The following is a 72,089-nucleotide window of genomic DNA, read 5'->3' as shown; positions in this document are numbered from 1 at the left end:
AAACTGGTGAGGCCAAGGAAGATTCTTTGAAAAATAAAAAATAAAAGAAGGCACAAGAGTTGCATTTATAATTTAAATAGTGACTTTCATGACCTCAGGTCTCCTCAAAATGCTTTACAGCCAATGAAGTAATTTTTTTGAAGTGCTGCCATTGTTGCAATGTTGGAAATGTAGCATAATTTGTGCACAGCAAGGTTCCGTCTGCAGCAATGTGAAAATGACCAGCAATATGACAATGGTCAGCCTTCATGATGTTGGCTATGGTTTAAATATTAGCCAGGAGAATTCCTCTGCTCTTCTTTGAAATAGTGACATGGGATCTTCTAAAACCGTGTGAGAGGGCAAGCAGGCACCTCAAAAAGCATACCACTCTCTCAGTACCGCCACAAGTGTCAGTCTAGATTTTATCCTCTGGAGTGAAACTTGACCCCAAAACTTTCTGATTCAGAGGAGAGAGAATGCTGCCAACTGAGCTACGACTGACACCATGGCAAATAACAATTCATTGCCCCAGGTGTAATGTGCACTATCCCAGAATATAGAACTATGTCAGCAGACTTATTACAGTTGGTACTATTATACTAGGAACAATTAGCATTCATAAGACAGTCATTTATCTATTGTTTTAATGGCAAAATTTATTAGTGAGTTGATACCTTCCTTACAATAGTAGACAGATGAAATACATATGAATACATCAACCATTTTTTTGCAAACATCATAGTGCTTTATTTCTTGCCGATTTTAAAGGTGTATGCAGCTGTGAATAAAATATGCAATTACACTATAAAACAATGTAAAATCCCAGAAAATATAAATTGTTCAGTCCAACCATTCTACAGTGATTGTCCTGTGTCACAAATGGATTGGAAAAAGCTTTTAATTCGTTGCTGAATTTTATGAGTGAATCAAATCGTTAGACCACACTTGAGTACTGTTTGCAGTTCTGGTCTCAGTGCTACAAAAAGGGAGGTTGAAGCAGTGAAGAAAGTGCAGGAAAGATTTATAAGGATATTTTCAGAATTGGGAGGATGCAACCATCAGGAAAGATTGAGCAGGCTGGAGCTCTTTTCCTCTGGAAAAGAGAAGGCTGAGAGGAGACATGATAGTTGTCTTTAAAATTATGGAGGTATTCAATAGGGTGGAGGTGGAGGAACTATTTCCTCTTGTGGTGGAGTCCAGGATAAGGGGGCATAAACACAAGATAAGCACTAACAGATCAAATAAAGACTTTAGGAGGAAATTCTTTACACAGTGAATGTGGAACTTGCTAGCACAAGGAGTGGTGGAAACAGAAAATATTGAAGCACTTAAAAGGAAGTGTGGTAGATGCGTGAGGGAGAAAGAAATAGAGGAATACAGGGACAAAGTGGAAAGAGGTAAAGAGAGTGAGGGGAGGCTCAAGTGGAGAATATACTCTGACATTGACCAGTTGGGCCAAATGCTTATTTTTGTGCTGTAGATTCGAATTGCATGAGGACAGGGCTGACATCTACTGACTCTTTCCATGTAAGATTTAGAATGCTATTGGATTTTAAAGTCTTCAGAAGAAGGAATTTTCCTCCACACAAGATCAGATGGCAGGTTGTTCAACCTTGCCTGTCTTAGAGCGAAGACCAAAGTACTCATCAGTTCCCTCATCAGGGAACTCCTCTTTGCTGACGATGCTGCATTAACATCCCACACGGAGGAGTGTCTGCAGAGAATCATCGACAGGATTGCAGCTGCCGGCAACGAATTTGGCCTAAACACAGCCTCAAGAAAACAAACATCATGGGACAGGATGTCATAAATGCTCCATCATCAATATAGGCGAGCACAGTCTGGAAGTGGTTCAAGAGTTCACCTACCTCGGCTCAACTATCCCCAGTAACCTGTCTCTAGATGCAGAAATCAACAAGCGCATGGGAAAGGCGTCCGCTGCTATGTCCAGACTGGCCAAGAGGGTGTGGGAAAATGGCGCACTGACACGGAACACAAAAGTCCGAGTGTATCAAGCCTGTGTCCTCAGTACCTTGCTCTACAGCAGCGAGGCATGGCCAACGTATGTCAGCCAAGAACGACGTCTCAACTCATTCCATCTTCGCTGCCTCCGGAGAATCCTTGGCATCAGGTGGCAGGACCGTAGCTCCAACGTAGAAGTCCTCGAGGCGGCCAACATCCCCAGCATATACACCCTACTGAGCCAGCGGCGCTTGAGATGGCTTGGCCATGTGAGCCGCATGGAAGATAGCAGGATCCCTAAGGACGCATTGTACAGCGAGCTCGTCACTGGTATCAGACCCACTGGCCGTCCATGTCTCCACTTTAAAGACGTCTGCAAACGCGACATGAAGTCCTGTGACATCGACCACAAGTCGCGGGAGTCAGTTGCCAGTGATCGTCAGAGCTGGCGGAAAGCCATAAAGGCAGGGCTAAAGAGTGGCGAGTTGAAGAGACTTAGCAGTTGGCAGGAAAAAAGACAGAAGCGCAAGGAGAGAGCCAACTGTGTAACAGCCCCAACAACCAATTTTATCTGCAGCACCTGTGGAAGAGTCTGTCACTCTCGAATTGGCCTTTATAGCCACTCCAGGTGCTGCTTCACAAACCACTGACCACCTCCAGGCACTTACCCATTGTCTCTCGAGACAAGGAGGCCAAAGAAGAAGAAGAAGAAGATTTTAAATGTTTTATCCTCGATTGTTATACTCTCCAACCTATATAAACATAATTCTGAAAATTGTGTTTGATAACTATATCGTCATAACATGTTATGATTATTAAAGGAGGATTATTTTGATCAGGGAGAGAGAAACTATCTTCTCTAATGCGGGTGGTCCAGAACAAGATGGCATAACCTTAAATTAGAAATGATGTCAGGAAGCACTTCTTCAATCAAAGGGTAGTGGAAGTCTGGAACTGTCTCCCTCAATAAAACTGTTGAGAATGGAGGTCAATTACCCAGCATGCTAACATAGACTTGGATTGGGAGAATACGGCATAAATCATCCCCCTTTTTAATTATCATTAAAGTGAGTACATAGCAACAAGTCTGATCCCAAGGAGGAAAGTTTGAAGTAACTTAGTTTTATAGTTGAGAGAAGTCAGTTCGGAAGATCCCAGTGGAGGTATATATAAAATGCCATATTTTGATCAATTAAATTTAGAGTTTTACTTTGAACTAAGTCAACAAAGTAGGATCAGAAAGTATATGAAAAATACATGTGTTGATAAGTAGCAATTAACACAAGTGCCAGGTAATGACCATCTCCAAAAAACAAAAGTTTAACTGCTACCCCTTTACATTCAGCAGTGTTACCATCACTGAATCCCCTGTCGGATGATCGCTTTAAGAATGATGTCCCTTTAATAACTCAGTATGCTAATGAACTAAATACCAGGATGTAGCCATGTGACTAGAAGCCATACTCACTCAGCACTGTAACACCTGAGACAAAGACTCTATGTATAGGTTGGTCTGTATTGTATGTATTAGTTTAGCTGGAAATAAACCTTCTAGAGATCCACAAGGAACTGGAATCCATGTACCTCATTATGTTGCTTAAGATAACATGAAGAAACTCAGGACATCCCCCACCATCAACATTCTTGGGGGTCACCATTGACCAGAAAATGAACTGAACCATCCACATAAATAGTGTGGCTACAAGAGCAGGTCAGAGGCTGGATATCCTCTGGTGAGTGACTCACCTTCTGATTCTCCAAAGCCTTTCCACCATCTACAAGGCAGAAGTCAGGAGTGTGGTGGAATTCTCTCTACTTGCCTAGATGGGTGCAGCTCCAACAACACCCAAGAACCTCGACACCATCCAGAACTAAACAGATCGCTTGACTGGGACCCCATCCACCACCAGTGAACAGTGGCTGCAGTATGTACCATCCTAACTCGCTAAGACCCCTTTGACAGCAACTTCAAAACCATGACCTCTACCACCTAGAAGATCAAGGGCAGTAGTATATGCAAACATCAACACATGCAAGTTCCCCTCCAAATCAAACACCATCTGACTTGGAATTATATTGACATTCCTTCACTGTTACTGGGTCAAAATCCTGGAAATCCCTTCCTAACAGCACTATGGGAGTATCTTCACCATTTGGACTGCAGTGGTTCAAGAAAGTGGTTCACCACATCTTCTTAAAGGTAATTAGGAATGGGCAATACACGGTGACCTTGCCAGCAATACCCAAATTGAATGAACAAATATAAAAACCCATTTAGAATAGATAGCATAAGAATTTTCTTACTCAGAGTGACAAATCTTTGGAATAATCTACCAACTATGGTAATACAAGATGTAATATTAAGGTACTTCAAAATATAATTAGATGCCAAACTTTTCAAGTCCATTGGAGCAATGACCATCAAATGATCTTTTTCTCATGTATAAGAAAGACTTTGCTTTTATATATGCCTTAAACTGTTAATGTATTACTTTTGAAGGGCAGTCAGTAATGTTATATAGTCAAAAAGGGCAGCCAGTTTTGCACACAGCAAGCTCTCATTTACAAATGAATGAATAACTGATAATCCATTTTGGTGTTGATGGTTGAGAGATAAATTCTAACCAAGACAATAGATGAACACCCTGCTCTTCTTTGATATAAAAACAAGAAATGCTGGAACTACTCAGCAGGTCTGGCAGCATCTGTGGAAAGAGAAGCAGAGTTAACGTTTCGGGTCATTGACCCTTCTTTGGAACTTGTTTTTATTTCAGATTTCCAGCATCCGCAGTATTTTGCTTTTATTTTACTGCTCTTCTTTGAATTAGGTTATGTGATCTTTTATATCTACCTGAATAGGTACCTCAATAAGAAAGGGCCTTGGTTAAAATCTCAGCTAACATCTCTGGCTATGCAGTGCACCCTAAATACCGCACTGAAGAATCAGCCTTGGTTAAGTCCATCACTCCATAGAAGAGGCAATACTGCTACCAGTTAAGTGAAGTTGATATGCTGGCCCCGATTTTAATTGGGATTGGGGTGGGGGGGTGGAATGGTAGTATGGGGGCAGGAATAGTTCATGCAAGTCCTTAAGCAGGTGGCTTCGAGGATTTTAATATCTGGGCCTCATGTCCAGAAATCCTCTCTTACTCCCACCTGAACACGGCCAGACAGATTCATTACCTCGCCAGTGGGTGAAAATGGGAATTTAGTGACAGGACACTGCAGCCGGGGACCTACAGGAAAAGTCTTTGGCAGCCACTAAGTGTTGAGGTTGTGGGGAGAGGGATCTGGACACGATCAGGGAGGGAGGGGGAGCCCAAGGAAGGCCCAAGTCGTCCTTGTGGGGCGCAAAGGAGCACATACCCACCCCCCCCACCGGTCCACAAGGAAATCTAAAATAAAATTTACCTCTTCTGGCCTGGGATCCACCTCTCAGTTGGTCTGTCCTGACAAGGAAGCTGTCACTGCTTCCCTTCCCAGGTCTCCAACTAACATTGTAGGCAAGGTTGTGATGATATCAGCGGGGCCCAATCTCCATACTTAAAGAGATAAAAACAGGAAGTGTTGGAAATACTCAGCAGGTCTGGCAGCATCTGTGGAGAGAGAAACACAGTTAATATTTCAGGTCGATGACCTTTCATCAGAAAAGTCAAGCCCAGTTTTTGTGCTGCAGTGCATGGCAGTTGAGGTTCCTGGAGGAGATGCTAAACTTTGGCCACATCTGCTGGTTCCAGTTAAATATCTGAGTGCAAAAACAATAGGGCAATCGTAGTTGGGGATTTCAACTACCCTAATATCAACTGGGATACAAACAGTGTGAAGGGCACAGAAGGCACAAAATTCTTGAACTGCATTCAAGTGAACTTTTGTTAGCCAGCATGTAACAAGCCCAATGAGAGGGGCACAATTTTAGATTTAGTTTTAGGAAATGAAGCTGGGCAAATGGATGAAGTAGCAGTGGATGACCATTTTGGAGAGAGTGACCATGATACAGTTAGATTTGGCATTATGTAAAAGGACAAAGATAGAACAGGAGCAAAAGTTCTAAATTGGGGGAAGGCAAATTTTATGAAGCTGAGAGGTGATCTGGCGAAAGTGGACTGGATACAGCTACTTAAAGGAAAATCAGTGGCAAACCAGTGGGAGGCATTCAAAAGCAAGATTGTACGAGCACAGTGTAGACATGTCCCCATGATGAAAAAGGGTGGTACTGTCAAATCTAGAGCCCCCTGGTTATCTAGAAGTATATAGGGTAAGATAAAGCAGAAAAGGAAAGCTAATGACAGTCACAAAAACTAGAAAGCCTAGAGGAATATAGAAAGTGTAGGGGTGAAGGAAAATAGGAAAGCAAAGAGAGGACATTGTTACGACCAGGTGATAAAGGTGTCCAGGGGTCCTGCTCAGCCTTCACCTGGTCTTACTGGAACAGGATTTAATTTTAAGTACACCGTGTTTTAAGCTCCCCCTTGGTGAATCTTTGTTCACCGATTTCCAATATTAAGGCAAAGAAATGAGCACAAACAGCCTTTCTTAGGTTTCAAGAAGAAAAATGAAATTTATTAAAACTTAAACTCTAATTTGGTTAATGCCTACGGATACATGTCGCGCCACATGCTAGCATGCATACGCGATACATACATGCAAATAGAGACAGGAAAGAGCAGAAGAAAAATAAAGTGGGGAGTTTTCAGGCAATATCTGAAGAGTCTCTTGTTACTGTGCTTCGAGCTCACTGTACAGACCTTTTGTACGTAGTTCTTGCTTGTAGGTAATTCTTGCTTTTCGTTGGGACCCAGTATTCTTCTTAAACTTTGTTCATTGTAGGAGATTTTTCTCTCTTGGGGTTAATGTGTCTTTAATGGATTTCAAAGCTGGTGAGCGAGAAATGAGAGCAGTTAGGAAAGACTGCAGCGCGCCAGCCAAAATAGGTTTTTTTCAGTCCAGGAGCAAACAGCTTTCTGTCTTCAAACACTTTTTTTTCCAATTTAAAATTTCAGTTCAAAACTCTGCAACAGCCAGTTAGTCATGAGACTAACCTGGTCTGACCACGTCTGTTCTGTGTATAGGGGGAGCAGTGACTGGTTCCTTTGTTCCAACACTGTCTGCTTAGTATGCAAAAATGTCTTTCTGGCTAGGGCCTGGCAATTCCTCGTAATAGGCCCTCTTTTCTTCCCAGCAACAATTTGAAGTTTAATGTCCATGTGGTGAAATTAATGTACCTCATTCTTGGCAGGTGGGGGTCTGCATGACAACATGAAAAAATATTGGCTGGTAAAATCAAGGAAAACCTAGACATGTTCTATCAGTACATTAAGAGCAAGAGGATAACAAAGGAAAGGGTAGGGCCTATCAAAGATGTGCAAGGTAATTTATGAGTGGATGCAGAAGATGTGGGCAGGGATCTTAATGAGTTTTTTTGTCCCTGTCTTCACAAAGGAGAGGGATGATGCAGACATTGTAGTTAAAGAGAAGTGCACTATTAGTTACAATAAGCATAATGAGAGAGGAAGTACTAGAGGGTCTGACAACCTTGAATGTGGATAAATTGTCAGGGCCTGATGGATTGTATCCCAAGCTGTTAAAGGAAGACAGGGGGGAAATTGTGGATGCTCTGAGGATCATTTTCAAATTCTCACTAGATACAGGTGAGATACCAGAGGATTGGACGTCTGCGAACGTTGTACCATTGTTTAAAAAGGGTGCGAGGGATAGGCCAAATAATTACATGCCAGTCAGTCTGACCTCGGTGGTGGCAAATTATTCAAATCAATTCTGAGAGGTAGGATAAATTGTTACTTAGGCACAGTTAATCAGGGCTAGTCAGCATTGATTTGTTAAGGGAAGTTTGTGTCTTTCCAACTTAATTGAATTTTTTGAAGAAGTAACAAGGAGGATTGATGAGGGTAGTACAGTGGATGTTGTCTACATGGATTTTAGTAAGGCATTTGACAAGGTTCCACATGGCAGGCTAGTAATAAAAATAAAAGCCCATGGGATACAGGGGAATGTGGCGAGTTGGATCCAAAATTGGCTCAGTGACGGGAAACATCGGAACATAGGAAGATAGGTACAGGAGTATGCCATTCAGCCCCTCGAGTCTGTCCCGCCATTCAATGAGATCATGGCTGATCCGCGGCCTAACTCCATATATCTGCCTTTGGCCCATATCCCTTAATATCTTTGCTTAACAAAAATCTATCTCTCTCAGACTTAAAATTAACAACTGTTCTAGCTTCAGCTGCTGTTTGTGGGAGCGAGTTCCATCTCTCCTGAACGGTCTGGTCCTAATTTTTGGACTATGCCCCCTAGTTTTAGAATCTCCAACCAGTGGAAATAGTTTATCTTTATCTAACCTTTCTTTTCCTGTTAATATCTTGAAGACTTCAATCAGATCACCCCTTAACCTTCTAAATTCTAGCGAAAACGGTCCTAATTTGTGTAATCTATCCTCGTAACTTAACCCCTGTAGTCCAGGTATCATTCTTGTAAACCTACATTGCACTCCCTCCAAGGCCAATATATCCTTCCTAAGGTGTGGTGCCCAGAACTGCTCACAGTACTCCAAGTGGAGTTTAACCAGAGTTTTGTACAGCTGTAGCATAACCTCTGTGTCTTTATACTCCAATCCTCTGGATATAAAGGCTAGCATTCCATTAACCTTTTTGATTATTTTCTGCACATGCTCGTGGCATTTCAAAGATCTATGCACCTGAACCCCCACAAGTCTCTTTGGACATTCACTGGACTTAACCTCCTTCCATTTAGAAAGTACCCTGCTCTATCCTTTTTTGGTCCAAAATGGATAACCTCACACTTTCCCGCATTGAAATCCATCTGCCACAGTTTTGCCCACTCACCCGGTCTGTCAATATGGTAATGGTTGTCAGATGTTTTTGCAAATAGAAAGCAGCTTCCAGTGGCGATCCATAGGGTCCCTTGCTGTTTGTGGAATATATTAATGATTTGGACTTAAATGTGGGAGGCGTGACTGGGAAATTTGCAGATGACACAAAACTTGTCCATGGAGTTGACAGTGAGGAGGATAGCTATAGACTCCAGAATGGTTTGGTTGAGTGGGCGGAAAAGTGGAAAATAGAATTCAATCTGGAGAAGTATGAGGTAATGTATTTGGGGATGGGCAAACAAAGCAAGGGAATACATAATAAACAGGAAGATATTGAGAGGGGTAGAGGAAGTGAGAGACCTTGGAGTGCATGTCCACAGGTTCCTGAAGGTGGCAGGATAGGTAGATAAAGTGGTGAAGAAGGCATATGGAATGCTTTCCTTTATTGGCCGAGGTATAGAATTCAAAAGCAGAAATGTAATGCTGGAACTGTATAAAATGCTGGTTGGGCCATAGATGGAGTATTGTGTACAGTTCTGGTCACCACATTACAGGGAGGATATAATTGCTCTGGAGAGAGTGCAGAGGAGATTTACATGAATGTTGCCAGGGTTTGAAAGTTGCAGCTATGAGGAAAGATTGGATAGGCTAGGGTTGCTTTCCTTAGAACAGAGAAGGCTGAAGGGTGACTTAATTGAGGTGTACAAAATTATGAAGGGCCTAGATAGAGTAGACAGGAAGGACCTGTTTTCCTTAGCAGAGAGGTCAATTACAAGATTTAAGCTGATTAGTACAAAGAACAAAGAAAATTACAGCACAGGAACAGGCCCTTCGGCCCTCCAAGCCTGCGCCGATCCAGATCCTCTATCTAAACATGACGCCTATTTTCTAAGGGTCTGTATCTCTTTACTTCCTGCCCATTCATGTATCTGTCTAGATACATCTTAAAAGACGCTATCGTGCCCGCATCTACCACCTCCACAGGCAACGCGTTCCAGGCACCCACCACCCTCTGCGTAAAGAACTTTCCACGCATAGCCCCCCTAAAATTTTCCCCTTTCACTTTGAAGTAGAAGGATTAGAGGGGCATAAGGAAAAAGTTTTTCACCCAGAGGGTGGTGCATGGCTGGAATTCGCTACCTGCATTTGTGGTGGAGGCAGAAACCCTAAATTCATTTAAAAGGTCTAGGTGCTGGAAGGTGGGATTAGAATGGGTGGCTCGTTTTTTTACCCGCGCAGACACAATAGGCAGAATGGCCTCTTAATGTGCCGTAAATTTTCTATGGTTTCTAGGGTTTGAATGCTAAAGGTTCTACAGCAGATGTCTAAAGTCATTATTTCTCTTGCAAGCAAAACAAGATTAATTGATCATTTAGCTCATTGCTACTTGTGGGATTTTCTTTACTCATTCTCAGGATGTGGACATCGCTGGTAAGTGTAGTGTTTGATCTGGGTTTGATTGTATTAGTCTGTCCACTGATCTGAGTTCACTGTGTTTGATTGTTTAAGCCTAGTTGAAACTGAAACTAAAAGAAGCAGTGACTGTATTCTAAGAAATACATAGTACTGAGATATTTTAAAGTATTGTAAATAAGCTAGTTGGTAATTTAATACAAGTGTGATATCTGCATTGCTCTGAGATAAATCAGATATATATCCAGCAACCCAGTGTAAACACAACAGTCAGGCCAGCATGTATTTCCCATCTTTAATTGTCCTTGAGAAGGTGGTGGTGAGCTGGCTTCTTGTATTCAACTGAGTTGGTTGCTGGGCCATTTCAGAGGGCAATTAAGAATCAGCTACGTTGTCTTTCTTAAAGGATATTAATGAACCAGATAGGTTTTTACTACAATCCTGTCGTTTCATGGTCACCATTACTGATACTAGCTTTACATATGACAAATTGGAAGAGGCACTGAGGGTAGCAAGGGCACAGAATGTACTCTAGGTTGGGGACTTCAATGTCCATCACCAAGAGTGGCTCAGTAGTACCACTACTAATTGAGCTGGCAGAGTCATAAAGGATATAGCTGCTAGACTGGGTCTAACAAAGAACCAACAAGAGGGAAAAATCTACTCAACCTGGTCCTCACCTATCTACCTGCCAAAGATGCAGCTGTCCATGACAGCATTGGTAGGAGTGACCACCGCACAGTCCTTATGGAAACAAAGTCCTGTCTTCACATTGAACACCATCATGCTGTGTGGCACTACCAACGTGCTAAATCGGATAGATTTTGAACAGATCTCGCAACTCAAAACTGGGCATCCATGTGGCACTGTGGGCCATCAGCAACAGCAGAATTGTATTCGACCACAATCTGTAACCTCATGGCCAGCATATCCCCCACCCTACCATTTCCATCAAGCTGGGGAGCAAACACTGGTTCAATGAAGAGTATAGGAGGGCATTCCAGGAACAGAACCAGGCATACCTGAAAGTGAGGTGTCAGCCTGGTGAAGCTATTACACAGGACTACTTGCATGCCAAACAGCGGAAGCAGCATGCAATGGACAGGGCTAAGCGATTCCACAACCAACGGATCTGATCTAAGCTCTGCACTCCTGCCAGATCCAGTCGTGAGTGGTGGTGGACATTGAAACAACTGACAGGAGGAGGAGGTTCCACAAACATCCCCATCCTCAACAATGGGGGCGCACAGAACATCAGTGCAAAAGATAAGGCTGAAACATTTGCAAGCATCTTCAGCCAGAAGTGCAAAGTGGATGATCCATTTCAGTCTCCTCCTGAGGTCCGCAGCATCACAGATACCAGTCTTCAGTCAACCCGATTCACTCCACGTGATCTCAAGAAAAGGCTGAAGGAACTGGATACTGCAAAGGCAATGGGCCTTGACAACATTCTGGCAAAATACTGAAGACCTGTGCTCCAGAACGAGCTGCACCCTTTGCAAAGCTGTTCCAGTACAACTACAACACTGGCATCTATCCAGCAATGTGAAAAATTGCCCAAATATGTCCTGTGCATAAAAGGCAGGACAAAACCAACCTGACCAATTACCACCCTATGTCTACTCCCGATCATCAGCAAAGTGATGGAAGGGGTCATCGACAGTGCTATCAAGCAGCACTTGCTCAGCAATAACCTGCTCACCGACACTCAGTTTGGGTTCCGCCAAAGTGACTCAGCTCCTAACTTCATTACAGCCTTGGTCCAAACATGGACAAAAGAACTGAACTCCAGAGGTGAGGTGAGAGTGACTGCCCTTGACATCAAGGCTGCATTTAACCGAGTGTGGCATCAAGGAGCCCTAGCAAACGTGGAGTCAATGGGAATCGGGGAAAACTCTCTGCTGGTTGGAGTCATACCTAGCACAAAGGAAGATGGTTGTAGTTGTTGGAGGTCAATCTACTCAGTCCCAAGACATCACTGCAGGAGTTCCTCAGGGCAGTGCCCTAGGCCCAACCATCTTCAGCTGCTTCACCAATTACCTTCCCTCCATCGTAAGGTTAGAAGTGGGGATGTTCACTAATGATTGTGCAATGTTCAGCACCATTCGTAACTCCTCAGATACTGAAGCAGCCCATGTCCATATGCAGCAAGACCTGGACAACAATTAGGCTTGGGCTGATAAGTGGCAAGTAACATTCGCACCACACAAGTGCCAGCCAATGCCATTCTCAAACAAGAAAGCAAATCTAATCATCTCTCCTTGATGTTCAATAGCATTACCATTGCTGAATCCCCCACTATCAACATCCTGGGTGTCACCATTGACCAGAAACTGACTGGAACAGCCACATAAATGCTATGGCTACAAGAGCAGGTCCAAGGCTAGGAATTCTGTGGCAAGTGACTCACCGCCTGACGTCCCAAAGCCTGTTCACCATCTACAAGGCACAAGTCAGGAGTGTGATGGAATACTCTGCACTTGCCTGGATGGGTGCAGCTCCAACAACACTCAAGAAGCTCTACACCATCCAGGACAAAGCAGCCCATTTAATTGGCATGCCATCCACCACCTTCAACATTCACTCCTTCGACCACAGATGTACAGTGGCAGCAGTGTGTACCATCTACAAGATGCACTGCAGCAACTCACCAAGGCTGCTTCTACAGCACCTTCTAAACTCCTGACCTCTATGACCTAGAAGGAAAAGGGCAGTAGCTGCTGTATAAACACCAGAACCTGCAATTTCCCCTCCAAGCCGCACACCATCCTGACCTGGAACAATATTGCTGTTCCTTCACTGTCGCTGAGTCAAAATCCTGGAACTCCCTTCCAAACAGCACTGTGGGTGTACCTACCTCACATGGACTGCAGTGGTTCAAGAAGGTAGCTCACCACGACCTTCTCAAGGGCAATTAGAGATGGGCAATAAATGCATGCCTAGCCAACTTCGCCCACATCCATGAACGAAGAATAAAAATAAAATATGAATTAGCGGCAGGAATAGGCTATTCGGCCCCTTGAGCCTGTTCTGCCATTTTATATCATGGCTGATCTGATTGTGGCCTCAATTCTACTTTCCTGTATAGCCCCCGATAACCTTTGACTTCCTTGTCAATGAAGAATTTATCAAGCATAGCCTTAAAAATATTCAATGACCCTGTTTCCGCTGCTCTCTCAAAGAGCATTCCACAGATTAACGACCCTCTGAGAGAAAAAGTTTCTCCTCATGTCTGTTTTTTTTTCCAGATTTATTTAATTCATTGAATTTAAATTCCCAGGGGCCATGGGATTTTAGGTCCTGCCTCCAGATCGTTAGTCCAGGGATCTGGATTACGAGTCCAGGAACATAAACACTATGCTACTGCACCCCTATACTGGCATCTTGCAGTATGTTATATGGCTGCTGGTGCTTTTGCTTCCATAACAACATTCACTCGTGCTTTAGGTTAATTCAATCTTTAGTTACATGGAAAACGAGGAACAAGGTAAATGGCTGCTATCTATTTTCGGAGATTTGATGTTGTATGGGTTACTGGGATATTGGGTAGTTGACAGCATGAAGGCAATACTGGGGAGCTGGAGCCCGCATTGGAAACAGGAAGCGGCTTCATGGGTATCTACCCAAATCGGGCTCAAATAAGGTAGTCAAGACCTCCATCGCAAACAATTTCTGCTTCTCTGCTCCGACCATCATTGGAGCCCCCACCCATGATTGGGACACCCTGTACCACCATCAAACCCCTCTGCCACCCAATTGGGAACACCCAGAGCACAATCAGACCGCTCATTATGATCAGGATGCCTGTGATTGGGGCCCCCTCCTCATGATCCAGACCCACTCCCCGCTCCCACAATTCGAAACCACCTCATCCCACAATCTCTTGCTCTCCTAACATACCTGCTTTTGTAGACTTCAGCCCTGTGAAGCAGGCTTCCCAAATGAAAGGCCTCCTGCCTGCCAATCAGGCTGCCCATGGATGAGAACCCCACTTACAGGAGCTCTGCAGTTACATTCTGCAGGACAGTTGACCTCACAACAGGCCTGCCCCCCCGCCACCCCCCCCACCACCTGCCACCCCCATACAGAGCTCACCTCCAGGCTAAAATCCAGGCCTCTGTAACTCGATGTAAGCATCAAATGTGAATTAATTATTTTGCAAGGGCCAGAGCAATTTTAAATTCTTAGGATTAATGAATTGATTATGTTTTATAATGGCAGGACCCATAGTCTCCTCGAAAGTTGTAATGCTGATATTAATTTCAAGCACCAGGCTATCTGCTCATGTGCCTGGAAGTGCTGCAGTGCAAATTGAATAGGACAAGCTAGTAAAGAAGGGGTGGCCTTGTCCTAAAGCTAATTTCTGTGAAAAAGTACAGTAATTACAACGTCCAGATGCACATTCATCTTAACTACCGAATGTAGCTTTTATTAAAATAGAAATGTAGAGCAAATAGAGATCAAATTTTTTTTTGATGACAAGGTCAATGAAACTTTTCCCATTGAGAACATATTAGTCTTCTTGGTCGGCCTGTGTGAACAGATCAAGTGACCAAAGAAATGGTCGGATTACAGCAATTCAACAAGTAATTGAACTACTCAGATTGGAAAAAATAATAATGGAGAAAGGTTTCATTCTACTTTAATTCACAAACTATATTGAATATCCCACTGGCTTATTACTAAATATACTAACTGGTGTGGATCTCAGCTGTATGAACACAATCATTAAAGTTACCCTGATCTCATTTAGGGTGTTCATCAGGGAGTACTAGAATTTAGGTCATTGCTGATGGGTTTGAAAAGTTAGATCCCACATCCTCCTATGTAAATGCAGACAGTAGAAGCACCCCAGCAGAATTGCAAACAGCATTTACAGTAACCTGCAGAGACAAAGAAAGTCCTCAAGGGCGGAGAAACCATGAAGGTGATGCCTCACCTAGTCGAAGTGCCGCAGGGGAGTGCAGTAGAATCTGGACAAATACCTGCAAGCAGGAGTCTCCCAGAGGACAAAGGGAAGATTAGCAAAGAATCCCCCCCACAGTCAGGAGAAAAGGGAACCAACTATTCCCTAAGGTGAAAAGCCCTTGTGTGACTCATCAAAGCACTAAAAAAGAGTTCAGAGAGGAACCATCCACTGCTGCCGAGCATGAGCAGAACCCCAAACTAGGGCTAATTAAATCTAACCCCTTCCCCTGCAAACCTCAACAGGAACAGACACCCGAGGCAGTCATGGAAATGTGCAAACTGAAAAACTTCCCAAAAAACCAAATGTTGATTGGGAAAAATGATGAAAGAAAAACATACTTGACCTCGTCCTCACCAATCTGCCTGCTGCAAATGCTTCTGTCCATGACTGTATTGGTAGGAGTGACCACCGCACAGTCCTTGTGGAGACGAAGTCCCGCCTTCACATTGAGGATACCGTCCGTCGGGTTGTGTGGCACTATCACCGTGCTAAATGGGATAGATTTCGAACAGATCTAGCAATGCAAAACTGGGCATCCATGAGGCGCTGTGGGCCATCAGCAGCAGCAGAATTGTACTCAACCACAATCTGTAACTTCATGGCCCGGCATATCCCCCACTCTACCATTACCAACAAGCCAGGAGACCAACCCTGGTTCAATGAAGAGTGCAGGAGGGCATGCCAGGAGCAGCACCAGGCAGACCTCAAAATGAGGTGTCAACCTGGTGAAGCTACAACACAGGACTATCTGCATGCCAAACTGCATAAGCAGCATGCGATAGACAGAGCTAAGCGATCCCATAACCAACGGATCAGATCTAAGCTCTGCAGTCCTGCCACATCCAGCTGTGAATGGTGGTGGACAATTAAACAACTAACTGGAGGAGGTGGCTCCACAAATATCCCCATCCTCAATGATGGGGGAGCCAAGCACGTCAGTGCGAAAGATAAGGCTGAAGCATTTGCAACAATCTTCAGCCAGAAGTGTGAAGTTGATGATCCATCTCGGCCTCCTCCTGAAGTCCCCAGCATCATCGATGTCAGACTTCAGCCAATTCGATTCACTCCGCGTGATATCAAGAAACAACTGAAGGCACTGGATACTACAAAAGCTATGGGCCCTGACAATATTCCGGCAAAGGACTGAAGACCTGTGCTCCAGAACTTGCCGCGCCCCTAGCCAAGCTGTTCCAGTGCAGCTACAACACTGGCATCTACCCTGCAATGTGGAAAATTGCCCAGGTATGTCCTGTACACAAGAAGCAGGACAAGTCCAACCCAGCCAATTACCGCCCCATCGGCCTACTCTCAATCATCAGTAAAGTGATGGAGGGTGTCATCAACAGTGCCATCAAGCGTCACTTGCTTAGCAATAACCTGCTCAGTGATGCTCAGTTTGGGCTCCGCCTGGGCCACTCAGCTCCTGACCTCATTACAGCCTTGGTTCAAATATGGACAAAAGAGCTGAACTCAAGAGTTGAGGTGAGAGTGACTGCCCTTGACATCAAGGCAGCATTTGACCGAGTATGGCATCAAAGAGCCCTAGCAAAACTGGAGTCAATGGGAATCAGGGGAAATTCCTCTGCTGACTGGAGTCATACCGAGTGCAAAGGAAGATGGTTGTGGTTGTTGGAGGTCAATCATCTCAGCTCCAGGTCATCACTGCAAGAGTTCCTCAGGGTAGTGTCCTAGGCCCAACCATCTTCAGCTGCTTCATCAATGACCTTCCTTCAATCATAAGGTCAGAAGTGGGGATGTTCGCTGATGATTGCACAATGTTCAGCACCATTCGTGACTCTTCAGATACCGAAGCAGTCCGTGTAGAAGTGCAGCAAGACCTGGACAATATCCAGGCTTGGGCTGATAAGTGGCAAGTAACATTCGTGCCACACAAGTGCCAGGCAATGCTCATCTCCAACAAGAGAGAATCTTACCATCTCCCCTTGACGTTCAACAGCATTACCATCGCTGAATCTCCCACTATCAACATCCTAGGGGCTACCATTGACCGAAAACTGAACTTTAATAGCCATATATATATATATCGTGGGTACAAGAGCAGGTCAGAGGCTAGGAATCCTGAGGCGAGTAACTCTCCTCCTGACTCCCCAAAGCCTGTCTACCATCTACAAGGCACAAGTCAGGAGTGTGATGGAATACTCTCCACTTGCCTGGATGGGTGCAGCTCCAACAACACTCAAGAAGCTTGACACAATCCCGGACAAAGCAGCCCGTTTGATTGGAACCTCATCTACAAACACTCACTCCCTCCACCACCGACGCACAGTGGCAGCAGTGTGTACCATCTACAAGATGCACTGCAGCAATGCACCAAGGCTCCTTAGACAGCACCTTCCAAACCCACGACCTCTACCAACTGGAAGGACAAAGGCAGAAAATACATGGGAACACCACCACCTGCAAGTTCCCCTCCAAGTCTCACACCATCCTAACTTGGAACTATATCGCCGTTCCTTCACTGTCGTTGGGTCAAAATCCTAGAACTCCCTTCCTAACAGCACTGTGGGTATACCTACCCCAAATGGACTGCAGCGGTTCAAGAAGGCAGCTCGCCACCACCTTCTCAAGGGCAATTAGTGATGGGCAATAAATGCTGGCCTAGCCAGCGACGCCCACATCCCATGAATGAATTTTTTAAAAATGTCAAAAAGGGCAGTTGAAAGCAGCACTACTACCAAGAAAAGACAGGCTGTAGCAATTTTTCGGATTACTGAATGAATGAGAAGGAATGAGAGAGATGCATAGGTGTTTCCTGTACCTACTCTTCTCTCCAGACCCTTTTAATGAAATGTTCTTTTAAAAAAATCGCATTTCATTCTGCTGGCTGTGGAGGTGTCATGAAGATCCCCACCTGCCAAGAATGAGGCATATTAATTTTGTCACATGAACATTAATTTTAAACTGTCACTGGAGTGAAGAGATGACTTGTTTAAAGAGATCAGCAGTGGCTGCAAAAACATTTGCATACTAAGAGACAGTGCTTGGAGAGACAAAAGAATTGCTCCCTGATCCAATTAACCCAAATGGATTTTGATCACGACATTGAATGTGTAAGAGCACAGCATTCCAGGATGTCTGCTAGGGTGGAGAATCCACAAAAGCAGGAGTTGTTTAAACAGTAAGTCACATGACTAACCTGCTGGCCCAGCTCTGGCTTTGAACTGCTCACAGGACAGCTTGGGTCAGACTACAGATTGGAACTGAACTTGGAAGATGAGAGCCTCTCTCTCTCTCTCACTAATCTCCAGATCCCCTGAAGTCACTTAAACCTCAAGAGCAAAAAGGGTCCTACATCGAAATATGTTTTAAAGCGTGCACTGGGTCCCATGGAAACAGCAAGACTTAATGGCAACCAAAGTCCCCACATCGAACTCAAAGGACCATAAATAGAACCCAGCTATAGCCTCAAACATTTCCCCTTTATTCTTTCTACTTCTGTCTCTGTCTGCGTGTGTGTTTGCGCGCGTGGTCGCTTCGGGTATTCGTAGTCATTAACCAAATTAGAGTTTAAGATTAATAAACTTCCACCTTTCTTATTTAAATCTCAGAAAACCTGTTTGATTAATTTCTTTGCCTTACAATTGGAAAGCAGTAAACAAGGATTCACTGAGGAGGAGCTAAAAACATGGTGTTTTAAAATTAAACCCTGGTACGGTTAAACCAGACATAGGCTGAGAGGGAACCCCTCGACCCCTAGCTTACCTGGTCGTTACACCATTCTATATCTTAACCTTTGAGCCATATCCTCCGTATCTAATTGTGCTTGATATCACTCTTGTGAAGTGCCTTGGAATGTTCTACTATGTTAAAGGTGCAATATAAATGCAAGTTGTTGTTTGTGGAGACCTGTACCCAATAAATATCTATCAATCCTATCTTGAAAATTGCATTGCTGTAAAGAGTGGTCCATTGAATTGTACCCCTGCCTGAAGTGGGCAAAAACAAAAGGATAAATCTAAGTAGAATTTTTAACTTTAATAACTTATTTACCTGTGAAATGTAAAACTCGGAGTGGCTTCGCATGAACGTACTCAGCAGATTGTAAGGGAGGAATAAAAGAGGTGTCTCTCTTCACAAAGGCAGCCTTTACGATGCTTTGACTTGACAAGCCCCTTATTTTCTGCTTTTATCATAAATCAGAGGTGAAGAGACTCAACAAAGTGATGTAATGTACACTGGCAGCCAGTCAAGAGGCATTAGGAAAAATAGGTGATGCTCTTACCCTCCTACTCAATCTGGAACTATGTTACAAGCCTGCTTTGCACCAAAAGTACAAGAGTTGACTCTGGCTAGATTGCAGTTAGGAGCACTTGAAACAAGAATTACAGATGTTCTTTTAATTGTTGTGGACAAGAGCAAATAGCAGCCTGGTTACATAAGCTGCACTGGCAGAATAGGGTTCAAAGATAGAGCCATTTTAAGATTATTCAGAGCGAATAAAAAACAGAAAATGCTACCAATGTACAGGATTTCAAATACCAAGCGAAAGAGAAGCTACCAAATAAAATTTTGGGTGGAGACCCGTCATAAGAATGAGAAAGTAAAGGAAGTAAAGGGTCTATTGAACTGACTAAGGCAAGAAAACAGGAGTCGGAGGGGAGAAAACAGTTAAAGCCAATACAGGGGACTGACAATCTGATGGGAAGGGCCAGGGGCACATCCTGGCATAAAAGCTGGAAAGACTTCATTTGGGACCTCGAACACAAACCCATCCAATGTTTGTGGAATGAGGGGGGGGGATCTGTTCATTATTATGTGAATAGCATGCACCATTAGGCACCCGCTTGCCTCAGAAAGCCTGGAATTCTGGCCAAAATTAGCTCACCTGTTGGGGTATTGCATCACCCCCCTTGTCCAAAAACACTCTCAAACTGTGGAGATTTACAGGGATCAAGCTGTATCCTGCATCTGTATTCTGAAGTGGACTCCTTTGGATATCTGCTTTGGAGGCTTGGTCGCACTAAGGCTGACTGCCACGATACTGAGAGTCACACATGTGGGAATTCCTGACATTGAAAATCTTTGTTCCTGACCTCAGTCCCATCCTTTCTTTAAGGGTAAGCATGGAAGGATGAGTATGAAAACTGCTTTGTTGTGCAGCGTGTGTTAGGGACAGAGTTCAGTGAGAAGAGAAAAAAAAAGTGCAAAATAGCCAAACTCCCCACATAGCATGTCCTCCAACCTTGCCAGTTGTAATGCTCCAGACCCGTCCCCGGGCATAACATCCATGCTAGCCTCTTTAAATGGATGAATGGTCTTCTCAATACTCCCTGCTCCATGTTAACGGCAGCTGCGACAGAGCACAGGCATGAGGAAGTGAGAGATGAAAGGAGCAATTGTGAGGAGAGTAGCAGGTGCAGAGTGTGCCAATAGCAGAAGTAGAAGATTGAGAGAGTGCAGTGCTGCTTTTGTCTTTCATTTGTTCATGGGATGTGAGCATTTCTGGCTAGGCCAGCAATTATGGCCCATCCCTAATTGCCCTTGAGAAGGAGGTGCTGAGCTGCCTTCTTCAACCGATGCAGTTCATTTGGCTAAATACACAGTGCTGTTAGGAAGGGAGTTACACGTTTTTGACCGAGCGACAGTGAAGGAACAGCAATATAGTTCCAAGTGTTCTGTGGCTTGGAGGGGAACTTGCAGGTGGTGGTGTTCTCGTGCATTTGCTGCCCTTGGCCATCTAGGTAGTAGATTTCACAGGTTTAGAAGGTGTTAGAGCCATAGAGTCATAGAGTTATACAGCACAGAAATAGGCACTTCAGCCCATCGTGTCTGTGCTGGCCATACAGCACCCAACTATTCTAATATCATATTCCTGCACTTGGCCTGTAGCCCTGTATGCTATAGCATTTCAAGTGCTCATCTAAATACTTCTTAAATGTTGTGAGGGTTCCTGCCTCCACGACCTCTTCAGGCAGTGAGCTCCAGATTCCAACCACTCACTGGGTGAAAAAATGTTTTCTCAAATCTCCCCTAAACCTCCTGCACCTTACCCTAATTCTATGCCCCGTGGTTATTGACCCCTCCGCTAAGGGAAAAAGTTTCCTTCTATCTAACCTATCAATGTCCCTCATAATCTTGTACACCTCAATCATGTACCCCCTCAGCCTTCTCTGCTCTAAGGAAAACAACCCTAGCCTTTTCAGTCTCTCTTCATAGCTGAAATGCTCCAGCCCAGGCAACATCCTGGTGAATCTCCTCTGCACCCTCTCTAGTGCAATCACTTCCTTCCTATAGGTTGGTGCCCAGAACTGTACACAGTACTTCAGCTGTGGCCTAACTCGTGATTTATACAGCTCCATCATAACCTTCCTGCTCTTATATTCTATGCCTCAGCTAATAAAGGCAAGTATCCCATATGCCTTCCTAACTACCTTATCTACCTGTGCTGCTGCCTTCAGTGATCTATGGACAAGTACACCAAGGTCCCTCTTACTTTCTGTACTTCCTCGGGTCCTACCATCCATTGTGTATTCCCTTGCCTTGTTAGTCCTCCTAAAATGCATCACCTCACACTTTTCAGGATTAAATTCCATTTGCCACTGCTCCGCCCATCTTACCAGGCCATCTATATCTCCCTGTAATCTAAGGATTTCCTCCTCACCATTTACAACACCACCAATTTTCGTGTCATCTGCGAACTTACTGATCATACCTCCTATATTCACATCTAAATCATGATTGTACACTACAAACACAAGGGTCCCAGCACCAATCCCTGTGGTACACCACTGGTCACAGGCTTCCACTCGCAAAGATAACCCTCGACCATTACCCTCTGCCTCCTGCCATTAACCCAATTTTGGATCCAATTTGCCAAATTGCCCTGGATCCCATGGGCTCTTACCTTCTTAACCAATCTCCCATGCGGGATCTTCTCAAAAGCCTTCCTGAAATCCATCTACTGCTTTACCCTCATCTACCCATCTAGTCACCTCCTCGAAAAATTCAATCAAGTTAGTTAGACACAATCTCCCCCTGACAAAGCCATGCTGACTATTCCTGATTAATCCCTGCCTCTTCAAGTGGAGATTAATCCTGTCCCTCAGATCTTTTTCCAATATTTTCCCAACCACTGATGTTAGACTCACCGGCCTGTAATTACCTGGTTTATCCCTACTACCCTTCTTGAATAATGGTACCACATTCACTATCTTCCAGTCCTCTGGTACCTCTCCTGTGGCCAGAGAGGATTTGAAAATTTGTGTCAAAGCCCTTGCTATCTCCTCCCTTGCCTCACATAACAGCCTGGGATACATCTTATCTGGGCCTGAGGATTTATCCATTTTTAAGCCCGCTAAAACAGCTAATACTTCTTCCCTTTCAATGCTAATTTGTTCAAGTATATCACAATCCCCCTCCGTGATCTCTACACCTACATCGTCCTTCTCCATAGTTAACACAGATGAAAAGTAATCATTTAAAACCTCACCTATGTCCTCCGGCTCCACACAAAGATTGCCACTTTGGTCCCTAATGGGCCCAGCTCTTTCCCTGGTTATCCTCTTGCCCTTAACATACTTATAAAATGCCTTGGGATTTTCCTTTATCTTGCCCGCCAGTGTTTTTTCATGCCCGCTCTTTGCTCTCCTAATTACTTTTTTAAGTGCCACCCTATACTTTCTATACTCCTCTAGGGCCTCCGCAGTTTTCAGCGCTTGGGATCTGCCTTCAGCCTCCTTTTTTTTCCTGATCCAATGCTCTATATCCCTTGGCATCCAGGGTTTCCTGGACTGTTAGTCCTCACCTTCACCTTAACGGGTAAAGGTTGGCTCTGGACTCTCACTATTTCCTCTTTGAATGGCTCCCACTGATGTGATGTAGACTTTCCTGCATGTAGCTGCTCCCAGTTCACTTTGGCCAGATCTTGTTTTATTGAAATCGGCCTTCCCCCAATTCAGTACCTTTATTCCTGGTCCGTCTTTGTCCTTTTCCATAACTACCTTAAATCTTACAGAGTTATGGTCACTATCCCCGAAATGCTCCCCCACTCTCACTTCTACCACTTGACTTGCTTCATTCCCTAGGATTAGGTCCAGTACTGCCCCTTCCCTTGCAGGACTTTCTGCATACTGGTTCAAAAAGCTCTCCTGTATGCATTTTAAGAATTCTGACCCTTTTAAGCTTTTTGCACTAAAAGTATCCCAGTTAATATTGGGGAAGTTGAAATCCCCTACTATTATTACCCTATTATTTTTACACCTGTCTGAGATTTGCCTACATATCTGCTCGTCTATCTCTTCCTGACTGTTTGGAGACCTGTAGTACACACCCAGCCAAGTGATTGCCCCCTTTATGTTTTTAAGTTCTCCCCAAATGGCCTCATTTGAGGAACCTTCTAAGATATCATCCCTCCTTACTGCAGTAATTGACTCCTTGATCAACAATGCAATGCACCTCCTCTTTTATCCCCTCCCCTGTCATGCCTGTAGATTCTATACCCTGGAATATTGAGCTTCCAGTCCTGTGCCGCCCTCAACCATGTCTCTGTGATCGCAATAATATCATAACCCCATGTGCTAATCAACACCCTCAATTCATCTGTCTTACTTGTAAGACTCCTTGCATTAAAATAGATGCAATCCAACCTTGCATTTTTCCCTTGTGCCTTACCAGGTCTATATTTGCTCTGCCTTCCAGGCAGACTCACTTTCTGTTCTATATTACCCCCTACTGTACCTCCGCTCTGTATCCCATCCCCCTGCCAAATTAGTTGAACCCCTCCCCTCCCCCACAACAGAACTAGTGAATCTCCCAGCAAGAATGCTTGTCCCATTCCGGTTCAAGTGCAACCCGTCCAATTTGTACAGGTCCCAATTTGGTCAGAAACAGACCCAGTGATCAGGAAACTAAAGCCGTCCCTCCTGCACCATCTCCTCAGCCACGGATTCATCTGCTCAATCCTCCTATTTCCAAACTCACTAGCATGTGGCACTGAGAGTAATCCAGAGATTACAACCTTAGAGGTCCTGCTTTTAAATCTGCTACCTAGCTCCCTAAATTCTTGTTGCAGGACCTCATCCCTTTTTCTACCTATGTCGTTGGTACCAATGTGTACCACGACCTCTGGCTGCTCACCCTCCCCCTTCAGAATGTCCTGCAGCCGCTCCGTGACATCCTTGACCCTAGCACCAGGGAGGCAACATACCATCCTGGAGTCATGTTTGCGGCCACTGCAACACCTATCTGTACCCCATACGATAGAATCCCCTATCACTATAGCTCTTCCACTCCTTTTTCATCCCTGCTGTGCAGCAGAGCCATCCTTGGTGCCATAGACCTGGCTGTTGTTGCTTTCCCCTGAGAGGTCATCCCCCCCCCAACAGTATCCAAAGCAGTATATCTGTTTGAGAGGGGGATGGCCACAGGGGACTCCTGTACTATCTGCCTGCGCCTACTACTCCGCCTGGTGGTCACCCATCCCTTTTCTGCCTGTGCTGCCATTACCTGCGGTGTGACCACCTCTCTAAACGTGCTATCCACGACGTCCTCAGCATCGCGGATGCTCCACAGTGAATCCACCCGCAGCTCTAGCTCCATAATGTGGGCTGTCAGTTGCTGCGGATGGATACACTTCCTGCACACATGGTTGTCAGGGACACTGGAGGTATCCCTGATTTCCCACATAGCGCAGGAGGAGCATATCACAGGTGTGAGCTCTCCTGCCATGACTTACCTTTAAATTAATTTTTTTACTCCCTTTAAAAAATATTAATTATGCTAGGGGCCTTGTTCTGCTTCAAACACTACCCAGCACAATCTAATGTCCTTAATAAATTACTCTAATTTAAGTAGTACTACTCACCTTATCACTTGAGGTTTTTTAAAAAAAAACTTTTCTCCTTCAAGCAATTTAAATGCACTAACAGCTGTTACTTACCCAACCAATCACCTTGCAGAATTCCCGTGATGTCACTAAGTTTTCTTTCCTCTTTTCGAGTCTCAGCGCGCGCTGAGAGACACAGGGAGTGAGAGAGAGACAGCCGCCGCTCGGATCAGGTTTCAAGCAGGTCCGCCAGCCGCCGCTCCGTTCCCAGGTAAGTGAAACAGGGCCTCGAGCCCCGCTCTTTATTTCCAGCCACCGCTCTGGATCAGCTTCCACGCAGGTCCGCCAGCCGCCGTTCCGCTCCCAGGTAAGTGTTATCGAAGAAGTCTTGGTGAGTTGGTGCAGTGCATCTTGTAGACGGTACACACTGCAGCCACTGTGCGTTTGTAGTGGAGGGAGTGAATGTAGAAGGTGGCGGATGGGGTGCCAATCAAGCAGGCTGCTTTGTTCTGGATGGTGTCGAGCTTCTTCAATGTTGTTGGAGCAGCACCCATCCAGGCAAATAGAGAGCATTCCATCACACTCCTGACTTGTACCTTGTGGATGGTGGACAGGCTTTGGGGAGTCAGGAGCTGAATTACATGCCATAGAATTCCCAGCCTCTGACCTGCTCTTGTAGCCACAGAATTTATATGGCTTGTCTAGTTCAGTTTCTGGTCAATGGTAATCCCCAGGATGTTGATGATAGGAGATTCAACAACGGTAATGCCGTTGAACGTCAAGGGGAGATGGTTAGATTCTCTCTTGCTGGACATAATCATTGCCTGGAACTTGTGTGGCCAGACTGTTACTTGCCACTTCTCAGTCCAAGCCTCAATGTTGTTCAGGTCTTGCTGCATGCGGGTATGGACTTCTTCAGTATCTGAGGACTTGCGAATGTTACTGAACACTGTGCAATCATCAGCGATCATCCTCACTTCTGACCTTATGATGGAGGGAAGGTCATTGATGAAGCAGCTAAAGACGGTTAGTCCCAGGACACTACCCTGAGAAACTCCTGCAGCAATGTCCTGGGGCTGAGATAATCGGCCTCCAACCACCACAACTATCTTCCTTTATGCTAGGTATGACTCCAACCAATGGATTCTCGTTGTCTTCAATTTCGCTATGTCTTCTTGATGCCACACTTGGTTAAAAGCTGCCTTGATGTCAAGGTCAGTCACTCTCACCTCATTTCTGAAATTCAGCTATTCATCTATGTTTGGACCAAGGCTATGATGAGATACGGAGCTGAGTGCCTTTGATGGAAGCCAAACTGAGCATTGATGAGCAGGTTATTGCTGTGTAAATGCCGCTTGATAGTACGGCCAATGACATCTTCCATCCCTTTGCTGATGATTGAGAGTAGACTGATAGGGCGGTAATTGTTTGGATTGGATTTGTCCTGCTTTTTTGTGGACAGGATATACCTGGGCAATTTTCCACTTTGTCAGGTCGATGCCTGTGTTGTAGCTGTACTGAAACAGTTTGGCCAGGGGCCCGGCTAGTTCTGGAGCACAAGTCTTCAGTAATACAGCTAGGATGTCAAGGCCCATAGACTTTGCTGTGGCTAGTGCCTTCAGCTATTTCTTGATATCACATAGAGTGAATTAAATTGTCTATGTGATAGCGACCTCAGGAAGAGGCTGAGCTGGATCATTCATTCAGCACTTCTGGCTGAAGATGGATGTAAATGCTGCAGCATTGCTGGGCGGCACAGTGGCGCAGTGGTTAGCACTGCAGCCTCACAGCTCCAGGGACCCCAGTTAGATTTTGGGTACCACCTGTGTGGAGTTTGCAAGTTCTCCCTGTGTCTGTGTGGGTTTTCGCCGGGTGCTCTGGTTTCCTCCCACATCCAAAAGTCTTGCAGGTGATAGGTAAATTGGCCATTGTAAATTGCCCCTAGCATAGGTAGGTGATAGGGAATATGAGATTACTGTAGGGTTAGTATTAATGGGTGGTTGTTGGTCGGCACAGACTCGGTGGACCGAAGGGCCTGTTTCAGTGCTGTATCTCAAAATAAAAATAAATTGTGTTTTGCATTGATGTGCTGGGCTCCCAATATCATTGAGGATGGGGTTGGTTGTAGAGCCTCTTCCTTGGATTAGTTGTTTAATTTTCCACCACTATTCACGACTGGCAGGACTGCAGAGCTTTGATCTGATCCTCTGGTTGTGCCATCACTTAGCTCTGTCTATAGCATTCTGCTTCTGCCATTTGGCATGCAAGCATTCCTGTGTTGTAGCTTCACCAGATTGGCACCACAGTTTTAGGTATGCCTGATGCTGCTCCTGGCATGCTCTCCTGCATTCCTCTGGCTTGATGGTAATGGTTGAGTGAGGGATATGCTAAATTTGCTGATGACACAAAGATAGGTAGGAAAGAAAGTTGTGAAGAGGTCATAAGGAGGGTACAAAGGGATATAGATAGGTTAACTGTGTGGGCAAAGATCTGGTAAATGTATGAGAAATATGAGAAAATGTGAAATTGTCCATTTTGGTAGGAAGAATAAAAAAGAAGCATATTATCTAAATGGGTAGAGATTGCAGAGCTCTGAGATGCAGAGGAATCTGGGTGTCCTAGTGCGTGAATCGCAAAATGTTAGTATGCAGGTTCAACAAGTAATTAGGAAAGCTAATAGAATGTTATTGTTTATTGCGAGGGGAATTGAATACAAAAGTAGAGAGGTTATGCTTCAGTTATACAGGGCATTGGTGATCTGGAATAGTGTGTACAGTATTGGTCTCCTTATTTATGGAAGGATGTAAATGCTTTAGAAGCAGTTCAGAGAAGATTTACTAGACTCATACCTGAAATGGGCGGGTTGTCTTATGAGGAAGGGTTGGATAGGCTAGGCTTGTATCCGCTGGAGTTTAGAAGAGTAAGAGGTAAATTAATTGAAACATATAAGATCCTGAGGGATCTTGACAGGTGGATTTGGAAAGGAAGTTTCCCCTTGTGGGAGAATCTAGACCTGTGGTCACTTTTGAAGGATAAGGGGTCGCCCATTTACGACGTAGATGTGGAGAAATGTTTTTCTCTCAGAGGGTTGTGAGTCTTTGGAACTCTCTTCCTGAAAAGGCAGTGGAAGCAGAGAATTTGAATATTTTTAAGGCAGAGGTAGGCAGAATCTTGATAAGGGGGAAAATGGTTATCGGGGGTAGGTGGGAATGTGGAGTCGAGGTTACAATCAGATCAGCCATGATCTGAGGGGCTGAGTGATCTACTCCTGCTCCTAATTCATATGTTTGTATGTTCGTATGGAGGTTCATGAGGATATAGATTGGGGTGGAATTCAATTCTCCTGCTGCTGATGGCCCACAGTGCCTCATGGATGCCCAGTTTTGAACTGCTAGATTTGTTCTGGATCTGTCTCATATTGCACAATGGTATTGTCAAATAACATGATGGAGGGTACCGTGCAAAGACTGGTGCTACTGAGCTACTCTTGGTGCTGGACAGTGAAGTCTCCCACCCAGAATACATTCTGTGTCCTTGCCACTCTCAGTGCTTCTTCCAAGTCGTGTTCAATGTGGAGGAACACTGATACATCAGCTGAGGGAGGGTGGTTGGTAGTAATCAGCAGGAGATTTCCTTGCCCGTATTTGACCTGATGTCATGAGAATCATGGGGTCTGGAATCAATGTTGAGGACTCCCAGGGCCACTCCCTCCTGACTGTATACCACTGTGCCGCCACCTCTTGTGGGTCTGTCCCACCAGGGATGGTGATGTAAGACTCTGGGACATTGTCTGTAAGGTATAATTCGGTGAGTATGACTATGTCTCCCCAAAGACACATTGTACAGCGAGCTCGCCACTGGTATCAGACCCACCGGCCGTCCATGTCTCCGTTATAAAGACGTCTGCAAACGTGACATGAAATCGTGTGACATTGATCACAAGTCGTGGGAGTCAGTTGCCAGCATTCGCCAGAGCTGGCGGGCAGCCATAAAGACAGGGCTAAATTGTGGCGAGTCGAAGAGACTTAGTAGTTGGCAGGAAAAAAGACAGAGGCGCAAGGGGAGAGCCAACTGTGCAACAGCCCCAACAAACAAATTTCTCTGCAGCACCTGTGGAAGAGCCTGTCACTCCAGAATTGGCCTTTATAGCCACTCCAGGCGCTGCTTCACAAACCACTGACCACCTCCAGGCGCGTATCCATTGTCTCTCGAGATAAGGAGGCCCAAAAGAATGACTATGTCAGGCTATTGCTTAACTAGTCTGTGGGACAGCTCTCCTAATTTTTGGCAAATGTCCCCCGATGTTAATGAGGAGGACTTTGCAGGATTGATTGGGCAGGGTGTGCTTTTGTTGTTTTCAATACCTAAGTCGATGCTGATGATTCATCTGGTTGTATTATTCAACTTTTTTCTGTGGCAGTTTGATACAATTGAATGGCCTTCTAGGCCATTTCAGAGGGAGGTTAAGACTTAACCATATTACTGCAGGTCTGGAGTCACCTGTAGGCCAAACCAGGTAGAGATGGCAGATTTCCTTCCCTAAAGTATTGGAGGAAATTGATGTGAGCAGGTAGGCTCATGCGTGCTGGGGCTCCAGGTGTTGTGGGTCTAAGAAAGAAAATGAAGAAGATTAAATATTGTCAGGGCACTAGCGTCACTCTGCTCTTCTTCGAAATAGTGCTGTGGGATCTTTTACATCCACCTGAGAGGGCAAACGGGCCTTGGTTAATCAACGGGAGCTCGCCTTTGATATTGAATTGAGTCCTGCTCTTCAAGTTCACTGACCACTGCCCCTCCCCCTCACTGGGTACACGTTTTCAACCCGTCATTGATTTTCCACTAGGTTCAGGTGATGACTAAATGTCTTGGCTCATTTCTCCACAGAATCCAGTAAAGATTTGAATATGGTATTATACAGGATTGGAAAGGACTTTGCAGTGACACTGTAGATGCAGCATAAACACAAGCTTATATTTAGCTTGATTCGCTCCTGTGAAGCTCACCCTTTCTGGAACATTCTCAATGGGATCCTCACTTTTTAAACTTGTGGGACTTTGAGGTATATTGGCTGCTGCCAATTCAATTGCAAATGACAGCAGTGGATGAGGAATTCTATTATTCAAATGAAATATCAGTGTATCCAACACTGTAATAAGGTAAATCATTGCAAAGACGTATAGCACTAATTATAAGATAATAATGCATTGGGTATTGCATGATATTGAAGGGTAATGATGCCCTATGGTTATCTGCCTAACAGGAAATTAATGTTTATCGAAAAATTTACAGAAGTCGGTGGGCAATGTTAAATCCTATTTTAATAGCATGCATTTAGCACCCCGCTGCCACAAACCATGAAATTTTGTGCCATTTTATTTTTTAGTGTGTCTAAAAAACATAAGTGGTATGCTTCCAAACTAGAGCTAGAATCAGGGCATTCTCTTCCCTACTTCAAAAGGGTTGGTTGCCTTTGTTCTTGGGAAACTGGCTTAATTAATTAGATTAATTGAAAGTATAAGTGCCATGTCCTGTGGTCTGCCGGAGGTCAAATTTCTTCATTCATCGCATCAAACTTTAAGTGGTACCATTGAACAACAACTTTCATTTATATAGTGTTTTTAACATAAAACATCCTAAGGTGCTTCACAGGAGAGTTAGCAGACAAATTTTAACACATCAGGAGATATTAGGTCAGCAGAATGATAGTTTGGTCAAAGGGGTAGGTTTTAAGGAGTATCTTAAAGTAGCAGAGAGAGGTAGAGAGATTTAGGGCCTTGGCATGACCACCAATCACTACAAGAACCCTGAGCTAATTTTCTATTCTGGACAAGTCTTGGAGAAGTTATTAAAATACAAATGATCTTTCTGAACACATCCCTGAGAAATAATTAAAATGCAATAGACCCCTTCTGTGGTCATGGCTGCATTTCTCCAACTGATTGGGTTAACAATACTGTCACAGACTTTTTAACTCCAACTCAAATTCTTGCACTCCTGCACTCATCAGGATTGACGCAAGGATGCCAAATTTCAAAGGGAGCAACAATTGATTGGCACTCCAACCACCACCTTCAACATTCACTCCCACCACCGACACACAGTGGCAGCAGACTGTACCATCTACAAGATGCACTTCAGTAATTTGCTAAGGCTCCTTCAACAGCACCTTCCAAACCCACAAACTCTACCACCTAGAAGGACAAGGGCAGCAGATGAATGGGAACACCACCACCTGCAAGTTCCCCTCCAAGCCACACACCATCCTGACTTGGAACTATATCATCATTCCTTCACTGTTGCTGGGTCAAAATCCTGGAACTCTCTTCCTAACAGCACTGTAGGTGTACCTACACCTCAAGGACTACAGCGGTTCAAGAAGGCAGTGTACTACCACCTTCTCAGGGGCAATTAGGGATGATCACTAAATACTGGCCTAGCCAGCAATCCCACATACCCCAAACAAATAAAACAATTTATACTGTGTATAAATTAGCAAGTCGACTCTGATTGGTCGAGGTGTTGTCATGGAGAATGTACGAGGGAACTATTGTCCCTCATGCTTTGTTTAATTCAAAAAAGGTGCAACGCCTGGACATGTACCTTTTGCCAGCAGAGGATAGGCCTCCAGATATGTAGCTTCCAGCAAGCATAAGTGAGCCACATTGCAAGCCCAAAAGATAATCTTAAATTGGTTGTTAATGTAATTCTTAGCACACTTAGAGTTGTTCAATAAGTGCTGTCCAATCACAGAATCATATCTAATGTTAGACATTATGTTCTGAGTTTTATAAGTATGGGCTGGTTGAGTGCAGCCAGTACTCTGCCTATTGTGAACAGCCAAAGGGACATGCTGTTTGATACAATCTGCCAGTCATTGGAATGTACAGCCTCTGTAACTGGTATCGCACCAGCACTGGAATTCGTACACCACATTACTCATTTGTGTGGTAGGCAGAACATCTCAAGTTCCAAAGAATGAGTGTGAAAAGCTTTACTTCATCAAGGTCAGATGAGAATGAATGGCACCCGGACTCCATTGTCTGACAAAGGCCTCACCATCAAAAACCATTAATGAGGACAATAGAAAGTGAAACTATGGTCACATGAATGAAGCTAGGTTTCTCATAAGGAGCTTTAATAAAGGTAAAGGTCAATCAAAAGAGATCCATCTATGCCATCGAAGAGAAAGGGCCTAAGATTACCAGCTTTGAACTACATGTAGGTAGACTGGAGTTTGGTCTTGAACTCCATACCTGAGAAATCGTACCAGGACTTTGCCATTGACCTTTGGCTGGAATATAACAGGAGCAGTCTGCAACAGCACTGCAACATTCTTTCTGAACCTCCAAGTCTTTCTTCTGTGAACAAGCAAAATGATTACATGCCTGCACTGTTCCAAGTCTTCACCCTGAGGAAAAGCAAGTTTAACAGATAACACTTTACAAATCATCAGACTGAATGCTTGTTATCTTTATAATCTCTATCTTTTCTGGAGTGTTTGTGTATTTGTATGAGTGTGAGAGTGGGTGTTATTGCGTATATTTCTAATGTATAATAAACATTTATCTTTATTTTAAATTAACCTGAAAACCTGTCATTTGTCTGTTCTTGAGAATTAAAGCACCTTATTAACCTTAATTAAAGGTTAAAAAACACCTTTTTTTAAGCAAAAGCAAAATACTCTGGATGCTGGAAATCTGAAATAAAAACAGAAAGTGCTGGAGATACTCAGCAGGTCTGGCAGCATCTGTGGAGAGAGAAGCAGAGTTAACATTTCAGGTCAGTGACCTTTCATCAGAACTGGCAAAGGTTAGAAATGTTTTAAGCAAGTGAAAGGGTGGGGTGGGGGAAGAGAACAAAAGGGAAGGTGTGTGATAGGGCAGAGGACTGGAGAGATTAAATGACAAAAATGTCATGGGAAAAAGGCAAAAGGAGTGCTAATGGTTATGGTGAAAAACAAAGCATTAGTCCAGAGACAGTGTTAATGGCAGAATAATGAACAGCTCTGTCCAAAAGCACCAACATGGAAAATCAAGTTTAAGGCAGGCACATGGCCTCCACGACACCTTGATCACTCCTCCATTACCTATGTCCCCTTCCCACAGCATCTTCCCATGCAATCATAGGAGTTGTAATACCTGCCCTTTTACCTCCTCTCTCCTCACCATCCAAGGCTCTAAACAGTCCTTCCAGGTGAAGCAGTGATTTACTTGTACTTCTTTCAATTTAGTATACTGTTTTCGCTGCTCACAATGCGGTTGCCTCTGCACTGGGGAGACCAAACATAGATTGGGTGACTGCTTTATGGAACACCTCTGCTCGGTCCACAAGCATGATCCCGAGCTTCTGGTTGCTTGCCATTTCAATTTACTATCCTGTTCTCATGCCCACATTTCTGTCCTTGCCATGCTGTAATGTTCCAGTGAACAGCGCCTCATCTTCCGATTAAGCAATCTACAGCCTTCCGGACTCAACATTGAGTTTAACAATTTCAGAGCATGACTGGTCCTTTAATATTATTTTTTTTTTTTAACCATATCGTGTGCACCTGGAGTGTGACCTAGTTTCAGGACCAGTAACCATGGGGATTGTTCCAAGTCTGCTAGTGAATGAGGTGATGCTACTAGGTAATGATCTGGCAGGGGCAAAGGTGGTAGCTTTCCCAGTAGTTTTAAAGAGTCCGAAATGAGTCAGGGAGACAGAATGGTTGCAGGAGAAGGTCCTCAGCATTTTCCCTGATTGTGTGGTGACTCAGTCCATGGCCAAACAAGTTCCCTCAGAGAAGGCTGAACTGGCACTGCAAACCCTACTGTCTAGTTATCTGAAACCTCCTCTGGAAAGTTAGAGGACCCAAAGGATGGGCTCGACAGATTTTCACTAGTTGAGGCTCAGTATTAAAGAAGTTAGCACAGACTGCCCAAACCGAACCTGAAGCAGAGGGAGTCCCTGAGCGCTACTGTTTAAAGAATGAGGTGCTGATGAGGAAGTGGAGACCTCCTCACAGATCTGTCGACGAATAGTGGACAGTGGTTCACGAGATAGTGGTGCCACCGAGGTACTGTAAAGAAATACTGAGAATGGTCCATGAACTTTCAATGGTTGGACATGTCAGTGCACGAAAAACCAAAGCCCGCAAAAGACAGCCTTTTGACTGGCCAAAACTGCTCAAAGATGTGGTAGAGTTCTGTAAAGATTGCCACACTTGCCAGGTTGTGGGGAAGCCCCAACCTGCAATAAAACCTGCACCCCTAATTCCTATACCGGCTTTTGGGGAAGCCTTCAGCAGAGCGCTGTGGATTGTGTGAGACCCCTGCCGAAAACAAAAGGGGACAGACCAGCACAGGTCTATCAGACATTTAGGAAGGAAGGGGACAAAAAGGACAATGAGGACAGGTTAGAGCAGGGGCGGGAAGATTCCCAACTGGAACCCTCTACTGTCAGTTAGCCAACCCTGAAATGTTGTAAAAATTAGACCCCATACTCTCCCATGTAAATGGAGGCCAAAGAGGGACCCTACCAAGGCTGTTAACGGCATTTACAGGAACCTACAGGGACAAGGAAAGTTCCCAAAAAGGAAAACCAACAGTGAGGGCAGTGCCTCACTTAGTTGAAGTGCCACAGAGATGTGCAGAGAAAGTTGGACAGACACCTGCGAACAGGAATGTCCCAGGGAATATGGGGCAAATTAGCAAAGAGACCCTTCCCACAGTAAATGGATAAAGGAAACAAAAATACCCTAAAGTAAACAACACTTGTGTGACTCACCAGAAAACTAAATGTGAGGTCAGGGTGGATCTACTCACTGAAGAACCCAGTGATCAGGGCCCAAACCCAAAGCTAATCAAACCCAACAAAGTCAATTCAGAATTCAGCAAGAATAAGGACCTACAGGAAATCTCAGATACCTCAGAGGAGTTTAAAACGAATTCATTACCCATTACCAATATAGGGAGACAAATTATCAAGGTACTAGAACCTGAATAGTCAAAGCCACATGCTCCAAAAACAGCAGTTGAGGGGTTAAAACTTGTACATACAGGAGAACTTGCCTTAAACAATAATGGAAATTTGCAGACCCCAAACTTCACCAACAACCACATGTTTATTGAGATGTACATCCTCAGGGTATTACAAATTGATACTCTTTGCTGACGATGCTGCTTTAACATCTCACACTGAAGAGTGCCTGCAGAGTCTCATCGACAGGTTTGCGGCTGCCTGCAATGAATTTGGCCTAACCATCAGCCTCAAGAAAACGAACATAATGGGGCAGGACGTCAGTAATGCTCCATCCATCAATATTGGCGACCACGCTCTGGAAGTGGTTCAAGAGTTCACCTACCTAGGCTCAACTATCACCAGTAACCTGTCTCTAGATGCAGAAATCAACAAGCGCATGGGAAAGGCTTCCACTGCTATGTCCAGACTGGCCAAGAGAGTGTGGGAAAATGGCGCACTGACACGGAACACAAAAGTCCGAGTGTATCAGGCCTGTGTCCTCAGTGCCTTGCTGTATGGCAGCGAGGCCTGGACAACGTATGCCAGCCAAGAGCGATGTCTCAATTCATTCCATCTTCGCTGCCTCCGGAGAATACTTGGCATCAGGTGGCAGGACCGCATCTCCAACACAGAAGTCCTCGAGACGGCCAACATCCCCAGCTTGTACACACTACTGAGTCAGCAGTGCTTGAGATGGCTTGGCCATGTGAGCCACATGGAAGATGGCAGGATCCCCAAAGACATATTGTACAGCGAGCTCGCCACTGGTATCAGACCCACCGGCCGTCCACGTCTCCGCTTTAAAGACCTCTGCAAACGCGACATGAAATCCTGTGACATTGATCACAAGTCGTGGGAGTCAGTTGCCAGCGCTTGCCAGAGCTGGCGGGCAGCCATAAAGACAGGGCTAAAATGTGGCGAGTCGTAGAGACTTAGTAGTTGGCAGGAAAAAAGACAGAGGCGCAAGGGGAGAGCCAACTGTGCAACAGCCCCGACAAACAAATTTCTCTGCAGCGCCTGTGGAAGAGCCTGTCACTCTAGAATTGGCCTTTATAGCCACTCCAGGCGCTGCTTCACAAACCACTGACCACCTCCAGACGCGTATCCATTGTCTCTCGAGATAAGGAGGCCCAAAAGAAAGAAAAGAACTGGAGAAATATTAACCCCATTTGCGAACATATGATCATCCCAGACAAGACTCCAAAAACAATTATTAAATCAGCATAGCTGTTGCAGTCAAAGCCAACTGCAGAAGTTCTCAGAATAATGGGTGAATTTGGGGAGTGAGCGAGAATGAATGTGTGTTCTCTTTTTCTTATCCACCCGTTTAATGAAATTTTCCTATAGTCACATTTCATTCCACGTGGGAAGGTGGTGTCAAGAAAACCCCATGTGCCAAATGGGAAATCTTAGTTTCATCGGTTGGAAACTTACCTTAGACTTTTAATGGAAAAAATCCCACAGTTAACTTCAAAAAAGAACTAGCAGCCAAGATAGCCACTACAATTTGTATCTGAAATACCGGGAGAGTGAACTGGAGACAAAAGTCTCATGAGAAGCCCAGCCAGAACAATGCTTTGGCTACCTGAGTAGATTACCCAGATCATCCTCATTAGCGGGACATTGAAACTCATCCTGAGGCATTCATAAGTGGAGCCATCCTTCTGGGGGTAAACACTGAGAACCCCACCACAGAGAGTTTTTGGGTTTAAGGCTTTGGATTTCATTAAAAACAAAGGGGATTGAGAGAACTCAAATGAGGGCGGCACAGTGGCGCAGTGGTTAGCACTGCAGCCTCATAGCTCCAGCGACCCGGGTTCAATTCTGGGTACTGCCTGTGTGGAGTTTGCAAGTTCTCCCTGTGTCTGTGTGGGTTTCCTCCGGGTGCTCCGGTTTCCTCCCACATGCCAAAGACTTGCAGGTTGATAGGTAAATTGGCCATTAGCAATTGCCCCTAGTATAGGTAGGTGGTAGGGAAATATAGGGACAGGTGGGGATGTGGTAGGAATATGGAATTAGTGCAGGATTAGTATAAATGGGTGGTTGATGGTTGGCACAGACTCGGTGGGCTGAAGGGCCTGTTTCAGTGCTGTATATCTAAACTAAACTAAAGAACTATGTGACCATCTGTTCATCTGAGAAAAAAACTGGGAGTTTTGTTACACTCACAGAAGACAAGCAGTAAATGAGTGTGCAGCAACAGAGGAGGCTGCGTACTTCCCTTTCTCTCTTTCTCTCTCTCACTAGAAAACATAAAGTTTGTAAACCATCTGCGACTGTGGACCCTCCAAGCCTACAGACTACCACAGCCAGAGACCAGGGGAAGAGAGCTACCTACCAGTCTGCCTTCACAAACACCCTGAGCAAAGCAGACCAAATCAAAGTGCACTTTGACCAACCACATACTTCAAGAGTACAAATCCAGCCAGACAATCACCGAAACATCCAACCTCAAACTGTGTATTTAACTTTTATTTATTCTGGACTTTAATCCAATCAAACTATGTAATTTATTTGTCTGTGTGTGATTCTTGTGTGAATGTGTGCGTGAATGTGTAGCGTATTTTTTATTATTTTTAAATCGGGGTTAGCGCGTTAAGTAAATAATCTTTCCTCTTTCTTGATTAACCTCAAGAATTAGAATTAGAACATTATTAGAACATTACAGCGCAGTACAGGCCCTTCGGCCCTCGATGTTGCGCCGACCTGTGAAACCATCTGACCTACACCATTCCATTTTCATCCATGTGTCTATCCAATGTCCACTTAAATGCCCTTAAAGTTGGCGAATCTACTACTGCTGCAGGCAGGGCGTTCCACGCCCTTACTACTCTCTGAGTAAAGAAACTACCTCTCACATCTGTCCTATATCTATCACCCCTCAACTTGAAGCTATGTCCCCTCGTGTTTTCCATCACCATCCGAGGAAAAAGACGCTCACTATCCACCCTATCTAACCCTCTGATTATCTTATATGTCTCTATTAAGTCACCTCTCACCACAGAAAACCTGTCCGATTGGTTCTTTCACGATCACAGTAAAGGTAAAGGTAAAACGCCCACAGAGGTGATAAGCACAACCACTGTTTAAAAGGAATAATCCCAGTTGTGGTCAAATAAGAGAAAGGGCAAGAGGGGCGACTGTGACCCGCTCTTCACTTGTCTGTAAAAATCTTCTTATGTGATTTACAATTCTCCTGTGAAGCATCTTGGGATGGTTTACTACAACAAAGCTACTATATAAATACATGCTGTTGTGCTACATAAATGCAAGGCTTTCTTTCGTTTTGTATGTGGCACCATATGTAAAGATTCCAGTAATATAAAATTTTAAAATACACAATATCATAGAATGGGAAATTGCAGATTGATCCATAGAGTCTAATCCTTCCACTGAGGTTTATGTTACAGGAGTGTAGCTGACAATGAACACACAGCTCTTCATTTGATGCAACGACATTCAAGGAATGAGCAACATTGTCGACCCAGCCAAATACTGCATGAGGGCATCAGGTTTTAAGATGTCTCGAATCCTTCAGTTTAGGTTACATATTCAAACCCTTCAGAATAATTTCTATACTCAAATTCTGAGTCAGGATTTAAACCACAGGCAAGGGGCTGACACCATACAAAGCCATTTTCTACTCATTTTAATAAGGGCTTGAACACACGTATTTTAAGTGGATCTGTGACCAGCTGGCAGTTAATGCTTTGGGTGGTTGTTATTTTTATAGTCCAGCTGAGTTTACACAACAATAAGCATCGACCATGAACAGCTGTGAGCATCATTTCAAATAAGTTCCTTGCATTGAACTGACTAAATAGAGACAAGGGGATTTGACATTTCATTGCATTGGTAAAGGCAATGATTTCAGCAAGGTTGGAGCAAAGGTATTAAAAATAAACACGTTTTATTATCCATCACTTGACTTGATGTTACAGTGTTAAACATCTGGACTGAATTTGATTATGCTTTGAGATGAAATGCCCATTTAGGCTGGATGTAATTATTTTATTCCTGAATTTTGACTGTGAAATTGTGAGACTAGCTAAGAGGAAAAAGGAAGCACACATAAGGTCTAGGCGGCTGATGAAAGACGAAGCTGTGAAAGAATATCGGGAATGCAGGACCAATCTGAAACGAGGAATTAAGAGGGCTAAAAGGGGTCAAGAAATATCTTTAGCAAACAGGGTTAAAGAAAATCCCAAAGCCTTTTATTCATATATAAGGAGAAAGAGGGTAACTAGAGAAAGGATTGGCCCACTAAAGGACAAAGGAGGAATGTTATGCTTGGACTCAGAGAAAATGGGTGAGATTCTAAACGAGTACTTTGCATCGGTATTCACCGAGGAGAGGGACATGACGGATGTTGAGGTTAGGAACAGATGTTTGATCACACTAGGTCAAGTCGGCATAAGGAGGGAGGAAGTGTTGGGTATTCTAAAGGGCATTAAGGTGGACAAGTCCCCAGGTCCGGATGGGATCTATCCCAGGTTACTGAGGGAAGCGAGAGAGGAAATAGCTGGGGCCTTAACAGATATCTTTGCAGCATCCTTAAACACGGGTGAGGTCCCGGAGGACTGGAGAATTGCTAATGTTGTCCCCTTGTTTAAGAAGGGTAGCAGGGATAATCCAGGTAATTATAGACCGGTGAGCCTGACGTCAGTGGTAGGGAAGCTGCTGGAGAAGATACTGAGGGATAGGATCTATTCCCATTTGGAAGAAAATGGGCTTATCAGTGATAGGCAACATGGTTTTGTGCAGGGAAGGTCATGTCTTACCAACTTAATAGAATTCTTTGAGGAAGTGACAAAGTTGATTGATGAGGGAAGGGCTGTCGATGTCATATACATGGACTTCAGTAAGGCATTTGATAAGGTTCCCCATGGCAGGCTGATGGAGAAAGTGAAGGCGCATGGGGTCCAAGGTGTACTAGCTAGATGGATAAAGAACTGGCTGGGCAACAGGAGACAGAGAGTAGCAGTAGAAGGGAGTTTCTCAAAATGGAGACGTGTGACCAGTGGTGTTCCACAGGGATCCGTGCTGGGACCACTGTTGTTTGTGATATACATTAATGATTTGGAGGAAAGTATAGGTGGACTGATTAGCAAGTTTGCAGACGACACTAAGATTGGTGGAGTAGCAGATAGTGAAGGGGACTGTCAGAGAATACAGCAGAATATAGATAGATTGGAGAGTTGGGCAGAGAAATGACAGATGGAGTTCAATCAGGGCAAATGCGAGGTGATGCATTTTGGAAGATCCAATTCAAGAGTGAACTATACAGTAAATGGAAAAGTCCTGGGGAAAATTGATGTCCAGAGAGATTTGGGTGTTCAGGTCCACTGTTCCCTGAAGGTGGCAACGCAGGTAAATAGAGTGGTCAAGAAGGCATACGGCATGCTTTCCTTCATCGGACGGGGTATTGGGTACAAGAGTTGGCAGGTCATGTTACAGTTGTATAGGACTTTGGTTCGGCCACATTTGGAATACTGCGTACAGTTCTGGTCGCCACATTATCAAAAGGATGTGGATGCTTTGGAGAGGGTGCAGAGGAGGTTCACCAGGATGTTGCCTGGTATGGAGGGCACTAGCTATGAAGAGAGGTTGAGTAGATTAGGATTATTTTCATTAGAAAGACGGAGGTTGAGGGGGGACCTGATTGAGGTGTACAAAATCATGAGAGGTATAGACAGGGTGGATAGCAAGAGGCTTTTTCCCAGAGTGGGGGATTCAATTACTAGAAGACACGAGTTCAAAGTGAAGGGGGAAAAGTTTAGGGGGGATATGCGTGGAAAGTTCTTTACGCAGAGGGTGGTGGGTGCCTGGAACGCGTTGCCAGCGGAGGTGGTAGATGCGGGCACGATGGCGTCTTTTAAGATGTATCTAGACAGATACATGAATGGGTAGGAAGAAAAGAGATACAGAACCTTAGAAAATAGGCGACATGTTTAGAGAGAGGATCTGGATCGGCGCAGGCTTGGAGGGCCGAAGGGCCTGTTCCTGTGCTGTAATTATCTTTGTTCTTTGTTCTTTGTACATAGGCAACTAGAAACTGAGGGCTTTGTTTAATATACTTAGTTGGTAAAAAGAAAACTAGAATCCTTAGAAATCAGAAGCAGAAATGCACTGCAGGTCAGTCAGCATCTGAAAAAGAAAGATGGATCAGTGTTTTCAGCACAACTCATGCTTAACCTCGTGTTCCCTTTCAGATATCGATGAACCTAATATTCCATTCAGATAGCCCTGCAGAGCTACAGGGAGTGGACCCAATTGGATAGCTCTCACAAAGAGCCAATACAGGTATGATCGGCCGAATGGCCTCCTTCTGTGCTGTGATTCTATGATTCTATATCAATTAAGCTAGTATTCCCATTCAGATATGCTTCAGAAACTGCTGGAGTTGTGTACCTATCACAACCTCTGCATCACCAACTCGTTCTTTCTTACTTAACCCTGTCACCAGGTTTCATGGAGACACGCAAGATCACGTCGTTGGCACCAGCTGGACAACATCGTCACAAGACGAGCATCTATAAACAGCGTTCAAATCACACGCAGCTTCGACAGTGCGGACTACGACACTGACCACTCCCTGGTGTACAGCAAAGTTAGACTCAAACTAAAGAAGCTATATCACTCCAAGCAGAAGGGCTGCCCATGCATCAACACTAACAGAATTTCTTATCCACAGCTGTTACATAAGTTTTTACATTCACTTGAAAAAGCCCTTCAAAACACTCCTACAGGGGATGCAGAGACCAAGTGGGCCCACATCAGAGATGCCATCTATGACTCAGCAATGACCATTTTTGGCAAACGTGAGAAGCAGAATGCAGACTGGTTTCAATCTCACTTTGAAGAGCTTGAACCTGTCGTAGCCGCTAAGCGCACTGCACTGTTGAACTACAAGAAAGCCCCCAGCGAGTTAACATCTTAAAGTAGCCAGAAGCGCTGCACAAAGAACAGCCAGGCGCTGTTCAAATGACAACTGGCAACACCTATGCAGTCATATTACGCTGGCCTCCAACACCAGAAACATCAGAGGAATGTATGATGGCATTAAGAGAGCTTTTGGGCCATCCATCAAGAAGATCGTCCCCCCCTCAAGTCTAATTCAGGGGATACGATCACTGACCAACACAAGCAAATGGACTGCTGGGTGGAGCACTACCTAGAACTGTACTCCAGTGAAAATGCTGTCACTGAGACCACCCTCAGTGTAGCCCAGTCTCTGCCAGTCATGGATGAGCTGGACGTATAGCCAACAAAATTGGAACTCAGTGATGCCATTGATTCTCTAGCCAGTGGAAAAGCCCTGGAAAGGACGGCATTACCCCTGAAATAATCAAGAGTGCCAAGCCTGCTATATTCTCAGCACTCCATGAACTGCTTTGCCTGTGCTGGGATGAGAGAGCAGTACCAGAGGACATGCGTGATGCCAATATCATCACCCTCTATAAGAACAAGGGTGACTGCGGTGACTGCAACAACTACCATGGAATCTCCCTGCTCAGCATATTGGGGAAAGTCTTCGCTCGAGTCATTTCAAACAGACTCCAGAAGCTGGCTGAGTGTGTCTACCCTGAGGCACAGTGTGTCTTTCAAGCAGAGTGATCCACCATTGACATGCTGTTCTCCCTTTGCTAGCTACAGGAGAAATGCCGCGAACAACAGATGCCCCTCTATGTTGCTTTCATAGATCTCACCAAAGCCTTTGTTCTCGTCAGCAGACGTGGTCTCTTCAGACTACTAGCAATGATTGGATGCCCACCAAAGCTACTAAGTATCATCACCTCATTCCATGACAATATGAAAGGCACAATTCAACATGGTGGCTCCTCATCAGACCCCTTTCCTATCCTGAGTGGCACACCTACACTGTTTGGGATCTTCTTCTCCCTGCTGCTCTCACATGCGTTCAAGTCTTCAGAAGAAGGAATTTTCCTCCACACAAGATCAGATGGCAGGTTGTTCAACCTTGCCCGTCTTAGAGCGAAGACCAAAGTACGGCAAGTCCTCATCAGGGAACTCCTCTTTGCTGACGGTGTTGCATTAACATCTCACACTGAAGAGTGTCTGCAGAGACTCATCGACAGGATTGCGGCTGCCTGCAACGAATTTGGCCTAACCATCAGCCTCAAGAAAATGAACATCATGCGACAGGACATCAGAAATGCTCCATCCATCAATATTGGTGACCACACTGTGGAAGTGGTTCAAGACTTCACCTTCCTAGGCTCAACTATCACCAGTAACCTGTCTCTTGATGCAGAAATCAACAAGTGCATGGGAAAGGCATCCACTGCTATGTCCAGACTGGCCAAGAGGGTTTGGGAAGATGGTGCACTGACACAGAACACAAAAGTCCGAGTGTATCAAGCCTGTGTCCTCAGTGCCTTGCTCTATGGCAGCGAGGCTTGGACAATGTATGTCAGCTAAGAGCGACGTCTCAATTCATTCCATCTTCGCTGCCTCCGGAGAATCTTTGGCATCAGGTGGCAGGACCGTATCTCCAATGCACAAGTACTCGAGGCGGCCAACAGCCCCAGCATATACACCCTACTGAGCCAACGGCGCTTGAGATGGCTTGGCCATGTGAGCCACATGGAAGATGGCAGGATCCCCAAGGACACATTGTACATCGAGCTCGTCAGACCCACCGGCCATCCATGTCTCCGCTTTAAAGCCGTCTGCAAATGCGACGTGAAGTCCTGTGATATTGATCACAAATCGTGGGAGTCAGTTGCCAGTGATCGCCAGAGCTGGCGGACAGTAATAAATGCGGGGCTAAACAGTGGCGAATGGAAGAGACTTAGCTGTTGGCAGGGAAAAAGACAGAAACGCAAGGAGAGAGCAAACTGTGTAACAGCCCCGACAACCAATTTTATCTGCAGTGCTTGTGGAAGAGTCTGTCACTCTAGAATTGGCCTTTATAGCCACTCCAAGCACCGCTCCATAAACCACTGACCACCTTGAGACAAGGAGGCCAAAGACTATAAGCTAGTGTTCCCATTCAGATATGGATTGACCTGCTGTGTACTTCCAGCATTTTATGTTTTCATTGGAAACCAGGAATTACAGCATGCAACTTTTTTTGTACTTGAGTTGTTAGTGACATTGGCAAGGCCCTTTCCTAAATGCCCAGAGAAAGTGGTGGTGAGCCTTCTCCTTAAACCGCTGTTACCCTTGTGCTGTTGGTGCTGTTATGGTATAATGCTGTATCATAGATAGTTGTCTTGAAAATAAATGTTGGTAAATACCTTTTAAAACCTTAAAAGGTGAAATTTAATTGAACTATTTTACATTTGTAATCCTGGTTCCCATGGTGACATTGACTGCGATTCAATTAAATCTATTTTTTAAAAGAGATATGGGGGAGAATTCTTGTACTCAAAAGGGCGATGTATTTAGAATAATCTGCCAAGCACAGTAGTAGAGGCATTTGGAACATTCAGAACATAGCTGAATGCGAAAAGGGAGTAGATGAGCTTTGATGGGCTGATTAGGCCTTTCTAATCTTTGATTTAGCTTTCTTCTCTTATGAACAGAATGGAAACCAGGTTTCCTGTTTCAGGAAAGAGAACCTTCATCGGAATTGGAAGCTAAAAAGAAGAAAAGCCCTTTAAAAAAAACCAAGCAAGGTAAAGGGCAGAGAGGATGAAAAGTAAAATTAAGGAATCCATTTACAGGTTACTGTCAGAGAGGAAGTTAATGAATCTAAAAATCCGTTAACATTTTTTGGAATAACATTACTGGCTGATGTACAAAGATCATTTCAGTCCAGTAGCAAAAGAATATTAGACAGAACAGGGTGCGAAAATAGCTGAGTGATTCATGGTCATGCCTCCAGCTGCCTAGGCCCTAGGCTCGGGAATTCCCTCCCTAAATCTCTCTACCTCTCTCTCTCCGACATAAGATGCTCCCTAAAACCTACCTCTTTGACCAAGCTTTTCCTAACATCTCCTTTATGAGACTCGGTATCCAATTTTTGTCTGTTTACACCCTTGTGAAGGATTTTGGGATGTTTTATTTCCTTAAGACTACTGTATAAAAGCATGTTTTGCTGTTGTTGAAAGGATACAAAAACAATCTCCAAAATAGAGATGAATGAAGTGGATGGAGGAAAGTGGCTACAGTCAATTTTCTGACCAGAAGTTTGAAGAGTGCCCAGGAGAAAGATGACACATTGGCTGGAATTTTATGCTTCCCCAAAGAGCGGGAAGGTGTCAATTATGGAGTCACGGGCTATAATTTTTCAGTATTCCTTAGACTCAGCAGTGGTGCCAGAGAACTGGAGAATTGCAAACATTTACAAGAAAGGTGTAAAGATAAGCCCAGAAACAGCAGGCCAGTCAGTTTAACTTCGGTAGTGGGGAAACTTCTAAAAAAAAAATAATTTGGGACAAAGTTAATAGTCACATGGACAAATACGGGATAATTAAAGAAAGCCAGCATGGATTTCTTAAGGGACAATCATGTTGAACTAACTTGCTGAAGTTTTTTAGGAGGTAACAGAGAGGATTGATGAGGGCAAAGCTGTTGATGTGGTGTACATGGACTTTCAAAAGGTGTTTGATACAGTGCCACACAACAGACTTGTGAGCAAAGTTGTAGCTCATGGAATAAAAGGGATGATAGCAACATGGATATGAAATTGGCTGAGTGACAGGAAACAAAGAGTAGTGGTTAATGGATGTTTTCCGGGCTGGAGGAAGGTTTGCAGTGGAGTTCCCCAGGGGTCAGAGTTGGGACCCTTGCTTTTCCTGAAATATATTGATGATCTAGCCTTGGTGTACAGGGCACAATATCAAAGTTTGCAGATGATACAAAACTTGGAAGCATTGTGAACAGTAAGGAAAGTGCAAAATGACATAGACAGGTTTGTGGAATGGGCAGATAGGTGGCAGATGCAGTTCAATGCACAGAAATGTGAAGTGGCTCATTTTGGTAGGAACAACATGGAGAGACAATATAAAATAAAGGGTACAATTCTAAAGGGACTGCAGGAGCAGAAGGACCTGGGTGTATATGTGCATAAGGTGGTAGGACAGGTTGAGAGAGCAGTTAATAAAGCATACAGTATCCTAGGCTTTATTAATCGGAGCATAGAGTACAAGAGCAAGGAACTTATGTTGAACTTATCTAAGACATTAGTTCAGCCTCAGATAGAATATCGACAGTGGTGTTCGCCAAGGTTCAGTGCTAAGACCACTGCTTTTTGATATAAATGACTTGGACATTAGAACACAGAGAAAAAATTCAAAATCTGATGAACATACCAAACTTGAAGGTGTGGCAGACAGTGAGGATGATACCAATGGACTGCAACAGGACAATGATAGGTTAGCAGAATAGGCAGACAAGTGGCAGATGGAATTTAATGCAGAGAAGTGTGAGGTGATGTATTATGGCTAAAGGGATAGGGTGAGGCAATATAGTCTAAATTACACAATTCGAAAGAATGTACAGGAACAGAGCGACCTGGGGGTTCATCCGCATAGATCTTTGAAGGTGGCAGGACATAGTGTGCAAAGCATATAGGATCTTGGGCTTCATTAATAGAGGCATTGAGTACAGAAGCAGGGAAGTTATGCTGAAAATTTATACAGCTCTGGTTAGGTCACAACCAGAATATTGTGTCCAGTTCAGGTCAGCACACTTTAGGAAGGATCTGAGGGTCCTTGAAAAGGTGGGATATTTTATGACCGTCTGAAATTGCAAACAGGGCTGAAGCATTTGCAACAAGAATCTTCAGCCAGAAGTGCCGAGTGGATGATCCATCTCGGCCTCCTCCTGTAGACCCCAGCATCACAGATGCCAGACTTCAGCCAATTCGATTCACTCCGTGTGATATCAAGAAACGACTGAAGGCACTGGATACTGCAAAAGCTATGGGCCCTGACAACATTCTGGCAATAGTACTGAAGACCTGTGCTCCAGAACTTGCTGCACCCCTAGCCAAAGCTGTTCCAGTACATCTACAACACTGGCATCTACCCAAGCGATGTGGAAAATTGCCCAGGTATGTCCTGTACGCAAAAAGCAGGAAAAATCCAACCCAGCTAATTACCGCCCCTTCGGTCTACTCTTGATCATCAGTAAAGTGATGGAAGGTGTCATCGACAGTGCTATCAAGCAGTACTTGCTTAGCAATAACCTGCTCACTGATGCTCAGTTTGAGTTCTGCCAGGGCCACTCAGCTCCTAACCTCATTACAGCCTTGGTTCAAACATGAACAAAAGATCTGAACTCCAGAGATAAGGTGAGAATGAGTGCCCTTGACATCAAGACAGCATTTGACTGAGAATGGCATCAAGGAGCCCCAGCAAAACTGGAGTCAGTGGGAATCAATGGGGAAAACTCTCCACTGGTTGGAGTCGTACCTAACGCAAAGGAAGAAGGTTGTGGTTTTGAAGGTCAATCATCTGAGCTCCAGGACATCACTGCAGGAGTTCCTCAGGGTAGTGTCCTAGGCCCAACCATCTTCAGCTGCTTCATCAATGATCTTCCTTCAATCATAAGGTCAGAAGTGGTGAGGTTCGCTGATGACTGCACAATGTTCAGCACCATTAGTGACTTCTCAGATACTGAAGCAATCCGTGTAGAGATGCAGTAAGATCTGCACAATATCCCGGCTTGGGCTGATAAGTGGCAAGTAACATTTGTGCAACACAAGTGCCAGGCAATGACCATCTTAGTTATACAAGACATTGGCACATCTCAAATACCATGTGCAGTTTTGATCTCCTTATTTAAAGAAGGATGTAAATACATTGGAGACGGTTCAGCAGAGGTTTATGAGATGGATACCTGGAATGAGCGTATTGTCTTTTGAAGAGAGATTAGGCAGACTGGGCTTATTTTCACTGGAGTTTAGAGGAGTGAGGGGAAACTTGATTAAGTATATAAGATCCTGAACGGTCTTGACAAAGTGGATGTGGAGAGGATGTTTCCTCTTGTGGGTGAGTACAGAATTAGGGGACACTGCTTTAAAATTAGGGGTCGCCCTTTGAGGACAGAGACAAGGAGAATTTTTTTCTCTCAGAGGGTTTTTTTTTAGATTAGATTAGAGATACAGCACTGAAACAGGCCCTTCGGCCCACCGAGTCTGTGCCGACCATCAACCACCCATTTATACTAATCCTACACGAATCCCATATTCCTACCAAACATCCCCACCTGTCCCTATATTTCCCTACCACCTACCTATACTAGTGACAATTTATAATGGCCAATTTACCTATCAACCTGCAAGTCTTTTGGCTTGTGGGAGGAAACCGGAGCACCCGGAGAAAACCCACGCAGACACAGGGAGAACTTGCAAACTCCACACAGGCAGTACCCGGAATCGAACCCGGGTCCCTGGAGCTGTGAGGCTGCAGTGCTAACCACTGCGCCACTGTGACTTTGGAACTCTTTGCCTCAAAAAGTGGTGGAGGCAGGGCCATTGAATATTTTTAAGGTGGAGGTAGATAGATTCTTGCTAGGCAATGGAATCAAAGATTATTGGGGGTCGATGGGAGTGTGGAATTTGAGACAGAAGCAGATCAGCCATGATCATATTGAATGGTATCTCACCACCACCTTCTCAAGGGCAGTTAGAGATGGGCAATAAATGCTGGCCTGGCCAGAGATGCCCACATCCACATAAGTGAATAAAAAAAAAGACAGGGCCTCGGTTTTAACATCTCATTCAAAAGTCAACATCTCTGACAGTGCAGCACTCCCTTAGGAGTGCACTTGAGTGTCAGTCTAGATTTTGTGTTCAGATCTGCTGGAGTGGGATTGGAACCCCACAACCTTTTAATTCAGAAAGTGAGTGCTACCCACTGAGCCACAGCAGGAAGAAATACACAAATTCTGCTGCCGCATACAGAAAACCCTGGGCAATGGTGTAGGAATAGGCATTTACTGTTATATTTGTTTTTCTGGTGATATCAGTGTGAATGAGGGTATTGTGTTTCATCAGGTGCCAGGAATAAGATGATAGCACTGTAGTAATGTTACTGGACTAATAATCCAGTAGTCTAGATTACTGCTCTGCCGATATGAGTTCAAGTCCCACCATTACGCTGGGGAAATTTAAATTGAATTAATTATAAATTAGAAATAAATGCTAGAATCATTAGTAATATCCATGAAACAACTGGATTGTTGTTTAAAAATGCATCTGCTTCACTAATGACCTTCAGGAATAAATCTGCTGTCCTATCATGATTTGTCTTACATGTAACTCCAGATTCACAGTAATGTGGTTGACTCCTAACTGCCCTTTGACTTGGCCCAGCAAGTGACTCAGTTCCACCATACTACTACAGCGGGGAGGAAAACACTAAGGAAGTACCTACACCACAAGGACTGCAGTGGTTCAAAATGGAGGCTCACCACCACCTTCTCAAGGGAAGTAGATATGCTGGCCTTGCCAATGACACTTACATCCCATGAATGATTGTAAAAAAAAAGAATAAAACTTAAAATGAAGATTTGAATTTTTATAGAGCTGTTTGAATCCTAAAGCACTTCAAAGCCAAATCATTAGTTTTTAAAGTTCAGTTACTATAGTTTGATCTTAAACACAATGACAAAGTTTTGCACAGCTGGGCCCCATAAACAGCAGATCCGACTTTCATTGTAAGATTATTGCCAGGGATCTTTCAATCTGCCTCAACTGACAATCAGTGCTTTGCTTAACTTCTGAAAGAGAGCTCCTTCTACAGCACAGTACTGCACCAGGACTCAATCCCTGCCGTGGTGCTTAAATCTGCAACCATCTGTGAGTTCTAAAGCTGAATCAAGCTGACATTTGGTGGGAATGTCACTTATATGCACTCTGATAGCAATGCTAACAGTTTCACTCTAAACTCCATCATTATTCTTTTTATTGTGGGGCAGACTAAAACTGGGTGGCACCGTTTAAAAATAAGGGGTCTCCCATTTAAGACAGAGGTGAAGAGAAATTGCTTCTCTCAGAGGGTCGTGAGACTGTGGAACTCTCTTCCCCAGAGAGTAGTGGAGGCAGGGTCATTGAATGTTTTTAAGGCATAAGTAGTCAGATTCTAGACAAATAAGGGAGACAAAGGGTATCGGGGTTAGGCAGGAAAGTGGAGTTGTGTCCACAAAGAGATCAACCATGATCTTATAGAATGGCGGAGCAGGCTTGAGAGGCCGAATAGCCTACGCCTGCTCCAAGATCGTATGTTCGTATTTCTTTCCATAATGTGGAAAATAAAACTTGTTAGACTAAGTGTTCCCATGGAAATGAGATGGGAGGGGCCATATTCAGCCCTCCCATCTGACTTTCCAGCCATTGCTTTGAAAGCCACCCAGAATCAGGGGCCTTCAAAGAAGCCAGTGGCAGGCCTTGTGCCTACAAACCCCTCAGACCGGAGAGTCAGAGGGGACCAGGCAGTAAGGCAAGGCTATTTGCTCCTTTTCTTTTGCAACCTGTCAACAGTTTTTCAAACATCGAGGTTTTCCAGTTGCTTTTCTATAAAGGCAGCCAGAAGGCTGCAAGGCCAGTGAACAGCCCTACAGCAAAAATGGAGAAAGCAGTTTGGGAGGGGTGGGAACAGTAAAATCAGCCCTAAAAGGCAAAGATGGAATTAAGTTGCTACTTGGATTCAGGACTCAACAATATAAACCATGCACAACAGCTAACCTTTCGAGCAATTAGCAAGCCAGTGATTGTCAGACCAAGCAGTGGGTCTCCTGGGGTTGAGACAGTGCCAACCAGTTTTGATAACAACAAGCTCCCTAGGGCATATCTTAAAAGGTTATTACTCTTTGGGAAATGACCTACCATGTTTAAAGAACATGAACAAGTATCTGAAAACACTTTAACAATGCCATGTTAAAAAAGAGACAGCTGGGGAGAAGATAATGCAGGATAGTCAGGCATGCACAGACACAGCAGGTTGACGACCCAGCTTGAAAGAACTGACACCTGTGGAGAGGAAAATGTCTTGTCTTTGTACAGATGCCTGGAGGGGAGTTGTGGTACAGTGATGTGAGTGGCATCACCACTGATTCTGGGAAGGAAATTTAAATACCTCTTTGAAAAGTATCATGTTCAATACAACTTGTTAAATAAATCAAAGCATTAGAAGAGATAATGTTATCAGTTCTGCTTCCTCCAACCCCAATTCCCGCCCCAGGATAATTCACAGAAAGATAATAAATATTGCACAGTAGTGGGAAGTGATTGTAAATGCTGCTTCTCACAAGCAATAAGATGCCACATTTGGTGGTAAATGTTCATGCCAATATCATTTCCTGCACAACGTGAAATAAAATAGCCTCTTGGAGCTCAGGGAGCTCATATGAAAAGTGCCATTCTTACTAGTTGGATCTAAGTCACCAGGCTGCGACTTTGCTTTGGTAGGTTAATTAGGCCCCCTCCCCATGTCTGTTTCAGGAGCTGCATCAAGGCCTGATTTCTATATGTTGAAATTTAAAGGGGCAGGAATGGGGTCAAAGTTACCCTATCTTCATATTTTAACATGTACCCATCCCCTATCCCTTTTCCATCAGCAGCGGTGTTTAGTGGAGGGAGGGGGTAGAGAGGGGAAAGGGTGGTGAGAGAGGGCATAAAAACCCAGGACTTTATTTCTGATAATCTGAAGTAATTTTTTTCGGCCAAACCAAGTTGAAGTTGACAATAATTCAAATGATTATGTTCCTTCCATTACTTAAAGTAGGAATTTAGAAGAATTTGTACTTAATTCAAATGAAGTTATTTTGAATTAAGAACTGTCATCATAATTTGAAGGGTAGGTCGGGTCAAAACAAAGTGGGAAGGGGACAGCAGCAATCAGAGGTAAAAGGTTTAGAAGGCTTCGTAAAGTGGTTCACCCAACCTGAAGGGTCCAAGCTAAATATTAATCTTTCCTTCTGTTTCAGATGCATCCTGTGTATTCTCAACATTTTCTATTTTGATTGAATATTCAAGAAGCTCTAATAGATGCTCGGCACTGTTGATTGAAGAGAATCCCCATTAAAATATTAGTGAACATCCTGATTTACTTTAATTGTATTAAAGCCTTTCTAACATTGCTGCATGCAGGAAGTTCCAAGTGAAGGATGTTAATCTGAATTCTATTAGCTGTCCCCTGTTTTAATGCACTCTTCCCATATAATTATGCCGCCAAAGGCAGCATTATATTCATCCTTTCCTTCTTTATTGGCTGCATATCATATATTATGGCCTGAGTCATGTGACCTACAGGCAGAAAGGCTATTTCGGTGGTAATATATGCTTATAAACTGACCGGTGATCTTTCTTTCACCCCTAGCCTCCAGCCTGCCTGCATTGTAACCTTTCTTGCCTTTACCCATGTTAGCCGCACAACTGTGATCATTCCTCCTCCGAGCTTCCTTCTCTAGTCCCTCCCAAACGCTAAACCTGATGGCTTAGAATCTCAGCACAAATTCTCCCGATCACCTGCCATAGCTTCATGGGGAGAGCGGCAGAATGAATGAATTAAGTTGAATTTCTGTAGCATGTTTCATGACCTCAGGGTGTTACAAAGCGTTTTCAGCCAATGAAGTACTTTTGAAGTGTAGTCACTGTCGTATTGTAGGAAATGCGACAGTCAATTTGCATGCAGCAAGTTCCTGCAAACAGCAATGAGAAAATGACCAGATAATCTGCTTTTGATGATGTTGGTTGAGGGATAAATATTAGCTCGGACATTGGGGAGAACTCCCCTGCTCTTCTTTGAAATAGTGTCGTGGGATCTTTTATGTCTTTTTAAGACCTGAGAGGGAAGACAGTCTAATATCTCATCCAAAAGATGTAACTCCAGTAGAAAAGGCCGCAACTCAGGATTGCTGACCCCGATGAACTTCATTCACTTGTCTCCTCACTGCGTTGACTCATTTTCCTATCTCCTACTATAACCTTTTTTTCATGACTTCAAAATCTGTGGAATTCCTTACCTACTTTCACCTTTTCTGCTGAATAACTATTGATTTTTAAACCCAAAACTCAGTATCATTAATTCTTGGCTTATCTTTTCTCTTATCGTTTTCATTATTGTTAACACCCCACCATTTTTGCAATAAATAAAATCATGTATAAATACTGTCTATTATTTTCTGCATTTAGAATGACAATTTACCAAGGTACCTGAAAGCTTCATGTTCACTGACTCAAGAGACAAGGCTGAAGTCTTAGGGCGGCACAGTGGCGCAGTGGTTAGCACCGCAGCCTCACAGCTCCAGGGACCCGGGTTCGATTCCGGGTACTGCCTGTGTGGAGTTTGCAAGTTCTCCCTGTGTCTGCGTGGGTTTTCTCCGGGTGCTCCGGTTTCCTCCCACAAGCCAAAAGACTTGCAGGTTGATAGGTAAATTGGCCATTATAAATTGTCACTAGTATAGGTAGGTGGTAGGGAAATATAGGGACAGGTGGGGATGTTTGGTAGGAATATGGGATTAGTGTAGGATTAGTATAAATGGGTGGTTGATGTTCGGCACAGACTCGGTGGGCCGAAGGGCCTGTTTCAGTGCTGTATCTCTAATCTAATCTAAACATCCTCTGCTGAAACTTGCAGAACGGAAGTGTAAATAAATGTCAATATAGCAAAGTGTGAGGTGGTGACAGGGAGATGAAGAGAAAGAGAAAGAGAGACACAGTGCGAGTGCAGGTGAGGTGGAAAGAGATCAAGGTCTCTCCTATCCAGAATCCTCTGCATCGCTACATCAAGTGTGCAGGTAGAGTTTGACTAACGCAAGCAAAAACAATGCCAGGTATCTCACGCAATCAGTGTTCAATATAGTGATGAGAAAGTAAGTCAATAAATTAGTCTTCTAATTTAAAGCTTCTTCATAAAAATGCACATTTGTTGTTGTTTTAATAGTAAGATAAATTTTTAATGCCATTATCTTTTTGAAATTTGCTCACAGGCCCACTATGCAGCACAAAAATTGTAATCTTCCCCCCCATGTGAAAAGGTTGGGCACCCCTGATCTAGACAGAGTGCAATGGAAGGCCCTTTCTCCTTGGTTGTGGGGTCCATAAACAGGCAGTATAGATTTAGGGTAAGAGGTGGGATGTTTAGAGGGAAAAAGTTTTAACCCAGAGGGTGGTGAGGATCTGGAACTCACTGCCTGAAAGGGTAGTGGAGGTAGAAACCCTCATACCATTTCAAAAGTACTTGTATATGTACTTGAAGTAATGAACCAAAAGCTGGAAAGTGGGATGAGGCTGGATGGTTACTTGTCAACTTGTGCAGACACAATGAGACAATTGGCCACTTTCCGTGCTGTAGATTTCTATGATTCTGAATTCTATGAGTGAAGTATTATCACAGACATAGTTTCTGTTTCTGTGCTGTAAATTCCATGTAATTTTATGAAAGTATCAGTGCTTACTCAGTCCTATCCTGAGGTCCAGTATCCAGCTCATTTGGTACACTCCACGTGCCAGTAAGAAGCAGCTGATTGCAATGGATATAGCAAAGGTTATGGGCCCTGGAACATTTTGGTTGTAGTACTGAAGACCTTTGAACTAGAACTAGTTGCTCCTCAAGCCAAGCTATCCCAGTGCAGTGATGACACTGGCATTTACTTGACAATGTGCAAGATTGCCCAGACATGTCTTTTCCACAAAAAGCAGGCCAAATCTAACCCAGTCAATTACCATCCAATCAGCCTCCTCCCACTCATCAATAAAGATGGAAGGAGTCATCAAAAGTGCAATTTAATACCGCTAAACCAGCAATAATCTACTCGCTAATGCTCAATTTGGGTTTTTAAAAATTCATTCATGGGAAGTGGGCGTCACTGGCTATGCCAGCATTTATTGGCCATCCCCAATTGCCCTTGAGAAGGTGGTGGTGAGCTGCCTTCTTCAACCGCTGCAGTCCATGTGAGGTAGGTACACCCACAGTGCTGTTAGGAAGGGAGTTCCAGGATTTTGACCCAGCTTTTGAAGGAACGGCGATATAGCTCCAAGTCAGGATGGTGTGTGACTTGGACGGGAAGTTGCAGATGGTGATGTTCCCATACATCTGCTGCCCTTGTCCTTCTAGGTGGTAGAGGTCGCGGGTTTGGAAGGTGCTGTCTAAGGAGCCTTGGTGCGCTGCTGCAGTGCATCCTGTAGATGGTACACATTGCTGCCACGGTGTGGTGGTGGAAGTGAATGTTTGTGGATGGTGTGCCAATCAAGTGGGCTGCTTTGTCCTGAATGGTGTTGAGCATCTTGAGTGTTGTTGGAGCTGCACCCATCCAGGCAAGTGGAGAGTATTTCCATCACACTCCTGACTTGTGCCTTGTGGATGGTGGAAGGACTTTGGGGAGTCAGGAGGTGAGTTACTCGTCACAGGATTCCTACCTTCTGACCTGTTCTTGTAGCCACAGTATTTATATGGCTACTCCAATTCAGTTTCTGGTCAATGGTAGCCCATAGGATGTTGATAGTGGGTGATTCAGCGATGGTAATGCCATTGAATAGAACATAGAACATTACAGCGCAGTACAGGCCCTTCGGCCCTCGATGTTGCGCCGACCTGTGAAACCATCTGACCTACACTATTCCATTTTCATCCATATGTCTATCCAATGACCACTTAAATGCCCTTAAAGTTGGCGAGTCTACTACTGTTGCAGGCAGGGCGTTCCACACCCCTTCTACTCTCTGAGTAAAGAAACTACCTCTGACATCTGTCCTATATCTATCACCCCTCAACTTAAAGCTATGTCCCCTCGTGTTTGCCATCACCATCCGAGGAAAAAGACTCTCACTATCCACCCTATCTAACCCTCTGATTATCTTATATGTCTCTATTAAGTCACCTCTCCTCCTCCTTCTCTCTAACGAAAACAACCTCAAGTCCCTCAGCCTTTCCTCGTAAGACCTTCCCTCCATACCAGGCAACATCCAAGTAAATCTCATCTGCACCCTTTCCAAAGCTTCCACATCCTTCCTATAATGCGGTGACCAGAACTGCACGCAATACTCCAGGTGCGGTCTCACCAGAGTTTTGTACAGCTGCAGCATGACCTCGTGGCTCCGAAACTCGATCCCCCTACTAATAAAAGCTAACACACCATATGCCTTCTTAACAGCCCTATTAACCTGGGTGGCAACTTTCAGGGATTTATGTACCTGGACACCAAGATCTCTCTGCTCATCTACACTACCAAGAATCTTCCCATTAGCCCAGTACTCTGCATTTGTGTTACTCCTTCCAAAGCGAATCACCTCACACTTTTCCGCATTAAACTCCATTTGCCATCTCTCAGCCCAGCTCTGCAGCCTATCTATGTTCCTCTGTAACCTACAACATCCTTCGGCACTATCCACAACTCCACCGACCTTCGTGTCATCCACAAATGTACTAACCCACCCTTCTACACCCTCATCCAGGTCATTTATAAAAATGACAAACAGCAGTGGCCCCAAAACAGATCCTTGCGGTACACCACTAGTAACTAAACTCCAGGATGAACATTTGCCATCAACCACCACCCACTGTCTTCTTTCAGCTAGCCAATTTCTGATCCAAAGCACTAAATCACCTTCAATCCCATACTTCCATATTTTCTGCAATAGCCTACCGTGGGGAACCTTATCAGATGCCTTACTGAAATCCATATACACCACATCCACGGCTTTACCCTCATCCACCTGTTTGGTCACCTTCTCGAAAAACTCAATAAGGTTTGTGAGGCACGACCTACCCTTTACAAAACCGTGCTGACTATCTCTAATGAACTTATTCTTTTCAAGATGATTATAAATCCTATCTCTTATAACCTTTTCCAACATTTTACCCACAACCGAAGTAAGGCTCACAGGTCTATAATTACCAGGGCTGTCTCTACTCCCCTTCTTGAACAAGGGGACAACATTTGCTATCCTCCAGTCTTCCGGCACTATTCCTGTCGACAATGACGACATAAAGATCAAGGACAAAGGCTCTGCAATCTCCTCCCTAGCTTCCCAGAGAATCCTAGGATAAATCCCATCTGGCTCAGGGGACTTATCTATTTTCACACTTTCCAAAATTGCTAACACCTCCTCCTTGTGAACCTCAATCCCATCTAGCCTAGTAGTCTGTATCTCAGTATTCTCCTCGACAACATTTTCTTTCTCTACTGTAAATACTGACGAAAAATATTCATTTAACGCTTCCCCTATCTCCTCTGATTCCACACACAACTTCCCACTACTATCCTTGATTGGCCCTAATCTAACTCTAGTCATTCTTTTATTCCTGATATACCTATCGAAAGCCTTAGGGTTTTCCTTGATCCTATCCGCCAATGACTTCTCGTGTCCTCTCCTTGCTCTTCTTAGCTCTCCCTTTAGATCCTTCCTGGCTAGCTTGTAACTCTCAAGCGCCCTAACAGAGCCTTCACGTCTCATCCTAACATAAGCCTTCTTCTTCCTCTTGACAAGCGCTTCAACTTCTTTAGTAAACCACGGCTCCCTTGCTCGACAACTTCCTCCCTGCCTGACAGGTACATACTTATCAAGGACACGCAGTAGAAGCTCCACATTTCGATTGTGCCCATCCCCTGCAGTTTCCTTCCCCATCCTACGCATCCTAAATCTTGCCTAATCGCATCATAATTTCCTTTCCCCCAGCTATAATTCTTGCCCTGCGGTATATACCTGTCCCTGCCCATCGCTAAGCTAAACCTAACCGAATAGTGATCACTATCACCAAAGTGCTAAATCTAACACCTGGCCTGGTTCATTACCCAGTACCAAATCCAATGTGGCATCGCCCCTGGTTGGCCTGTCTACATACTGTGTCAGAAAACCCTCCTGCACACACTGGACAAAAACTGACCCATCTAAAGTACTCGAACTATAGTATTTCCAGTCAATATTTGGAAAGTTAAAGTCCCCCATAACAACTACCCTGTTACTCTCGCTCCTGTCGAGAATCATCTTCGCTATCCTTTCCTCTACATCTCTGGAACTATTCGGAGGTCTATAGAAAACTCCCAACAGGGTGACCTCTCCTCTCCTGTTTCTAACCTCGGCCCATACTACCTCAGTAGACGAGTCCTCAAAATCCTTTCTGCCGCCGTAATACTCTCCTTGATTAACAATGCCACACCCCCCCATCTTTTACCATCTTCTCTGTTCTTACTGAAACATCTAAATCCCGGAACCTGCAACATCCATTCCATTCCATTGTCAAGGGGAGAAGGTTAGATTCTCTCTTGTTGGAAATAGTCATTGCCTGGCACTTGTGTGGCGCAAATGTTACTTGCCACTTATCAGCCCAAGCCTGGATATTGTCCAGGTCTTGCTGCATTTCTACATGGACTGCTTCAGTATTTGAGGAGTCGCGAATGGTGCTGAACATTGTGCAATCATCTGTGAACATCCCCACTTCTGACCTTATGACTGAAGGAAGGTCATTGATGAAGCAGCTGAAGATGGTTGGGCCAAAGACACTACCCTGAGGAACTCCTGCAGTGATGTCCTGGAGCTTTGATGTTTGAGATCCAACAACCACAGCCATCTTCCTTTGTGCTAGGTATGACTCCAACCAACAGAGAGTTTTCCCCCGATTCCCATTGACTCGAGTTTTGTTCGGGCTCTTTGATGCCATACTCGGTCAAATGCTGCCTTGATGTCAAGGGCAGTCACTCTCACTTCACCTCTTGAGTTCAGCTCTTTTGTCCATGTTTGAACCAAGGCTGTAATGAGGTCAGGTGCTGAGTGGCCCTGTCAGAACCCAAACTGGGTATCACTGAGCAGGTTATTGCTAAGCAAGTGCTGCTTGATGGCACTGTTGAAGACACCTTCCATCACTTTGCTGATGATTGAGAGTAGACTGATGGGGCGGCAATTGGCTGGGTTGGACTTGTCCTGCTTTTTGAGTACAGGACATACTTGGGCAATTTTCCACATTGCCGGGTAGATGTTAGTGTTGTAGCTGTACTGGAACAGCTTGGCTAGGGGTGCGGCAAGTTCTGGAGCACAGGTCTTCAGTACTGTTGCCGGAATATTGTCAGGACCCATAGCCTTTGGAGTATCCAGTGCCTTCAGTCGTTTCTTGATATCACGCGGAGTGAATCGAGTTGGCTGAAGTCTGGCATCTGTAATGCTGGCGACTTCAGGAGGGGGCCGAGATGGATCATCAACTCAGCACTTCTGGCTGAAGATTGTTGCAAATGCTTCAGCCTTATCTTTCGCACTGATGTGCTGGGCTCCCCCATCATTGAGGATGGGGATATTTGTGGAGCCACCTCCTCCACTCCTCCATTTAGTTGTTTAATTGTCTACCACCATTCACAGCTGGATGTGGCAGGACTGCAGAGCTTCGATCTGATCCATTGGTTATGGGATCGCTTAGCTCTGTCTATTGCATGCTGCTTATGCAGTTTGGCATGCAAGTAGTCCTGGGTTGTAGCTTCACCAGGTTGACACCTCATTTTGAGGTATGCCTGGTGCTGCTCCTGGCATGCCCTCCTGCACTCTTCATTGAACCAGGATTGGTCTCCTGGCTTGATGGTAATGGTAGAGTGTGGGATATGCCGGGCCATGAGGTTACTGATTGTGGTTGAGTACAATTCTGCTGCTGCTGATGGCCCACAGCACCTCATGGATGCCCAGGTTTGCATTGCTAGATCTGATCGAAATCTATCCCATTTAGCTTTGTGATATTGCCACATAACACGATGGACGGTATCCTCAATGTGAAGGCGGGACTTCGTCTCCACAAGGACTGTGCGGTGGTCACTCCTACCAATACTGTCATGGACAGAAGCATCTGTGGCAGGCAGATTGGTAAGAACAAGGTTAAGTATGTTTTTCCCTCGTGTTAGTTCCCTCACCACCTGTCGCATACCCATTCTAGCAGGTATGTCCATTGGGACTCTGCCAGCTCTGTTAGTAGTGGTGCTACCGAGCCATTCTTGGTGATGGATGCTGAAGTCCTCCACCCAGAGTACACTTTGTGCCCTTGCCACCCTCAGTGCTTCCTTCAAGTGGTGTTCAACATGGAGGAGTACTGACTCATCAGCTGAGGGAGGGCGGTAGGTGGTAATTAGTAGGAGGTTATCTTGCTCATGTTTGACCTGATGCCATGAGACTTCATGGGGTCCAGAGTTGATGTTGAGGACTCCCAGGGCAACTCCCTCCCGACTGTAGACCACTGTCCTGCCACCTCTGCTGGGTCTGTCCTGCCGGTGGGACAGGACATACCCAAGGATAGTGATTGCAGTGTCTGGGACATTGTCTATAAGATATGATTCTGTGAGTATGACTATGTCAGACTGTTGCTTGACTGGTCTGTGGGACAGCTCTCCAAACTTTGGCACAAGCTCCCAGATGTTAGTCAGGAGGACTTTGCAGGGTTGTCAGGGCTGGGTTTGCTGTTGTTGTTTCCAGTGCCTAGGTCAATGCCGGGTGGTCCGTCCAGTTTCATTCCTTTTTATTGAATTCGTAGCGGTTAGGGACAACTGAGTGGCTTGCTGGGCCATTTCAGAGGGCATGTAAGAGTTAACCACATTGCTGTGGGTCTGGAGTCACATGTAGGCCAGATCAGGTAAGGACAGCAGATTTCCTTCCCTAATGGACATTAGTGAACCAGATGGGTTTTTACAACAATCAACAATGGTTTCATGGCCATTATTAGACTGGCTTTTAATTCCAGATTTATTAATTCAATTCAAATTCCACCTTCTGTTGTGGTGGGATTTGGACCCATGTCTCCTGATCAATACCCTGGGTCTCTAGGTTACTAGTCCAGTGATAATACCACTATGCCACCGCCTACCCTCAGAACTAACTTATTTGTGATCTTATGGGTCCAATTACCAACCTATCAGCATGCTTCCAATGATCACTTCGGTGATGGAAGAAGTCATTAACAGTACTATCAAATTGACACCTGCTCACCAAGACTCAGTTTGGGTTCTGCCAGAATCACTCAGCTCCAGACATCATAACAGCCTTGATTCAGGCATAAGCACAAGAGCCAAATAACAGGGAAGAAGTGTGAATTTAACATTAAAGCAGCATTCAATCGAGTATGACATAAAGGAACATCAGGAAAACTGATGTCAGTGGGGGTCAAGGGGAAATCCCTCCAGTGTCATAACATGGGAAGATGGTGCTGAATATAAGAGGCCCATAACCACAGGCTCAGGAGTTCCTCTGGGAAGTGTCATCAGCCAACCCTCCTCAGCTTCTCCATTAATAACCTTCCCTCCATTGTAATATTAGGAGAGGGGCTCTTAATTGTTGATTTCACTGCATTTACCTTTATTCACAACCCTTCAGATAATAAAGTGATCATAAAACCTACAGCAGAACCTGGACAACATCCAGACTTGGGCTGACAAGTGGCAGGTAACATTCGAAACACATGAATACCAGATAATTATTATCTCAAAGAAGTAAAACCTTCAGTGGCAACACCATTGCCAAGTCCCCCACCAACAACACTTCACAATCATTGATTGGAAGCTTAACTCAAACAGGCTTAACAACACCATGAGTACAAAAGCAGGGCAGAGTCTGTGTACTCAGTGATGAGTGGCTCACCTTCTGATAAATATTCACTTTAATATTTAGTTGCTCCGGGCAGACCAATTTTTTTTCTATTGCGAGACCCACTTAAGTTTTTTTGTTCAGCCTTTCAGGCTGCTGTGCAGCTGCACACTGGCACAGCTTCTCTGAAACATCTGACCCCTCAAAGCCTCTCCACCATCTGCAAAACTCAAGTCAGGAGTGTGAGCAAAATCGCATCATTTGCCTAGATAGATGCAGTGCCAACAACGTTCAAGAATCTCAATACCATACAGGGAAGAGCAACTGTGTTCATCAGTGTCCCAGCTAGCAGGTGCAATATCCACCCCTCCACCACTGGCACAATGTTGCTCCAGTAGGTGCGATCTACAATCCACATTGCAGCATTTGACCAAATGTACTTCGAGAAGCTCCTCCTCCCTCATGACCTGTCATGCTAAGAAGAACCAGAGGAGCATTGTCATGGGAGCACCATCACCTCCAAGTTACACACTGTCCTACTTGGACATTTATTGCCGTTGCTTCACCACACTGGCTTAATATCCTGCTTAATTAACTCCATAGTGGGAGCAGTATTACCAGAGGGACTGCAGAGCTTCTTCTCAGGGTAACTTGCAATGGGCAATAAATGGTACCGTACCAGCATTCATTTATGAACAAATAAAGAGAGATAGTTTACATGCTATCCTCTCTTGATGATGAAAGGAATTGTCTGCTGAAAATGTGCTGGGAATTGTGTTAGGGTGACTCCAGCTGTGATAGTCTGAAGGATAATTAGAATCATCATACATCACAGAAGGAGGCCATTCAGCCCATCATGCATAGCTCTTTGAAAGAGCTCCCCAATTAATTGCACTCCCCTGCTCTTTCCCCATAGCAATGCAAATTGATGATATCAGCACATTTTCCCATTGAGTATTAAGGAACTACAACCAATATACAAGCTATTCAGGCAACATATGCCATGAGGTAAGTGGAAGATTCCAAAGTAACAATTGATTTGCTTAAAAATAAACAATAGGGTGTGCATGCAGGTACATGTGGGTGAGAAGGGAATGGTAAAAGTCCATGAACTGTGTGGCCCTGGTTGAATGTTGCAATATATTATGAAGGATTTTAGAAAGGTTTGCTCCAGTACCTTTGACATACAATATCAACACAAGCAGATTAAAGGAATGATGTCTGCAACCCAAGTTAATTTTAAATGCATTGATGTCTTATAACACAAATGCCATATGTGCACACCAGATATCCTTGTTCAACATGACTCGGTCGCAGTGGGTATTCATGTTAATGTAACATTTCCACATTGCTTTGATGCTTTATTAGATTAAGCATGTCAGTGAAAAATGTCAATATTTGAGAATAAAATAATATTTAAAAAAACCATTGGCCTTTAATATTCACAAGAAAACTTCTGGTTCTTTCCACTTAGTACTGACGAATGTAAATAGACAGAGCTGTAGTTGGCAAGGCCTAGCCACTTGTAGAAAGATTCAAATGAGATCTGACGATGATGAGCATGAAATTATTTTTTTAAACAGCTTTGGAGCACAATGCTGTGAGATGTGAAGTGACAAGAATTGAGTTCACCCTCTGCTATCAAGAAGCTTAATAAAGCGAGAGTATAAATGAGAACCTGAGAAATAAATAATAGCAGTACATTGTGCAGCAATAAAAACCTACTCTGATCATTGTTTAAGAGGGTCTGGAGCATTTTAAAGAGGACAATACCTTCAGCATAATATTTGCTTGCCATTTTATTTAGATTTACAAATTACTACAGATAAAAAAAGGCACCATTGCATCGTTTTTGTTTACATTGGATGAAGTGTAGGGAGGTTGCACAGCTTGAGAGTCAACTGCTCATAGCCTGTCCGCAACATTCAGGAGGGAGAAAGTTTTCCGGAGCTGATATTCCAGAGGGCGGTCATCCCATAGGGCACTAGGAGTAGAGAAGCTAGTAAAGGAGACTGGGTCACAATTGGCAGATAAAAAAGGGTGCGACGGGTGAGTCAAGACAGATCATCTACAGAGCTGGGTTTGCCTTATAGGTTTACCTATTTAGCTCTAGTCTTCTTCTTCTGCTTCTTTGGCCTCCTTGTTTTTAGAGACAATGGGTAAGCACCTGGAGGTGGTCAGTGGTTTGTGAAGCAGCGCCTGGAGTGGCTAAAAAGGCCAATTCTAGAATGACAGACTTTGCCACAGGTGCTACAGATAAAATTGGTTGTCGGGGCTGTTACACAGTTGGCTCTCCCCTTGCGCTTCTGTCTTTTTTCCTGCCAACTGCTAAGTCTCTTCGATTCGCCACACTTTAGCCCCGCCTTTATGGCTGCCCGCCAGCTCTGGTGATCGCTGGCAACTGACTCCCATGACTTGCGATCAATATCACAGGACTTCATGTCGCATTTGCAGATGCCTTTAAAGTGGAGACATGGACGGCCGGTGGGTCTGATACCAGTGACGAGCTCGCTGTACAATGTGTCCTTGGGGATCCTGCCACCTCCAATGCAGCTCACATGGCCAAGCCATCTCAGGCGCCGCTGCTTCAGTAGGGTGTATATGCTGGGGATGTTGTCGAGGACTTCTGTGTTGGAGGCACGATCCTGCCACCTGATGCCAAGGATTCTCCGGAGCCAGCGAAGATGGAACGAATTGAGACGTCACTCTTGGCTGACATACGTTGTCCAGGCCTCGCTGCTGTAGAGCAAGGTACTGAGGACACAGGCTTGATACAGTCGGACTTTTGTGTTCCATGTCAGTGCGCCATTTTCCCACACTCTCTTGGCCAGTCTGGACATAGCAGTGGAAGCCTTTCCCATGCGCTAAAGAACAAAGAAAATTACAGCACAGGAACAGGCCCTTCGGCCCTTCAAGCCTGCGCCGATCCAGATCCTCTATCTAAACACGTCGCCTATTTTCTAAGGGTCTGTATCTCTTTGCTTCCTGCCCATTCATGTATCTGTCTAGATACATCTTAAAAGGCGCTATCGTGCCCGCGTCTACCACCTCCGCTGGCAACGCATTCCAGGCACCCACCACCCTCTGCGTAAAGAACTTTCCACGCATATCCCCCCTAAACTTTTCCCCTCTCACTTTGAACTCGTGACCCCTAGTAATTGAATCCCCCACTCTGGGAAAAAGCTTCTTGCTATCCACCCTGTCTATACCTCTCATGATTTTGTACACCTCAATCAGGTCCCCCCTCAACCTCCGTCTTTCTCATGAAAATAATCCTAATCTACTCAACCTCTCTTCATAGCTAGCGCCCTCCATACCAGGCAACATCCTGGTGAACCTCCTCTGCACCCTCTCCAAAGCATCTACATCCTTTTGGTAATGTGGTGACCAGAACTGCACGCAGTATTCTAAATGTGGCCGAACCAAAGTCTTATACAACTGTAACATGACCTGCCAACTCTTGTACTCAATACCCCGTCCGATGAAGGAAAGCATGCCGTATGCCTTCTTGACCACTCTATTGACCTGCGTTGCCACCTTCAGGGAACAATGGACCTGAACACCCAAATCTCTCTGTACATCAATTTTCCCCAGGACTTTTCCATTTACTGTATAGTTCACTCTTGAATTAGATCTTCCAAAATGCATCACCTCGCATTTGCCCTGATTGAACTCCATCTGCCATTTCTCTGCCCAACTCTCCAACCTATCTATATTCTGCTGTATTCTCTGACAGTCCCCTTCACTATCTGCTACTCCACCAATCTTAGTTTCGTCTGCAAACTTGCTAATCAGACCACCTATACTTTCCTCCAAATCATTTATGTATATCACAAACAACAGTGGTCCCAGCACGGATCCCTGTGGAACACCACTGGTCACACGTCTCCATTTTGAGAAACTCCCTTCCTCTACTACTCTCTGTCTCCTGTTGCCCAGCCAGTTCTTTATCATCTAGCTAGTACACCCTGGACCCCATGCGACTTCACTTTCTCCATCAGCCTACCATGGGGAACCTTATCAAACGCCTTACTGAAGTCCATGTATATGACATCTACAGCCCTTCCCTCATCAATCAACTTTGTCACTTCCTCAAAGAATTCTATTAAGTTGGTAAGACATGACCTTCCCTGCACAAAACCATGTTGCCTATCACTGATAAGCTCATTTTCTTCCAAATGGGAATAGATCCTATCCCTCAGTATCTTCTCCAGCAGCTTCCCTACCACTGACGTCAGGCTCACCGGTCTATAATTACCTAGTTGATTTCTGCATCGAGAGACAGGTTACTGGTGATAGTTGAGCCTAGGTAGGTGAACTCTTGAACCACTTCCAGAGCGTGGTCGCCGATATTGATGGATGGAGCATTTCTGACGCCCTGTCCCATGATGTTCATTTTCTTGAGGCTGATGATGCTGCATTAACATCTCACACTGAAGAGTGTCTGCAGAGACTCATCGACAGGATTGCGGCTGCTACAACGAATTTAGCTCTAGTGATGTGGACAAAAAGGGTGATACAGTGGTGGATAACCATGAGCAACAGCAAGGCACTTTCAGAGGGTAGTTAAGAGTCAACCACATTGCTGTGGGCCTGCCGTAACATATCAGCTAGATTGGGTAAGGACAGCAGATTTCCTTCTCTGAAGGACTTTAATGAACCAGGGTTGGTTTTTACAACAGCTCAGTAGTTACATGGTCTCCATTACTGATACTAGGTCTTTATTTGAGATTTATTAAATTGAACACAAATTCAGCAGCTGTCATAGTGGGATTTGAAATCCTATCTCCAGATCATTAGTCTAGGCCTTTGGTTTGCTTGCCTAGTAACATAGCTATTATGCTACCGCTCCCAATTGTGGGATTTTATAGTCAGGAGACAGTGGGGGGTAGATCATTTATTTACAGAGATACAGCAGTGAAACAGGCCCTTCAGCCCACCGAGTCTGTGCCAACCAACAACTTGTACTAATCCTACATTAACCCCATATTCCCTACCACATCCCCACCATTCTCCTACCACCTACCTACACTAGGGGCAATTTACAATGGCCAATTTACCTATCAACCTGTAAGTCTTTGGTTGTGGGAGGAAACTGCAGCAACCGGCGGAAACCCACGCCGACACAGGGAGAACTTGCAAACTCCGCACAGGCAGTACCCAGAACTGAACCTGGGTCGCTGGAGCTGTGAGGCTGCAGTGCTAACCACTGCGCCACTGTGCCATCTGAGCCAGAGTCCTCAGTGGTATGTTGCAACACAAATGTCAGGGTTCGTGACATAGAGTCATTCACAACACAAAAGCCATTCGGCCCATCAAGTCCATGCTGGCTCTTCATGGAGCCATCCAGTCTGTTCCACTCACCCGCTCTATCCCCATAGCCCTGCAAGTTTATATTCTTCAAGTGGCCATCCAATTTCCTTTTGATGTCGTTGATTGTCTCTGCTTGCATCACCCTTGTGGGCAGCGTGTTCCATCATGGAGTGAATAAAAATGACCATAATATGATTGAGTTCATACTCGGTTTGATTGAGAGAAGGGAGAGTCGCAAATCAAGGTTTTAAATTAAGAATGGCAAACTTTGAAGGGATGAGAAATGAAATAATGGCATTAAACTGGGCTTAATCTGTTCATGAGTAAACCTATAGATAAACAGTGATACGTATTTAAAGAAGTATTTTGTGTGATCACAAAACCATTACATACCCCAAAAAGGCAAAGTCAAGGGGAGGAACTTAGTGGATTTAATATAAGGGAAAAAAAGGAAATAAAATGATTTTCAGATAGACAGATTCCAGGTCTCGATAGATTCAACCCCAAGATATTAATATAAATAGATGAAAAATATTGTAGAAGTGCTAGCCTTAGTTTTCCAAAGCTCCCGAAATTCACAAATTGTATCTTTGGATTGGAAAATTTCAAATGTCACTTCATTATTTTCAGAAAGGACGGAGAGAGAAAGATGGTAACAACAGTTTATCATTAATATTGGGGAAGTTACTGGAATCTATCATCATAGACAGAAGGCGGAATTTTAATGGAACTGACCCACTCAAGGCGGGGGCGGGGATGTGGTAGTGTGTCCGCTGACCTGCTTGCAACGGGTCATGGGAGTCTAGTAGTCTGTTGGGAATGCAATTGTTGCAGGAAAGGGCTTTTATGTGGCTGTTTAACAGCCATGGCAATAGCATCTCACCTCCGAGTTTCCACAATCACAGAGTGTAGGTGTGTTGACAATCCGCACCTGTCAATGAAAGGTTATCTATTTAAAGGGACCCCAGCAGGGGTCAGAAGGCTGAGTTCTACATCAATTCCTGAGGCTTCAGCAACCACAGGAATCAAAGCGAAACCTGGGAATGCCGCATTTCTCCCCCACACCCCCAACCACACTGTTGGGTTCTCTAACTCTTCCCTGGAGGCCTTGCTGAGGGCTGTGAGGGATTACAGTGAAGTGCTGTTTCCTACAGACAGGAGGAAGAGGCCAGACTCTCAAACCAAGCAGGTGTGGATGGAAGTAGCTGAGGCAGTGAGCAGCAAGCCTGTGGGCCCTGGAACCTGGAGACTGTGCCCCAGGGGTTCAATGAAAGGTAAGTGGCATCCCACTTTCAGGTGCCAACTCCCACACTCTTGACTTCCCCAGCCTTCTTCTGCAGAGCGCTCATCAGACACACACACCTTGTAACTCCACTCGTTCCTCATCCAGACAGCCAACACTCACAGTCACTTTCATTTATGTGCCATCTCATACCCATCCCTCACAGTGACCCTCCATAAATGTTGCCATTCCCTCCTCTTCACACAAACCATTTCTCACACTCATAACTCTCTGCTTTCGATCACTGCAGGGGAAGAGAGTTCACAACTCTAGGGAGAGGCAGAGAACCAGGGGTGGCCCTTCAGTTACAGCCAGCCTGACTGCAGTGCAGGAGGAGGTACTAGAGATCGGCAGGTTGATGGCTATTGGTTCTGGAGAGATGGGGCCTCCCGGCTACCTGGGGCCAGATTTTCAAAGGGCTGTGGAGTCGGGACCTGGTGCAAGTGCCATTTGAAAATCATGGCCCCGGAGATTGTCTCAGGACCCTGATGCCTCCAGTACAGTTTTGAATTTTCAAAGTCCTGGCAGGGGGGAAGGAATAGGGAACACACACGCCTCCAATTAATGGCGCATTAAACTCCTTTAGGAGTTGTTTAGGGCATTCAGGAAGGCCAATTTTAAATCTGATTTTGGCGATCCCGACCAATCTGATGCACATTAGTGCACAGCCCTTTGGGTTCGCCACAGGGCAAAAGCAAATTTGTTTACATGGGTGTTGAGATTAAATTTGAGGGGCCAACTAGTGCTGGGTCGGGCACCGTACCTCCACATGGTGTCCATGGCCACCTTCTTCCATTGTTACTGGCCTGGTCCTTTCATGAGCTGCCTGCTCTCCTCTGCATGGCAGCAGTAGCCCCCAACATGGCTGCTGCCTAACTTTGTCACTGACGCCAGGCAGGCAGCTCTTGCCTCCTGGAGGTGATCGGCACCTCTAATTGGACGCTGAGTTCGCCTCCTGCCCAATTAGGGCAGTACTATTCAATGATCATATTGCAAGAGCAACACAGCTGAAGAACGGGGTGGGGACCCGGAATTCATCAGCGTGTCAGGTTCCCAACCCCGCTTTCAAAATCTGGCCCCGGTGACAGAATTAGGTATCACACTGGCACATAACAATCAGTAACGTTGATTTGCTGTCATCATTAACTAAAATGTGAACACCTGCACAATGTTTACTTTGAACCCTTTCCCCATGGCAGTTCTAATTCATGTTCTTCATTTCCCACAGGCCCTTCAAACCTGATACAGGAGCTGGAACATGAGGAGGGAGAGATGTCCTCAGAGGAGGTTGTGGACTCTGAGGAAGTGCCATTATGCGACTCGTGCACTCTCCACCAGCTCAGATACACACACCTCAGTGGGGACTCCAACAGAGATAGCTAGGTTGTCACACATCACATGTGAGCAGGAGCAGGTGCTAGAGACATGGAGAACAGTGGAGAATCCCCATCAGAGGGTGCAGGGCACTCCAAGCTCTGCTCAGCTGGACTCAGATGCTGGTCCTCGGGGGTCATCCACAAAGAGGACTATTCTGGAGCAGTAGTAGAAAATATGCGAGATTCTGTCCCATTTCCAGAGGCACTGTGCACTGTTGGAGAGAGATTGGAGGGTCTGTCTGCAGCATGAGTGCCATGATGTCTTTGCACTGATGTTTGTGACCATGGAAAGAGTGGCCACCTGCATGGAGCATTGGAAGCAGCAAATAACCGAGTGAATACAGGCGCTGACCAATGGCCTGAACACTCAGTCTCCCAGGGATGGAGGAAAGCCTTGCCCTAGGTGTTCAATGCCTCAGTGAAATCAAGCAAAGTGCTCTCTAGCACTTGGCTAGCGGGGAATTGCAGGTGGGCCAGGAGAGGGAAGACAGAGAAAGGGCACATGGAAGTGGGGACTCTGCCCAAAGTGTTTCCACTTCTCACCTCTTGCCTCCACCCTGCCCTCAGACAGAGCCGCACCTGGTGCCTTCTGTCCCAATGACTGAGTCTGCCCCTGCAGAGGTGCAGGTGGGACAGTCTTTGGCAGGGCCCTTATGGACTCCAAAACCTAGAGGATGTCTGCCGTGGTCTCCTCAGCTGTCAGAGCAGGGGAATAAGCAGCCTGCCTCGGGTTCTGCTGCACATTGAGGTAATCATAAAAGGAAAGAAAAGACTTTATAGCTGCACAGGGAGATTTGCTTGGGTGATCAGAAAAATGTCAGTGTGTTAGGTTATTGCAAATTGTATATGAATCATACACTTTATTTTAATGTCTCCATTGTCCAGTCATCTCCGTTGTTGCCTCCCACTTTCCAAATGGACAGTAGCCTTCAGGAGAATGATATGGCCAGAGTGGAAGACAAATAAAGGGTGTGAATGTGATGGTGAGATTTCTAAATGTGGGAACGATTTGTATTGGGGGTGAGGACAGTGAGTTCAGCATTGTTGTGCTATAAGGCCTCACAAACTCAGTGTTATATATGTATATATTGTTATACCATCTCTAACGTGTTCGGACCTCATCATCATAAGGCAAGCCTCTAGAAACAGTGTCCAAATTTCACGCAGCTTCCACAGTGTGGACTGCAACACCGACCACTCCCTGGTGTGCAGCAAAGTTAGACTCAAACCAAAGAAGCTACATCACTCCAAGCAGAAGGGCCGCCCGCGCATCAACACTAACAGAATTTCTTATCCACAGCTGTTACGTAAGTTTCTAAATTCACTTGAAAAAGCCCTTCAAAACACTCCTACAGGGGATGCAGAGACCAAGTGGGCCCACATCAGAGACGCCATCTATGACTCAGCAATGACCACTTATGGCAAATGTGAGAAGCAGAATGCAGACTGGTTTCAATCTCACTTTGAAGAGCTGGAACCTGTCATAGCCGTTAAGCGCACTGCACTGTTGAACTACAAGAAAGCCCCCAGCGAGTTAACATCCGTAGCGCTTAAGGTAGCCAGAAGCACTGCACAAAGAACAGCCAGACGCTGTGCAAATGACTACTGGCAACACCTATGCAGTCGTATTCAGCTAGCCTCCGACACCGGAAACATCAGAGGAATGTATGATGGCATTAAGAGAGCTTTTGGGCCAACCATTAAGAAGATCGTCCCCCTCAAGTCGAAATCAGGGGACACGATTATTGACCAATGCAAGCAAATGGACTGCTGGGTGAAGCACTACCTAGAACTGTACCCCGGGGAAAATGTTGGCACTGAGACCGCCCTCAATGCAGCCCAGTCTCTGCCAGTCATGGATAAGGTGGACATACAGCCAACAAAATCAGAACTCAGTGATGCCATTAATTCTCTAGCCAGTGGAAAAGCCCCTGGGAAGGACGGCATTACCCCTGAAATAATCATGAGTGCCAAGCCTGCTATACTCAGAACTCCATGAACTGCTTTGCCTGTGCTGGGATGAGGGAGCAGAAGCTGGCTGAGCGTGTCTACCCTGAGGCACAGTGCGGCTTTCAAGCAGAGAGATCCACCGTTGACATGCTGTTCTCCCTTCGCTAGCTACAGGAGAAATGAACAACAGATGCCCCTCTACGTTGCTTTCACAGATCCCAACAAAGCCTTTGACCTCGTCAGCAGACGTGGTCTCTTCAGACTACTAGCAAAGATTGGATGTCCACCAAAGCTACTAAGTATCATCACCTCATTCCATGACAATATGAAAGGCACAATTCAGCATAACGGCACCTCATCAGACCCCTTTCCTATCCTGAGTGACGTGAAACAGGGCTGTGTTCTCGCACCTACTCTGTTTGGGATCTTCTTCTCCCTGCTGCTCTCACATCCATTCAAGTCTTCAGAAGAAGGAATTTTCCTCCACATTAGATCAGATGGCAGGTTGTTCAACCTTGCCTGTCTAAGCACGAGGACCAAAGTACGGAAAGTCCTCATCAGGGAACTCCTCTTTGCTGACGATGCTGCATTAACATCCCACACAGAAGAGTGTCTGCAGAGACTCATCGACAGGATTTTGGCTGCCTGCAACGAATTTGGCCTAACCATCAGCCTCAAGAAAACGAATATCATGGGACAGGATGTCAGAAATGCTCCATCCATCAATATCGGTGACCACGCTCTGGAA

Source organism: Heterodontus francisci, chromosome 1 (genome assembly GCF_036365525.1).
Source record: "Heterodontus francisci isolate sHetFra1 chromosome 1, sHetFra1.hap1, whole genome shotgun sequence".
Classification (NCBI taxonomy): Eukaryota; Metazoa; Chordata; class Chondrichthyes; order Heterodontiformes; family Heterodontidae; genus Heterodontus; species Heterodontus francisci.
The sequence above is the reverse complement of the archived record's forward strand: the minus strand, read 5'-3'. Positions refer to the sequence as shown.